The 72,089-nt window shown below is 39.1% G+C and overlaps 5 protein-coding genes across 5 annotated transcripts; 3 read left to right on the top strand and 2 right to left on the bottom strand.

The window, feature by feature from the left end:
- Positions 1-396: 396 nt before the first annotated feature.
- KRTAP13-1 (keratin associated protein 13-1) lies at positions 397-942 on the top strand. Its single transcript, XM_069572426.1, has one exon. It carries the CDS (start codon positions 439-441, stop codon positions 940-942), a length of 504 nt encoding a protein of 167 aa, XP_069428527.1. The 5' UTR covers positions 397-438.
- A 39,632-nt stretch (positions 943-40,574) lies between these two features.
- On the bottom strand, positions 40,575-41,084 carry LOC138430296 (keratin-associated protein 13-1-like). Its single transcript, XM_069572412.1, has one exon. It carries the CDS (start codon positions 41,082-41,084, stop codon positions 40,575-40,577), a length of 510 nt encoding a protein of 169 aa, XP_069428513.1.
- A 4,236-nt stretch (positions 41,085-45,320) lies between these two features.
- Positions 45,321-45,824, top strand: LOC138430284 (keratin-associated protein 13-1-like). The gene has a single exon (XM_069572404.1). It carries the CDS (start codon positions 45,321-45,323, stop codon positions 45,822-45,824), a length of 504 nt encoding a protein of 167 aa, XP_069428505.1.
- Positions 45,825-52,545: 6,721 nt separating this feature from the next.
- LOC138430282 (keratin-associated protein 13-1-like) lies at positions 52,546-53,049 on the bottom strand. Its single transcript, XM_069572391.1, has one exon. It carries the CDS (start codon positions 53,038-53,040, stop codon positions 52,546-52,548), a length of 495 nt encoding a protein of 164 aa, XP_069428492.1. The 5' UTR covers positions 53,041-53,049.
- Positions 53,050-56,327: 3,278 nt separating this feature from the next.
- On the top strand, positions 56,328-56,738 carry KRTAP15-1 (keratin associated protein 15-1). The gene has a single exon (XM_069572379.1). It carries the CDS (start codon positions 56,328-56,330, stop codon positions 56,736-56,738), a length of 411 nt encoding a protein of 136 aa, XP_069428480.1.
- The last annotated feature ends 15,351 nt before the right edge of the window (positions 56,739-72,089 follow it).

Here is a 72,089-nt window from a genome sequence, read left to right as displayed (position 1 = left end):
TATACCACTGACAAAGAAAGGCTATTAATATTTACTTCATCTTAATCCCTGCCCTTAGAGCTAAGCATCCCCAGCTGATATACAGTCAAATGCACGAAGAATCTCAAACCATTGAGAAAAGTAGGGGATTTCCTGGTAGTGATGACATTAAAGGCAGGTAGTCATAGAATTTCTGACTTAGGAACACGTCATCAGCTTAGTCCTTTAACAACATGGTGAATTCACCCATGAGTATGAGATGAAAGGAATTTTTCATCAGCAGTTACAGAAAATATTATTGAATTCCACATTTGGAGATGAAAGATTACAAGCATGAGAAAGGTGACTGTGAATGCCACACCCATGACTGAGAATATAAAAACACCCCAGTCTGGGAGGTGACATTAAACCTCAGAATCTTCTCCTAGTCACTCACCTGAACTCACATCACCTGCGAAGATGTCCTACAACTGCTGCTCTGGAAACTTCTCCTCCCGCTCCCTCCAGGACCACCTGCGCTACTCAGGCTCCTCCTGTGGCTCCTCCTTCCCCAGCAACCTGGTCTACAGCACTGACCTCTGCTCTCCCAGCTCCTGCCAGCTGGGCTCCTCTCTCTACAGCCAGGAGACCTGCTGTGAGCCCATCAGGACCCAGACTGTGGTGTCCCGTCCCTGCCAGACGTCCTGCTACCGCCCAAGGACCTCCACGTTCTCCAGTCCCTGCCAGACAACTTTCCCTGGGTCTCTGGGCTATAGGTCCAGCAGCTGCAGCTCCCTGAGCTCTGGATCCAGAAGCTGCTACCCAGTGGGCTGTGGAGGCCGTGGCTTCAGACGCCTGGGTTATGGAATCTGTGGCTTCCCTGTCCTGAGCAGTGGATCTGGATTCTGCCAGCCAACCTTCTTTGCCTCCAGGAGTTGCCACTCTTCCTATTACAGGCCAACCTGTGGATCTGTCTTCTATTGATCAGCTTGAGAAGAGTTCAGATGTTTTCTGCAATGTGTCCAATCTCTTAACAGAGCTTTTATCATCTTCATGATCTTCAGGAAGATTAAGGGCACATCACATTTTTTCCAGTCATAAAATACTTACCAAAAACGGTCTGCCATGCATACTTAATGATTAACTTTATTGATTGATTTACTGAATGCATTAATGGAGTTAGTAAAATGAATTCAATATATTACTAGATCAATTAATGAAATTTATGTTAAGAAACAAATGAATTAATGTTAATGAATTAATGGAATCCTTGTTCATGTATTCACAAAATATATAAAAGCCTAAATAAATATAATAAACTCTTTCAATCTGGCTTCTAAATATGCTGCTAATTTTATTGTTAGTTTTAACTGGTTAAATTTTGTGTTTTTTTCTTTTTGCTTTTTTATGGAGGGATATTTAGGTTCAAGTTTACTATACCTTTGAAAGCCAACTTTGGAAACCCAATATTGATAGATTTGAACGAATTTCTTGTGAGCTTTGGAGCTTACCCTGTGACTCAGTGGTAAAAGAATCTGCCTACAATGCAGGAGATGCGGGTTCTATCCCTGGGTTGGGAGGATCTCCTGGAGGAAGGCATGGCAACCCACTCCGGTATTCTTGCCGGGAGAAGCCCATGGACAGAGAAGCCTGAAGGACTGGATCCCATGGGGTCCCTAAGAGTCAGACACAACTGAAGTGACTGAGCATGCACATCGTGGGCTTTAAATATTTTCCTTCAAAAGTTCTGCTTTCTGGAATCCTTATATTGCATACATAGACTTCATATGCTTAAAATCTCAGGAGTGGCATAAAACACATTTTCTTCAAAAGATGCAGGGCATTTGTTGATCGAAGGAGGAAACAAGGAAGTTAGAAAATACAACCAAGTGGGGGAAGTTTTTAGATTATATGGGAAGTTTTGTACACTAGCTTAAAGAGCTTTCTTTGATTCAATCCATGTTGGGTGACAAAAAAAAAACCTTATTACTTCATCTCACTGAAACTGTGATGTGTAATTGATTTCTTCACAGGTGCAAGGAGGAAGTCAATTACCTCTGGTAAGAATTAATTAGGTTCATGAGATGTAGAGTCTCACCTTCTTGTATCCAAAATCCAACTAAACATGGCTGGAAAAACACAAGCCTTTCATTTTAGAAATTACTGCTTCACTCATATCTTATCACATATTTACACACTTCTTGACTTTACCTTGCCATTCTGGTATGTTATAGGTTAAATGCTTCAGAAAACAACATGAAGTTAAAATAGATAACATGTTGATACGACCTACAGCTAATAACAAAAAAACAGTATCTTTATACAGAGATAAAGAGAAATGTTCAATAAATTTTCCCTTTCATTGTTTTTCAGATCACCATAAGGATCATGAGAAACACATTTTATGAACTAGTAATTTTATACATAAGGAGATGAAGACTCAAAGCGATCAAGGATTCATTGTAGGTCCCAGTCTTACAATGAAATCAAGATACAAGATTTTATGACAAATGACTAACTTAAGAAGTGAAGACACAAGCAATTTGGGACGGAATCAGGAGAACTTTGAGAAGATGAAATAAAATGAACAAAGAAGAGAGGTACAAATGGACTTGTATTTAGGGAATTATTGAAAATCAAGTTACAGTTTGTATGGGTTAGTAATGGAAAATCAGGCTACAGACATTTAATAGGTCTGTTTCACTTCATTGTTTTGGACATCTTGATTTTGGGTGACATTAGTCTTAAGATTCATCTCATCTTATTTATACTGTTGAAAAAGCTTTCTGCTTGGTCATTTTCATTCTATTTTTTATACCTGTTTAAACATTCTCAAATACTTTAAAAAATAAAGCTTTTGCCAAATATTATGTAAAGTAGTATATCACTATATTTCCTCATTTTATATAAATATGTTCCTATTAATATATAACACAATATAAAAATATAAAATATATAATAAACAGTTAAACTCTTAAATCCCATACTACAAATAGAGTAGCAGAGTTTCTGGTAGAATTTTTTGGGTTATGGAGCAATCAGGCTCCCCAAGTAAATATCCCTCTGGCCTATACGCACAGCTTCCTTTAGGCCAGGAGCAGGATTCTCTAAGCTGAGTTTCAGATGCAAGCAAACAGTTGGGTCAAACAGTTTGGCAAACCATATGGTGTTGATGACATCTGTGGCTAGTGGAGGTGATGGAATTCCAGTTGAGCTATTTCAAATCCTGAAAGATGATGCTGTCAGAGTGCTGCATTCAATATGCCAGCAAATTTGGAAAACTCAGCAGTGGCCACAGGACTGGAAAAGGTCAGTTTTCATTCCAATCCCAAAGAAAGGCAATGCCAAAGAATGCTCAAACTACTGCACAATTGCACTCATCTCACATGCTAGTAAAGTAATGCTCAGGATTCTCCAAGCCAGGCTTCAGCAACATGTGAACCATGAACTTCCAGATGTTCAAACTAGTTTTAGAAAAGGCAGAGGAACCAGAGATCAAATTGTCAACGTCCACTTGATCATCAAGAAAGCAAGAGAGTTCCAGAAAAACATCTATTTCTACTTTATTAACTATGCCAAAGCCTTTGACTGTGTGGATCACAATAAACTGTGGAAAATTCTGAAAGAGATGGGAATACCAGACCACCTGACCTGCCTCTTGAGAAACCTATATGCAGGTCAGGAAGCAACAGTTAGAACTGGACATGGAACAGACTGGTTCCAAATAGGAAAAGTAGTACGTCAAGGCTATATATTGTCGACCTGCTTATTTAACTTCTATGCAGTGTACATCATGAGAAACACTGGGCTGGAAGTACAAGCTGGAATCAAGATTGCTGGGAGAAATATCAATAACCTCAGATATGCAGATGACACCACCCTTATGGCAGAAAGTGAAGAGGAACTAAAAAGCCTCTTGATGAAAGCTCAACATTCAAAAAACTAAGATCATGGCATCTGGTCCCATCACTTCATGGCAAATAGATGGAGAAACAGTGGAAACACTGTCAGACTTTACTTTTTTGGGCTCCAAATCACTGCAGATGGTGATTGCAGCCATGAAATTAAAAGACGCTTACTCCTTGGAAGAAAAGTTATGACCAACCTAGGTAGCATATTGAAAAGCAGAGACGTTACTTTGCTGACTAAGGTCCATCTAGTCAAGGCTATGGTTTTTCCTGTGGTCATGTATGGATGTGAGAGTTGGACTGTGAAGAAAGGTGAGTGCCGAAGAATTGGTGCTTTTGAACTGTGATGTTGGAGAAGACTCTTGAGAGTCCCTTGGACTGCAAGGAGTTCCAACCAGTCCATTCTGAAGGAGATCAGCCCTGGGATTTCTTTGGAGGGAATGATGCTGAAGCTGAAATGCCAGTACTTTGGCCACCTCATGCGAAGAGTTGACTCATTGGAAAAGACTCTGATACTGGGAGGGATCAGAAGCAGGAGGAGAAGGGGACGACAGAGGATAAGATGGCTGGATGGCATCACTGACTCGATGGATGTGAGTCTGAGTGAACTCCGAGAGTTGGTGATGGACAGAGAGGCCTGGTGTGCTGCAATTCATGGAATCGCAAAGAGTCGGACATGACTGAGCGACTGAACTGAACAGAACTGACATCTGTGGCACTTGAAAGAAATAAAGAAATCTGCAACATGCCGTTCATGGCAACCTCAATGGAAAATCACAACATAGGCAAATAAAGTTGTAGATTTTAAAATCTGTAGTGCAAAATTAACATATCTTTGGAAAATCTAATTCTTTAACACTTGAGCTTGGTAGAGGTACAAAACTTGACCATGGACCAAGTGATCAGGAGTCGTAGCTGTCCATCATGAGCTGCGTTCCGATGAAATTTCAAAATCATCAAGTCGGTGGACTCAGTAGCAATTCATGGTAAGATAGAAATAGCTTGGAACTTCCCTGGCGGTCCAGTGGTTAAAACTTCACTTTCCAATGCAGGGGGTGCAGATTGAATCCTTGGTTGTGGCACTAAGATCTCACATGCCTTGTGGTCAAAAAACTAAAACATAGTAGAGAAGCAATACTGTAACAAGTTCAATAAAGTCTTTACAACTGGTCCACATCAAAAATTCTTTTAAACAAAAAATAGCTTATTCAGAAATGAGCACTAGCAAAACAAGAAAGCAGGCCCAGACCACCTGGTATAACCAGCATTGTACAACCACTCCTTTCTCAGGTCACATGTGTGGTCACGTTGGGTGCCTCAAAGGACCACCTGAAGGAAGAAGGGAACAATCCCAGTGACGCTTGTAGATGGGTTGACCCATTGCATGGATACCTTAAAGACCATGATGAGAAAAAAAAAAATTTCTTCTATGGGTAGAATTGCAGGTCTAGATCTGGTTATCCACTCATGTAAAAGAGAAAAGTGGCCCCAGTTGGTAATACAACTAGATTCCTAGACAGTGGTAATTGACCTGGCCAGCTAGTATTAGAGCTGGAAGGAAAAATATTAGAACAATGAGACAGTAAAATCTGGGATACAGACTTGTGGATGGATATACACCAGTGGGTCCAAAGTGTGAAGATCTTTATTATTTATTTTCAGTGCCCACCAGAATGCATCCATCATGGAAGAGGAACTGAAAAATCAAGTTGAAAAAATGACTGTGAGTTGATGACAGCTTGCCTTTGCCAGAAGTTTTAACAATGCTGGCAAGGTAAACATGTGAATAAGTGACCACAAGGGATTGTAGATGGGTCCAATTGCATAAACTCCCACTTACACATCTGATACAATCAATGCCACAGCAGAGGTCCAATCTGTCAGCAATAGAGGGCAAGGCTAAACTCCCAGTGTGGCATGATTCTTCAAGGAAACCAACTGGTCATTGCTACTGCTACTGCTAAGTCGCTTCAGTCATGTCCAATTCTATGTGACCCCATAGATGGCAGCCCTCCAGGCTCCCACATCCCTGGGATTCTCCAGGCAAGAATACTGGAGTGGGTTGCCATTTCCTTCTCCAATGCATGAAAGTGAAAAGTGAAAGGGAAGTCGCTCAGTCGTGTCCGACTCTTAGCGACCCCGTGGACTGCAGCCCACCAGGCTCCTCCATCCATGGGATTTTCCAGGCAAGAGTACTGGAGTGGGGTGCCATTGCCTTCTCAGAACTGGTCATTAGGTTGCAATTAAACATGGCCCCCTTCTGTCATGAAAGGACCAGTGGTTCATCTTCAAACATGTGCCTCCCTATTCAGAGTAAGTCTGTTTTTTCATGCTTATCTCAGCAGCATCATTATTCAGGAGCTGATGAAAAAACTGATCCACCAGCATGGAATTCCTCACAATGCAGGGTCCAATCAGGAAATCCACTTCATAGTACAGGCAGCAAGAACTGTGGTCCATTAATATATATCAAAACCCACCGGACCCTGAAGCTTTCTGCCTTATGGTGCATTAAATAGTCCCACTGCCAGCAAAAACTGAAGTTTGCTTGGAGCAGGCAAGCAATGTCCTCAAACACTGGGTTCCAAATATCCAGTTATTATCATCCTCAATGACCCATTAAAGTGCTTTGTGCTTCCTATTTCTGCAACTGGAATTTCCAAAGATAGAAGCACTGTTCCCAAAGACAAACTTACTAAAGGACACATCAATCAAGTATTTCATTAAACTACAAATATGTTTGCTGGCTGAGCACTTTGGGTTGCTTGTTTCAGGCAAAAAAAAAAAAAAAAAAAAAGAAAGAAAGAAAAAAAAAAGAATTAATATCTAATCTAAGGGTAGATAATCCTGATTAATAGAAAGTGGTAGGGTTACTGTGGGGATGATGCCCTGGAGTAGGAAATGGCAACCCACTCCAGTATTCTTGCTTGGAGACTCTCCATGGACAGAGAAGCCTGGAGGGCTATAGTCCATAGGGTCACAAAGAATCGGACACAGTTGAAGCGACAGAGCATGCAGGGTTACTACTGCACAGTGAGGGTAGGAGGGAATATGTGTGGAGCTCAGTGGACCTACTTGGATGGCCCTTGAAATCTGCTGTCCAATTGTGGATGTAATTTGTCCTATACAGTAACTCTAGCAAAAAAAGGATATGGCTATCAGAGTTCATGCCAAGTGTATGCAACTCTTTGCAACCCTGTGGGCAGTAAGTAGCCCTCCAGGCTCCTTTGTCCATGGAATTCTCCGGGCAAGAATACTGTAGTGGGTTAGCATTGCTTTCTCATACCTCCTGGGAATAAAGGCAGGGATGATACCACCCAGAAATCCACTGAGACCAATAGAGGTGGTAACTGAGGGAAAGGCAAAGTTACAATGGGTTGTGAAAGAGGGAGATAGTGAATACCTATGGCAGCTCTAGGATCAAATACGGAGACAGAGTCTGTTTCATCAGGCTGAGTCACTCTTGTACATTTCCTTCTGAAGGGAAGCCGACCAGAGCCACAGAGAAGCTCTCTCCTGATAGGTTGACTCTCAAGGTGCAAATGGCGGACCGTGACAGGGACAGATATGCATTGAAACTCACATCACATCTCTTCCAAAAAGGAACAGCTATCCAGGTGTGACAAGTGAGATTACTGGACAGCCTCTCTCTGCTGGCTTTGTTCACATCTGTCTCAGATTTCAAGCCACAGTCAGGTTTTTCTCATAGCAGCCCTTTGTCAATGACTGAACAAGGTGGTCAAATGGCTTTTTTTTCTTTCACAAGTCCTACTCTTTTGCAAACTCTTGCTCTCCCATTCCTGTCTTATTGCCTGCTTCCTAGAGAATCCAACTAGCACATATTCTCTCTACTCTTTCTTGAAGTTTGATGTTTCCTTTTAAAATTATTTCCTTCAGTCTAAAGAATTTCTGTGCTTATATCAATGCAAATTTACCTGAGATAATTAACTCACTGGAAATTAGGACTCAGTTATCGTGCTACTCAAAGGAAAACATAAAATGGAGAACAGGCATGACAAAAGAAAAAGGAATTTTTGAAAGAAATTATAGAAAAGGAATTGACTTTGAAAAGTGCACAGAAAACAAGTCTGAGGGGAGAAAAGCCTGAGTTGTTCTAGGATGCAGATCTCAGATTCTTTTTAAGTGTTTATGATGTCAATAAGAGTATATGAAAATACAGTAAGTCTCCTACAGATGAATAAGTTCAGTTCCAAGAATGTGTTCATAAGTCCAAGAAAGCTAGCCTAGGTACCCAAGGAACACAGTTGGCTATAAAATACTGTACTATAATAAGTTTATAATATTTTGCACACAAACAATACATAAAATACAAACTCACAAAAATAAAATATTTTAACCTTATGGTACCTTGAAAAGTACAGTGGTACAGTACAGTAGCTGGCATACAGGGGCTGGCATCGAGTGAATAGGCAACAGTTACTTACTAGAGGAGAGAGAGGAGGTGAGAGATGGGAGACCTGAAGGATCGTCAGCAATAGGAGATGGAGGGAGAGATGTAATTTCGCTCATGCCTGACACTGATGAAATACGTGTTTGCATCTTTTAAAGTTTGCAGCTTGAAAGTTCATGTTTAAGGGTCTTACCGTACATAAACTATATTTGCTTTCTACATTTTTCTACTGTATTTATTTTTCTTAATGGCATTTAGATCCATAGTCTCAAGGTAAGTAGAAAAGACACCTGATTTCCCTCTCTTCATCCCTTTTCCCAGTTTCTCACACTACCGTCATATCCCCACTCCCTCTCCACATGCCCCATATCAATTTCGCTTGTGACTCCATCCCAGTTCAGTCTTCTGAAGTCACTTTGTCTTTAAATGTTTGCCTGCTTCCTTTCTGTTTCTAGCCACTTCTCATTATGTGCCATTTTTCTTGCCTCTGTTGGATGTGAGCAGCATTGTATAATAATGTGTGACAGATGGGAAATAAATTTGAAACATGTGAATCAGTAGTGACAAGGAGAATCAATCATTAGAAGCATTCTTATAAGAAGCAAAGCCACTGATCACTTGGCACCCTAGACAAGGGACAAAAAAAAAAAAATTGCAGAGCAAAGCAAGAATAGATGTACATGGCATCACAGGCAGGGAACAACAAAAAAGCGGGGATGGGGAGTACTTTCCTGGCCTTAATAGAATGAAGATAACTGACAAATTGTGCTAGACTTTCTGAATAGGAACAGTCATTAGCTTCGTGTTATAATAAATCATGGCAGTAGTGATCATTCTCCAGTAGTGATCATTCTCCAGTAGTGATCATTCTCTGGTAGTCATCATCCTCTGGTAGTCATCATCCTCCAGTGGTCATGTATGGATGTGAGAGGTGGATTATAAAGAAAGCTGAGCGCAGAAGAATTGATGCTTTTGAACTGTGATGTTGGAGGAGACTCTTGAGAGTCCCTTGGACTGCAAGGAGATCCAACCAGTCCATCCTAAAGGAGATCAGTCCTGAATATTCATTGGAAGGCCTGATGTTGAAGCTGAAACTCCAATACTTTGGCCACCTGATGCGAAGAACTGACTCATTTGAAAAGACCTTGAAGCTAGGAAAGACTGAAGGCAGGAAGAGAAGGGGACGACAGAGGATGAGATGGTTGGATGCTATCACTGACTGAATGGACACGAGTTTGAGTGAACTCTGGGAGTTGGTGATGGACAGGGAGGCCTTGTGTGCTGCAGTCCATGGGGTTGCAAAGAGCCAGACATGATTGAGAGATTGAACTGAACTAAATTGAAATCATGGCATCCATAAATACAACAGATAGGAAGCTAGTAATTTACATGTAATTACACACTTATTAATGAATTACACACATGCAGAAAGTGAAAGTGAAAGTGAAGTCACTCGGTCGTGTCTGACTCTTTGCGACCCCGTGGACTGTAGCCCACCAGGTTCCTCCACACATGGGATTCTCCAGGCAAGAATACTGGAGTGGGTTGCCATTTCCTTCTCCAGGGGGATCTTTCCGACCTAGGGATCAAACCCAGGTCTCTTGCATTGCAGGCAGACGCTTTAACCTCTGAGCCACCACACACATGCAGAAGAGGGGTGTAAATGGGAGAGGACTGCACTAGTCCTGTGCCATTCCAACTGACAAGAAGCATATAACTGCCTAATGCACAAGATGATCTTAGACCTCAGAATATTTTCAGTGTAATTCTGCTGAAATCACATCTCCCAGCACTATGTCTTATAACTGCTCCTCTGCAAACTTCTCCTCAAACTCCCTTGGGGTCTATCAATGCTACCTAGGCTCCTCCTGATAGCTTACCACGAACAATGTCAGATTCTTGATATCCAAAGAAGATTTAGCTTTGGGTTGATCACTAAAGAGCTATTGTGTAACAGATTTTATTAAAATATGAAAAGGGACAGTGAAAATTTCTGACATAGACAGCAGAAGGGGGATGGAGAGTGCCCCCCTCGCTAATGTTAGCAAGGGAGTTATATACTTTTTAAATTAATTATTGCAATAAATCAAAAGAATGTCTCAAGGTTGTAAAACCTTTACCAAACCCACTCCCACAATTTACATTTCAAGGTAACAGGATTAGAATTTAGCAACAGAAAGATCCTACCAGACCCACTCCCATAATTTACATTCTAAGGTATCAGGATTAGTCAGAAGGTTTTCAGAAAGAAGAAACTGTCCTCAAGCAGGATGCATTCTTGTTACATAATCCCTAGTAAGTGAAAGAGGAGAGTGAAACAGTTGGCTTAAAGCTCAACATTCAGAAAACTAGGATCATGGTATCTGGTCCCATCACTTCATGGCAAATAGATGGGGAAACAATGGAAACAGTGGCAGATTTTCAAAATCACCAAAGATGGTGTCTGCAGCCATGAAATTAAAAGATGCTTGCTCCTTGGAAGAAAAGTTATGACCAACCTAGACAGCATAGTAAAAGCAGAGACATTACTTTGCCAACAAAGGTCCATCTAGTCAAGGTTTTTCCAGTAGGCAGTACTGGTGTGAGAATTGCACTATAAAGAAAGCTGAGCACCGAAGAACTGATGCTTTTGAACTGTGGTGTTAGAGAAGATTCTTGAGAGTCCCTTGGACTTCAAGAAGATCCAACCAGTCCATCCTAAAGGATATCAGTCCTGAATATTCATTGGAAGGGCTGATGTTGAAGCTGAAACTCCAATACTTTGGCGACCTGATGCAAAGAGCTGACTCATTGGAAAAGACCCTGATGCTGGGAAAGATTGAGGGCAAGAGGAGAAGGGGACAGCAGATGAGATGGTTGAATGGCATCACCGACTCAATGGACGTTTGAGCAAACCCCAGGAGTTGGTGACGGACAGGGAGGCCTGGTGTGCTGCAGTCCATGGGGTTACAAAAAATCAGATACAACTGAGTGACTAAACTGAATTGAACTGAACTGAATCCCTAGCACAGAGTTTAAACTGAGTTGTTTGTTGTGTAATCATCATTTCTGGGCTTAAAGAAAAAGCCATTTTATGTGACTAAGACAAAGGAATGTAGAGGGAAAAAACAGTTTGTCCTTTCCTCCTCCTTGACAATTCCAGACCCCTATCTCTTCTTTGAAAGCCCCAGACCCCTCTCTCCTCCTCAGGGACCCCGGAATTCTTATCAACCTACCTAGGAACTGACTCTCTCATTCCTGTGTCTCCTCCATCCCCAGCCACCTGGTCTACAGCACTGACCTCTGCTCTTCCAGCTCCTGCCAGCTGAGCTCCTCTCTCTACAGCCAGGAGACCTGCTGTGAGCCCATCAGGACCCTGGGTCTCTAGGGTTTGGATCTCTGGGGTTTAGTTCCCTGAACTCTGGGTCCAGAGCTGCTACTTACTGGACTGTGGATCCCATGGCTTCAGAGCCCTGATTTATGGAATCTGGGACTTCCTACCTTGGGCTTTGTACCCAGTTTCTGCCATCCAACCTACTTGTCTTCTAGGAGCCTCTAGCTATTTTGCAACCAACCTATCTATCCATCTGCCCTCTACTGATCAATTTGTTGAGTTCCAGTACTTTCTAAGTCAATTCATCAAAATGCCTGCTCAGAGTTCCATCATACTCATTATTTCCATTGGCACATATCTTCTTACTCCTTGGTCATCAGTTCCTCACTCAATCTCTTTCCACAGACTGATTCCCGAATCCTATGAATTTAAAGACATAACCCCCCAGATAAGTATAACATCAGCATTACTAATGGAATTTATGTTAATTTACTTTCTGCCCCAAATGGATACAAAGTTAAAGGATTGTAATCCAATAAACTAATCCATCCTGGCACTGAAGTATTTTTGTTACTGTTTATACATTTTGACCAGAGGCTGTGCTGATTCGATTTATCAGCTAAGCCAAAGCTCAGCATGCTTGTGGAGGACATATTGGAAGCCTAAAATGTTGCAGGGTGTTCCCTGGTGGCTTAGTGGTAAGGATTTTGCCTGGCAATGCAAGAGTCAGAGGAAACTTGAGTTTGATCCCTGGGTCAAGAAGATTCCCTGCAGAAGGAAATGGCAACCCACTCCAATATTCTTGCCTGGGAAATCCCATGCACAAAGGAGCCTGGCAGGCTACAGTCCATGGGGTTGCCAAAGGTTGAAAGTGACTTAGTGACTAAACAACAACAACAAAAAATGTTGTAGATTTGAAATAATTTCTTTGAACAATGGATATTTTTCTCATTCAGACTATAGTTACTAAATATTCATGTTTTGAAGTTTTGGAGCTTTATTGAATAAAACTGTCAGAATCAGGATAAATTTTGATTCTATCAAAGATATGAATCTTATCTATATGGACAGAGGGAATGTAATTGTGAAGCTGACAGATTCAAGGGGAATTTCATGAATAGATTTACATTGTTAGATTTATATGGCTAGTGTAATAAATGAAAGAAAAACTTGAGAAAAGACCAATTTAGAAATCCACATGAACACTGAATAAATTCTGAGTTTACCAAGTATTTGTTAAAATTGACCAGATTCATATTTCTAATGGTGAGTTTCTAATGTAATCCACTTTTTCATATGTATGAGAAGATATAGACAATGATTTTAATGGGAAGGATACAGGTTCAGAATCACAGATACAGCTTGTGATTCCACATCAGTGCTTTCTTAAAGCCCAAATGAAATTTAGATGAAAACAAAAACTTTCAGCCAATTTGACTATTTCAATCTGATCTCAATATAAAGTTGGAGACACTACTTGTTTATTTATTATTTTGGTAACATGCTCAATGTTTACAGGCTGAGTATTTAATGAAACCGTAAGAGACCAAGATGAATATATGTTTGAGTAATGAAAGTGGATTACACAGATGTGGCTTTAATCCCTGGGTCGGGGAGATCCTGTGGAGAAGGAAATGGCGACCCACTCCAGTATTCTTGCCTGGAAAATCTCATTGACAGAGGAGCCTGGCAGGCTACAGTCCATGGGGTCACAAAGAGTCAGACATTACTGAGCAGGACCACACAAACACAAAAAGACATTATCCCTAAATAGTGCTTTAATCAATGTTCAAAGAATAACCTACTCAATATATGTTTAGGTCCTTGAATAGATTTGTGACAAAGATATGTATTTAAAATTCAAGCTCTTTTTAAAAAGAAACAATGGATACCTAAAGCAGATCAGGGAATTCCCAAGTCATTACAAAAAAAATTGTCTCTCCAGATATTATCAAATAATCCCTAGTGGACTAAAGGGAAATTATCTTCTGATTGAGAAACATTTATTTAAACTAATGCACAGAGAAAAGAGGAGATAAAAAGTAGAGAACAGAGTTTAAGAAGGTATGGATCATAGTGAAAAGATTTAACATATTTGTGTTTGAAGTCCTAAAAATAGAAAAGAGAGAGAATGGAGGAGGAAATATATTCAGGGATAAAATGCTATGAATTTTCTAAAATAAATTCAAATAAGTGTTGCCAACTGAAATTTGGAGAAATACAGAGAATACACCTACACACACCTAAATCAGTGACAAGAGAAACATTTCTAAGTTACGTGGGGAAGAAAGCTGATTACCTTCAAAAAGTAACAGTAGGACTGAAATATAAATTATTTTAAGAGAAATTTGACTGAAATATTAAAAGCTATGACAAAATGAAGATTTCATGTTTGAATACTAGGGACAGGAAACATGTGCTTCAAAACTGAAGAGAATTGCAGATAACAAAAGGCTGAGAAAATGTCTCACCAGCAGACTGACTAAATCCATAGGCTGAGTTGACTATTAGTGAAGAAGGAAAATACATTTGCTGGACAATGGAAGAAAATATGACATTAAGATATGGGTTGAATTGTTTTCCCATTCTTAAGATTCTTTCTTAGTTATGGTAGCCTGACCAGTGACTAGTTACCATTTTGTGGGATGCAAAATGACTCCTAGTCTCCACTGGGTAAATATATATAATAGAAATATTCTCTAGAACCGGACATGGAACAACAGACTAGTTTAAAATTGGGAAAGGAGTCTATCAAGCCTGTATATTGTCACCCTGCTTATTTAACTTATATGCAGAGTGAAGTGAGTGAAGTCCCTCACTTGTGTCAGACTCTTTGTGACCCCCATGGCCTAGACAGTCCATGGAATTCTCCAGGCAAGAATACGGGAGTGGGTAGCCTTTCCCTTCCCCAGAGGATCTTCCTAACCCAGGGATTGAACCCAGGTCTCCTGCAGTGCAGGCAGATTCTTTACCAGCTGAGCCACAAGGGAAGCCCTATATTCAGAGTACATCATGCAAAATGCCAGGTTGGATGAAGCACAGGCTGGAATCAAGATTGTCAGAAGAAATATCAAGAGCCTCAGATATGCATATGATACCATTCTAATGGCAGAAAGCAAAGAGGAAAGAGCCTCTTGATGAGGGTGAAAGAAGAGAGTGAAAAAGCTGGCTTAAAACTCAGCATTCAAAAAATGAAGATGATGGCATCAGGTCCTATCACTTTATGGCAAATAGATGGGGAAAAATTAGAAACTGAGTCATATTTCATATTCTTGGACTCCAAAATCACTGTGGACAAAGACTGCACCTATGAAATTAAAAGACACTTTCTCCTTGGAAGAAACTTGTCTTTTGTGTCTCACACAAAAGTGTGACATCACTTTGCCAACAAAGGTCCATATAGTCAAAGCTATGCTTTTTCCAGCAGTCATGTATAGATGTGACAGTTGGACAATTAAAAAGGCTAAGTGCAGAAGAATTGATGCTTTTGAACTGTGGTGTTGGAGAAGACTCTTGAGAATCCCTTGGACTGCAAGGAGATCAAACCAGTCCATCCAAAAGGAAAACAGTTCTGAATATTCATTGGAAGGACTGGTGTTGAAGCTGAAGCCCCAATACTTTGGCAACCTGATGTGAAGAGCTGACTCATTGGAAAAGACCCTGATGCTGGGGAAGATTGAGGGCAGGAGGAGAAGGGGACGACAGAGGATGAGATGGTTGGATGGCATCACCGACTCAATGGACATGATTTTGTGTAAACTCCAGCAGATGGTGATGGACAGGGAGGCCTGGCACGCTGCCGTTCATGGGGTTGCAAAGAGTTGGACATAACTGAGAGACTGAACTGAACTGAACAGGTGATGATGAGGGACAGGATATCCTGGTCTCTGGAAACAGAATCATATTTCATATTCTTGGGCTCCAAAATCACTGTGGACAATGACTGCACCTATGAAATTAAAAGACACTTTCTCCTTGGAAGAAAATCTGTGACAAACCTAGGCAACATATTAAAAAACAGAGACATCACTTTGAGACAAAAGTCCGTGTAGTCAAAGCTATCGTTTGGTGGCTCAGATGGTAAAGTGTCTGTCTACAGTTCAGGAGACCCGGGTTCGATCCCTGGGTCAGGAAGGTCCCCTGGAGAAGGAAATGGCAATCCACTCCAGTACTATTGCCTGGAAAATCCCATGGACAGAGGAGCCTGGTAGGCTACAGTCCATGGGGTCCCAAAGAGTCGGACACAACTGAGCGACTTCACTCACTCGTGGTTTTTCCAGTAGTCATGTATGGATGTGAGAGTTGAACCATGTAGAAAGCTGAGCTTTGAAGAATTGATACTTTTGAATTGTGATGCTAAATAAGACTCTTGAGAGTCCCCAGGACTTCAGGGAGTTCAAACCAGCCAATTCAAAGGAAATCAACCCTGAATATTCATTGGAAAGACTATGAATGCTTAAGTTGAAGCTCCAATAATTTGGCCACCTGATGTGAAGAACTGACTCATTGGAAAAGGCCCTGACACTGGGAAAGATTGAGGGCAGGTGGAGAAGAGGACGACAGAGGATGAGATGGTTGGATGGCAACACTGACTCGATAGACGTGAGTTTGAGAAAACTCCAAGAAATAGTGAAGGACAGAGAAGCCTGGAGTGCTGCTTTCCATGGACTTGCAAGGAGTTGGACATGACTTAGTGACTGAACCACAATAACAATTTTCTAGATAATAGGTGTACAAGACACCATCTGGTGGCATCAATCTTAATACTCCAAGTCATGACTTATGATACCTGCCTGCTTATTAAGATAGCTAATCAAAGTTGAAGACTCTGGATGGCTAGTATGTTAGGTGAAAGTCACTCAGATCTGTTTGACTCTTTGTGACCCCATGGACTACACAGCCCATGGAATTCTCCAGGCCAGAATACAGGAGTGGGTAGCCGTTCCTTTCTCCAGGGGGTCTTCCCAACTCAGGGATCGAATCTGGTCTCCAGCATTGCAGGCAGATTATTTATCAGCTGAGACACCAGGGAGTTTTTGTCTTTTAAATAATTGAATGGAAAAAATTGGATCTATACAATATAATGATTCCATAAACCACAGATTTGAAAAAACATATAGAAATCAGATATGAAAACAATTTTTAGAGGCCACTATTTCCATAGTTTGGAGCCAATATTTTAATTTAAAATTCTCCAATATTTTAAAATATGGATAAATAAATTTCCTTTAGGGGAAAAAAAATCTATCTTCAGAAACATAATTTGTGTCAATATAACACATGATCTCCATTTAGTAACCATCTGAGAGTTAGTAGTTTCATTAAAATATTTGCTACTTATATCTTATTATTAAGGAATGACTAGAGAGGAGAAAATGCAGGGAACTACTGGACTAATGGATTAGTTCAGTAAAAGATACTCTTAGGGAAGAAATAGTTCCTAAAGAAAATGCACTTACTCCAGGGTTTTGCTTGAGAATGACCTTGCTCTTCATTCATCAACTCTGAATTTGTTCCACCAAGGCTACTTTGGGGGAAAAAGAGAAAGTTTGGCAATAAAATAAAATGGAAAATATAGACACACAAGATATTACTAAGCGGAAAATTTTCCCTGCTTGGTTGGCAAGAAAGAATGAGATTGCAGTTCTAATTTGGGATATCTGAAAATAAAAGATGTGCAAAAGAGTTATTTACATTTGGAACAGTTATTTCCTCACTTTGCTCTCTCTTGTAGGAGTCTTGTATAATGTTTCTTTTTCAATTTGAATGCTACTCTTGTTATTAATTTTGAAGAACCAACTCTGGACCTGGTTATATTCTATACAAATAATTTTTTACTCTTATACTGATTTCTACCTTTAATTTGTTTCCTCTTTTTGTTTTCTTTTGTCTTGATTTGTTATTCTTTATTCTAACTTCTTGATTTTCAGCCTTTCTTCTTTTCAAACATACCCATTTAGTATATAAAATACCCTCAAAGAACTAAATTAGCCAAAACCTGTTAAGTTTTAGTGTTTTATCTTCAAAAGCATTCTGATCAAGGAATTTTCTATTGTTCATATTGATATATTTTCTTTGAATCATGAATTACACAATGTCTTGAATTGTCATTTGACCCCAAAATCCAAATGCTAACTTCTAATTCTGAACACAGTGGTTATCAGAGATGGAAATCTTTTGAATAGGATTAGTGCCCTTGAAAGAAGAAACCCCAGAGAACTCTCAGTCCTTCTATTATTGAGGTTACAGTGAAAAGATGGCCATCAAGGAAAGGGTCTCATCAGACATTCAGACATCTCATGGTGCCTTGAACTTGAACTTCTTAACCTCCAGAACATAAGAAATCAATGTTTTGATAAAGCATCCATTCCATGATAATCTGTAATAGCAGCTGCAAAGAACCAAAACAGATTATTTACAAGTGTATTTCACTGCCTTATAATTATTTCCTCGATGACAAGAGCATTACTAAGAGTTATTATAATCATGTGAGTTGGTGGAGGTTTGCTTTATGATTGGAGTATTTTCAGTTAAACTCCCTGTGCACTTCAAATGATTGTGCTTGTTGAACTTGAGTGCAATGCAGCCACCGTTTGATCAGTTCTCTTACCTGTGTTGGTCAAGTGTTCTACACCCTAACTAGCTTTTGCCTTCCTTTTTCATATCCTTAAGCATTGAGTATGATGCCCATGGAGGATTCACACCTTTTTAAAAATTATGATTATTCCTCTTTATCGTTAGTGAAGTTTCTATGACTGAGATTAATAAATTAATAGCTCCCTTTTGTTTTTTTTAGATAATTCATATCATTTCTTTCAAAATTTCTGTATGCTTTTATTTTTATTGATTATTCTTGAAAGTAGAATATTGTGGTACTCTTTTAAAATTGAATCTGAATCTTTGTATTAGACTCTTTTTCCTTTTATGTGTCATATACATATATAGATAAAGATGTCTAAATATATGCATATGTGTATATGCATATATGGTCCCAGGGGGTAAAGTGTGAAGAATGCACCTGCCAATGCAGGAGATGTGGGAGACACGGGTTCTATCCCTGGGTTGGGAAGATCCCCCGGAGTAGGGAATGGCTGGGCTTCCTTGGTGGCTCAATAGATAAAGAATCCGCCTGCAATGCGGGAGACCTGGGTTCAATTCCTGGATTGGGAAGATCCCCTAGAGGAAGGCATGGCAACCCACCCCAGTATTCTTGCCTGGAGAATCCTCAAGGACAGAGAGGTCTGGTGGGCTACAGTCCATGGGGTTGCAAAGAATTGGACATGACTGAATGACTAAGCTCAGGCAATGGCAACCTATTCCAGTATTCATGCCTAGAAAAATTCCATGGACCCAGAGCCTAGAGGGCTGCAGTCCATGTGGTCACAAAGAATCTAACAGGACTGAGTGGCTGAGCAAGCACATATGTATATATACACATATAAAAATGTATATTTAAAAATTTGGAATTTTTAAATATTTAATCTTTTAGATTAATTTTTTTCCTTTTTTGATTAGCAAAACTTTTAATATTATCATTTCCCATTTTTAATGTAATATCTGTGGTGTTTTACTGATTTTAGTTTTCTTTTAGAAATTTCGATGTACATTCCTGATTTACTTCTTGTTAATATAAATTATTATTTTGCAATTTCCACAATAATGCTAAAACCTTGCAAAACCTTAAATCCAATTGTTCTCTTTTTTGGTATTGTTGTCCTCAGGTATTTTAATACTGTATATATTTTAAAATCAATAATCTTTTCAATTAATGATTTATAAAGTTTTTACTTAAATGTAGTCTGTGTTTATCTATATATTCACATTTCTTCTTACATTCCATGTTGCTCTCTAGGAATATTTTCTTTGTATCTACCTGAAGAAAGTCGTTTACTGTCTGTGTGTGTATGTGTTAGTTGCTTCAATCATTCTGACTCTTTGCGATCCCATGAACTGCAGCCCACAAGGCTCCCCTGTCCATGGAATTTCCCAGGCAAGAATGATGAAATGGGTTGTGCATTCCTTCTGCAGGGGATCTTCCCAATCCTGAGATTGAACCTGGTTGTCCCACATTGCACGCAGTTTCTTTACCATCTGAGCCACCAAAGAAGCTCAGCAACTAAAAGTGTTAGTCGCATCCAACTCTTTATGACGCCTTGGACTGTAGCCAGCTAAGTTCCTCTGTCCATCGAATTCTCCAGGCAAGAATATTGGAGTGCGTCGCCATTCCCTTCTCCAGGGGCTCTTCCCAACCCAGGGATCCAAGCCAGGTCTCCTGCACTGCGGGCAGATTCTTTACCATCTGAGTCACCAGGGAAACTTTGCACCTGAAGAAAGTGCTTTAGTGTTTAGTTTTTCTTTTTCTTTTTTTGGCCATATGGTATATGGCGTCTTAGTTCTCTGACCAGGTATCAACCTGTGACCCTACGGTGGAAGCGTGGTGTCTCGACCACTGGACTGCCAGGGAATTCCCCTTTAGTGCTTTTAGAGAGATAACATGAAAGATACATTCAGGTATCCTGCACTAAAGAAATAACAGTAAGAAAGTGGTCTAAGGAAGAAAGAGGATGTTTAACAAGGAGGAAATGTAGTCACCTACATGATGGGGCTGCAGTGTCTAACTGGGGCTTTTCTAGAAGAGCAACATATCTGGTTGTACTGTAAATGCAGATAGCAAAAAGGCAAAAAATATCTCAAAATTCATAAAGTTAATCCATTTGAAACTCTTTTGATTTGCATAATATTTATTCAGCAAATCGTAGGTTTAAAATCAGGTAGAGGAGAAACCGGAATGTGTCATTCTGTCCTCTGTCATTTACTTCTACTCACCTCAACAGAGGGCTTCAGATGGTAAAGAATTCACAGGAGACCTGAATTCCGTCCCTGGGTTGGAAGATCCCACGGAGAAGGGAGTGGCAACCCACCCCAGTATTCTTGCCTGGAGCAGCCCATGGACAGAGGAGCCTGGTGGGCTACAGTCCATGGGGTCGCAAAGAGTCAGACATGACAGAGTGACTAACACACATACACACACACACCCTCAGTAGAGTCATCACCTGAGTTTCCTCTGAGAGGCTCAGATTGGTCTCCATTTGTGAGTGTTCTATTGATTGGTCTTGTGTCTTCCAAACGCTCGCCTAGGCTTCCCTCTGTTCCTGTTACTCCTTCAGTCAATTTGTAACAGGGTTGGGCCTTTTGCATTGGCTGCGCGGTCTCTACATTAATTTTAATACTTGGAAATTAATCTTGGAGGAAATAAATGAATGTCACAAGCAGGTTCAATGTTTAGAAGGCTGTTTTGAAGGCCAAGGCTATGCCTCTGACCAAATAAAAATGAAAGATGGTATCATTTCAATCTTCACCCTTAGAAGGACTGCATATTCCAGCAAAACCAGAATCAGATACACATGCAGCATATACCAGGAAGAAATGAAGGAACATTCCTGACCACAGTGGGGTGGTCATGAATACAAAAGGGACATACCTTTGTGACATGAGTAGTTTACTGGGTTTGTGTTATAATGAGAATTATTACAGCACACATAAGTACTAGAGAAGGAAATAGCACCCCACTCCAGTATTCTTGCCTGGAGAATCCCATGGACAGAGGAGCCTGGCGGGCTACAGTCTATGGGGTCGCAAAGAGTCAGACTCGACTGAGCGACTTCACTTTCACTTTTTTCACACATTAAGTACAATGTGTAGGAAACTAGCCAGCTGCACTTACAGAAATGATGATTGAGAGATCATGCAAATGAGGGAGTAGAAATGTGGAAATGATGACCTTGTAGTTGTTAATACCTATTGCTAAGAGTGTGTAAATGCCACAGTCCAGGAGGTAGAAATTGTCCTTGCATCTCCTGTCAATGCGTCCTATGACTACTGCTCTGGAAACTTCTCCTGCTCCTGGGGGACCACCTGCACTACTCAGGCTCCTACTTCCCCAGCAACCTGGTCTACAGCACTGACTTCTGCTCTCCCAGCTCCTGCCAGCTGGACTCCTCTCTCTACAGCCAGGAGATCTGCTGTGAGCCCATCAGGACCCAGACATCTCATGTGTGTCCAATCCCTGCCAGATATCCTGCTACCATCCAAGGACCTCCACATTCTTCAGTCCCTGCTGGACAACTCACCCAGGGTCTCTGGGCTTTAGGTCCAGCAAGGACTGCTCCCTGAACCCTGGATCCAAAGGCTGCTACTTACTGGGTTGTGGATCCAGAGGCTTCAGACCCCTGGGTTGTGGAGTCTGGGGTTCCCCTACCTTGGGCTATGGATCAAGATCCTACCACTTAACCTATCTTGATTTTTGGCCAATCTGTGGATCTAGCTTCTAGACATTAACTTATAGAATATACAGATATTTTTGAAAAATGTCAATTCTTAAATCTCATAAGAAACAACCCTTTTTGTGGTCCCAAAGTCTTTTTCACCCATCTGTAGACCACCCAGCCTCACTTAGAAATTGGTTCTTGCATAATGTAAAAGTAAGTAATAGACTTAAACTTTAATCATATAGCTGCACTGGTGATGGAAATCACCCAGTTATTAAATATATTTCATAATTCAACATTATTTAATTACCTTAAGTAAATAAACAAAGGAACCTGGTGGGCTACAGTCCACAGGGTCACAAAGAGTCAAACATGCCTGAGCAACTAATATACATATAAATAAACACACTTATTCTGGCAGCCATATACAGTATTGTTATCATTATTATTATTTATTGATCAGGAGTTTCTTTTACTGTTTATTGGATTTATAAATGTAAAAGATTAATTTGTTTTATAATGCAAACTTTGGGATAATAAAGATTGAAGAATTTGAGATAAAAAATTTGTTATTTAGATTTCTTTTAACCTTTTTATATGAATTGGTATGAATAAGCATCTCAAAAGTTATGTGCTGTGTGCTAAGTCACATTAATCATGTCCGATTCTTTGTGACCCTATCGACTATAGCCTGCCAGGCTCCTCTGGCCATGGGATTCTCCAGGCAAGAACACTGGAGGGGGCTGCCATTCCTTCGTCCAGGGGATCTTCCCGACTCAGGGATGGAACCCATGTCTCTTCCGTCTCCTGCACTGGCAAGTGGGTTTTTTTACCACGAGCGCCACCAGGGAAGTCCCTCAAAATCTATAAAAACCTCATTATTTAAATCACATGAGGTCTTAGATCTCTCTTCACAGGAAAAGAAAAGAACAAAAGTTAGCAGATATATATGGAATGCAGAGAGAAAGAATAAAATTTAGATATACTGCTAGATTTGTACATAAAACAAAAATACACATCTAACTTGTGGCAGTATATTTTCAGAAAATGCTAAATATAAATCTAAAGTAACTTCCATTAAGTTCATCCAAAGTTGGTTGGTAAAAGTGATCAGATTCGTGAATCTTGGTGAGTACTTTTCCATGAAATTCATTTCTTTACAGCATGCAAGAAGGAAGCCAATTATTCTTCTTGGGAAGAATTTTGATTCAGGATGTGTGGGCTTTTATCTCTATGCTTTCCAATGGCTCAAACTATATATGGCTGAGAATCATCACAACCCTTATGTCAGCAAAAATGGATATTCTTTACTTTTTTATAGTCATGTGCTAATCTTTTTAACAAGACATAGATTCCAGAAAATGATACACAGTCAGACAGTTTGAAAAAGAGGCAAATCTAATAATAAAGGAGCATTATCTTTGTGTTGAGGTAAATAAATGTTCAAAGAGATTTTCAAGTCATTATTTCTTCAGAATTTTAAACAGTACTCAGAGGAAGGTCAATTTTGTGTGATACATTTTTTTTTTTCCCCCTAAGCATGAGGCAATGAAAGTTCAAAGGGAGTCAAGATCTGGCCAAACATCCCAGTCTCACAGAGAAACTGTTGTTCACAATTTTCCTAAATGAGGGAGGCTGTTATGAAAAGCTAAAACAGAAGTAGTATAGAATTGAATTAGAGAAAATTTGGAAAAATGAAATTTTTCTCTCTCTGACCACAGAGATAGAAATTGTCTGGTATATTCCAGGAACATTTGGGGAATTGATTTGCAATGGGGTTATTAATTAATTTGGTAAATAGGTTTGGACAACATTTCTAATGGTTTCATGTCCATCATTTTGAAGTTTGCATTTTGAAAGACATTAATCCTATTTTCCTTTCCATCTAGTCAACTTACTGGAACAGATTTTTGGTGATAGTCTTCACTAGATTTCTCATCTATTCTAAATGACTTTGCATGCATTGTAAAATAAATATTTTTACTAACCACCTTTGTATTTAATATGTAGAAGGGTAACATGATGAACGGCTTCCCTGGTGGCTCAGCAGGTAAAGAATCTGCCCACAATGCAGGAGATCTTGGTTTAATCCCTAGGTCAGGAAGATCCACGGAAGACATGAATGGCAACCAACTCCAGTAATCTTGCCTTGAGAATCCCAGTATAGCCCAAAAGATTGCTCTGTCCACAGGATTCTTTACACACAAGGGAAGCCCTTTACCAAATAAAACTTTTATCATCATCAGATTGGATACTTCAAATCAGACAAGATCGGACACGTTCAGGGTGGTTTGTCCATAGACAGAGTTGCACTCTTACAACAGCTTGGTTTATCCAAAGTAAATTCCTCTGCAGATAGATCCATTAAGAGACTCAAATTACCTATAGTAATTGATTAAACATGATCAGTGCTACAAAAGGGCTAGAAAAGAACAAACCAAGAGGCAACACAGAGTACAAAAAAGTCCACAGTTCAGTTCAGTCACTCAGTCGTGTCCAACTCTTTGTAACCCCATGGACTGCAGCACTCCAGGCCTCCATCACCAACTCCTGGAGTTTACCCAAACCCATGTCCATTGAGTCGGTGATGCCATCCAACCATCTCATCCTGTCGTCCCCTTCTCCTCCTGCCCTCAATCTTTCCCAGCATCAGGGTCTTTTCAAATGAGTCAATTCTTCACATCAGGTGGCCAAAGTATTGGAGTTTCAGCTTCAGCACCAGTCCTTCCAATGAACACTCAGGACTGATCTCCTTTAGAATGGACTGGTTGGATTTCCTTGCAGTCCAAGGGACTCTCAAGAGTGTTCTCCAACACCACAGTTCAAAAGCATCAATTCTTTGGTGCTCAGCTTTCTTCACAGTCCAACTCTCACATCCATACATGACTACTGGAAAAAGCATAGCCTTGACTAGATGGACCTTTGTTGACAAAGTAATGTCTCTGTTTTTATATGCTGCCTAGGTTGGTCATACCTTTCCTTCCAAGGAGTGTCTTTTAATTTCATGGCTGCAATCATCATCTGCAGTGATTTTGGGGCCCCCCAAAATAAAGTCTGACACTGTTTCCACTCTTTCCCCATCTATTTGCCATGCAGTGACAAATATGTCTACAAGAGGTACAGATAATGGACATATTAGAAATATACACCAAATAATTGTGGCTATTTTTCTTGAGAAATTAATGATAAATTTAAGAATTTTGACAGAGTATGAGAATGTATAAAAATGAACATTTGAAAACTGTAAAATACAGTAAAATAATGGGCAAAACTCAAATGAATTCAAAGATAAACTAAAACATTCTGAAACTATTGGCCAATATATCTCCCATCTGAAACAAAATATAATAATGGCTCAGATCAGGGAGTGGCAGTGTATCTAGTCTAAGTTTAGGCAAACTAGAGGTTCAATCAACCACATTTAAATTGAAGACATTGCCTAACTAATTTAATTTTTTGAGGAAGCTTATTGGTAAGCCCTTTACCTTTCTAACATGAAGAAAAAAGGGTTTGCAATCTCTGGAAAACATTACATCAAAATATTTTTGTACATATATTTATGTGTATATATGCACTCATTTCACATGCTAGCAAGGTGACGCTCAAAATCCTTCAAGCTAGGCTTCAACAGTACATGAACTGAGAACTACCTGATTTTCAAGCTGGATTTAGAAAAGACAGAGGAACCAGAGATCAAATTGCCAACATCTCTTGGACCGTAGGAAAAGCAAGAGAATTCCAGAAATATATCTACTTCTGCTTCATTGACTACACTAAAGCCTTTGACTGTGTGAAATCACAACAAACTGAGAGAGTCATTTCCTAGGCAGGTTAATAAGAAGTCTAGGGGTCCCCAAGGAGAGATGAGGTGAAATCGCTCAGTCATGTCCCACTCTTTGCGACCCCGTGAACTGTAACTTACTAGGCTTCTCTGTCCATGGGATTCTCCAGTCAAGAATACTGGAGTGGATTGCCATTTCCTTCTCCAGAGGATCTTACTGACCCAGGGGTTGAACCCAGGTCTCCCACAATGAAGGTAGACACTTTAACCTCTGAGCCACCAGGGAAACCCCAAGGAGAGAGGGGTCTGGAATTCTCAAGGAGGAAGAAAGGACAAACTTTTTTTTCTTCTCTACATTCCTTAGGATTATATAACAACAATGTATTCTGCCTGAGGACAGTCTCTGGATTAAACCTCCTGGCTAATTTTGTTATCTTAAAATGTAAATTATGGCAGTAGATCTGGTGAGGTCTTTACAACCTCCAGACATTCTTTGGATTCATTGGAGAGTATATAACTTCATTGCTAATACTAACAAGTGAGTACTCTTTCTACTCCTTTCTGATGCTTATGTCAGAAGCTTTCTCTATCCCCTTTATACTTTAATAAAACTTTATTACACAAAGGTTCTGAGCGATCAAGCCTCATCTCTGGCCCTGGATTGAGTTCTTCTCCTCCGGGGGCCAGAATCCCGGGGTTGTGATACAACAACCACCTTTCAAAACTGTGGAAAATTCTTAAAGAGGTGGGAACACCAGACCACCTGATCTGCCTCCTGAGAAACCTGTATGAAGGTCAAGAAGCAACAGTCAGAACCAGACGTGGAACAATGAACTGGTTCCAAATTGGGAAAGGAGTACATACTGTCACCATGTTTATTTAACTAGCATGTAGAGTACATCAAGAGAAATTAAGACTGCCTGGAGAAATATCAGTAACCTCATGTATGCAGATGACACCATTCTAATGGGAGCAGGCAAAGAGGAACTAAAGAGCCTCTTGATGAAGGTAAGAGTAAAAAGGCTAGTTGAAAACTCAACATTCAAAAAACTAAGACCATGGTATCCGATCCCACTATTTCATGGCAAATCAGTTCAGTTCAGTTCAGTTCAGTTCAGTCGATCAGTCGTGTCCGACTCTTTGCGACCCCATGAATTGTAGCACGCCAGGCCTTCCTGTTCACCACCATCTCCTGGAGTTCACTCAGACTCACGTCCATCGAGTCCATGATGCCATCCAGCCATCTCATCCTCGGTCGTCCCCTTCTCCTCCTGCCCCCAGTCCCTCAGAGTCTTTTCCAATGAGTCAACTCTTCTCATGAGGTGGCCAAAGAACTGGAGTTTCAGCTTCAGCATCATTCCTTCCGAAGGAATCCCAGGGTTGATCTCCTTCAGAACGGACTGGTTGGATCTCCTTGCAGTCCAAGGGACTCTCAAGAGTCTTCTCCAACACCACAGTTCAAAAGCATCAATTCTTCAGTGCTCAGCCTTCTTCACAGTCCAACTCTCACATCCATACATTACCACAGGAAAAAACATAGCGTTGACTAGACGGACCTTAGTCGGCAAAGTAATGTCTCTGCTTTTGAATATGGTATCTAGGTTGCTCATAACTTTTCTTCCAAGGAGTATGCATCTTTTAATTTCATGGCTGCAGTCACCATCTGCAGTGATTTTGGAGCCCCCCCAAAATAAAGTCTGACACTGTTTCCACTGTTTCCCCATCTGTTTCCCATCAAGTGATGGGACCGGATGCCATGATCTTCGTTTTCGGAATGTTGAGCTTTAAGCCAACTTTTTCACTCTCCATTTTCACTTTCATCAAGAGGCTTTTTAGCTCCTCTTCACTTTCTGCCATAAGGGTGGTGTCATCTGCATATCTGAGGTTATCGATATTTCTCCCAGCAATCTTGATTCCAGCTTGTGTTTCTTCCAGTTCAGCGTTTCTCTGCATAGAAGTTAAATAAGCAGGGTGACAATATACAGCCTTGATATACTCCTTTTCCTATTTGGAACCAGTCTGTTGTTCCATGTCCAGTTCTAACTGTTGCTTCCTGACCTGCATACAGATTTCTCAAGAGGCAGGTTAGGTGGTCTGGTATTCCCATCTCTTTCAGAATTTTCCACAGTTTATTGTGACCCACACAGTCAAAGGCTTTGGCATAGTCAATAAAGCAGAAAGAGATGTTTTTCTGGAACTCTCTTGCTTTTTCCATGATCCAGCAGATGTTGGCAATTTGATCTCTGGTTCCTCTGCCTTTTCTAAAACCAGCTTGAACATTAGGGAGTTCATGGTTCAGGTATTGCTGAAGCCTGGCTTGGAGAATTTTGAGCATTAGTTTACTAGCATGTGAGATGAGTGCAATTGTGTGGTACTTTGAGCATTCTTTGGCATTGCCTTTTTTGGGGATTGGAATGAAAACTTACCTTTTCCAGTCCTGTGGCCACTGCTGAGTTTTCCAAATTGCTGGCATATTGAGTGCAGAACTTTCACAGCATCATCTTTCAGGATTTGAAACAGCTCCACTGGAATTCCATCACCTCCACTAGCTTTGTTCATAGTGATGCTTTCCAAGGCCCACCTGACTTCACTTTCCAAGATGTCTGGCTCTAGATTAGTGATCACACCATCATGATTATCTGGGTCATGAAGATCTTTTTTGTACAGTTCTTGTGTGTATTCTTGCCACCTCTTCTTAATATCTTCTGCTTCCGTTAGGTCCATACCATTTCTGTCCTTTATCGAGCCCATCTTTGCATGAAATGTTCCCTTGGTATCTCAGATGGGGAAAAAATGGAAACAGTGACAGACTTTATTTTCTTGGGCTCCAAAATTACTGTGGATGGTGACTGCAGCCATGAAATTAAAAGACATATGCTCATTGGAAGAAATGCTATGATAAACCTAGACAGCATATTAAAAAACAGAGACATCACTTTGCTGATAAAGGTCCATATAGTCAAAGTTGCGGTTTTTTTCAGTAGTCATGTACAGATGTGAGTATTGGGTCAAAGAACTGGTGTTGGAGAAGACTCTTGAGAGTCCCTTTGAGAGCAACGAGATCAAATCAATGAATCCTAAAGGACATCAACCCTGAATATTCATTGAAAGGACTGATGCTAAAACTGAAACTCAGTACTCTGGCCCACCTGATGTGAAGAGCTGACTCCTTATAAATGACCCTGATGTTGGGAAATATTGAGGGCAGAAGGAGAAGGGGACGATAGAGGATGAGATGGTTGGATGGAATCATCGACTCAGTGGATATGAGTTTGAACAAACTCTGGGAGATAGTGAAGGACACTGAAGCCTGGAGTGCTATAGTCCATTGGGTCACAAGCAGTCAGACATGACTGAGCAGCTGAACAACAATGTATCAATCATGTAACTTTCTAACCATAGTGTATGAAAGCAATCATATATATATATATATATATATATATATATATATATATATGTGTGTGTGTGTGTATATATATATATATAAAGATACATATTTACAAAATACACTGCTTTTTTATATACAATGTCTGTAATGAAATAAAATATTACCAAAAATATCTAAATGTTATTCCTCCCCCCCAACAAATAATAACAATCAATAGGAACAAATTCACCTTAAACACACATATTATAATTAGTTGGCATAGACTGAAATGACAGTGATGGACAGGTGAGTTTTTTAAGAAAAATATGAATATAATTGATAGCTATATGAGAAATTTTAAGAGATATGGACATAAAAAGCCTAACAGATATTCTCAAACAGCAAGTTAAGGATTTAAATTTCTTAAGTCAACCTAGGATTTTACTTCAGTTCAAGATATCCCTCAAAAATAAAGGAGAAATGAAAACATTTTAAGAAAACTTTTATTCTCAAAAATAAAATAATTAATTAGACTATGGCTAATTTGATTAACAGTTTCTAGAAGTGGATGTAGTTGAAAAGTGCTATAAACTATGGACAACACTTCTTATATCAAATAATTGTGTCATATCTAAGGAATGCAGAATCACACAGACTAAATATTGCAAATCAATATTTCTATAGTAAAGAACACATATATTTTGAAGTCATCCAGTTCTATGATACTGACAAATAATTCAGCTTTTTCCCTTAAGAAAATAATCTTCTCCTGGAAGCCTACTGTGTACAGCAATAATCAGTACAAGATCGGAGCTGAGTTGACCAGGATCCAAATGTCTGGGAAGTCTCATTTATCATTCACTGTAATACAAATGTATAATTAGAGATGAAAATAAACTGGGAGAGAATGAAGCTAAAAGCCTCTTTGATTGTTGCACAGGATATGAACTAAGATTCTGCACCTTTTAAAAACAAATTTATTAATTTTTCACCTTGTTCAAGAGTAGTTCTGCTCCTTATTCATTATTTGATTACTCAAGTTTGACAAGAGGGCTATTTTGAAGAAATGTTTGTAAAACAGATACAATGAAGAAGGCTAAGATATTTACCTCAATTGCTGGAGAAAATGAAAAAAAAAATTGTGCTTTAGAATATAGGAAAAGGAGTAGCTTCTTAAATAATTATGTAAATTCTGTGAAGCTATTGGTCATTTCTTTTTTCACATGATGTTTCTTTTAAAAAATGAAGTAATTGATTTTGTTGATTTTCTCAAAATCTAAATTTTGACCTTAGTTTTCTCTGTTTTATGTTTGACTTCTATTTCATTGATTTCTGTTCTTATTGTTGTAATTTCTATCTTAAATTTACTTTTGGCATAAATTGCTATTTTGCCTAACTTCCTCAGTATAAAGTACTAAAGTTTCAAGTTTTCTTGAATTGTGAAAGTGTTAATTGCTCAGTCATGTCTGACTCTTTGCAACCTTATGGACTGTAGCTTGCCAGGCTCCTCTGTCCATGGAATTCTCTAGGCAAGAATACTGGAGTGAGTAGCTATCCCCTTCTCCAGGGCATCTTCTCCACCCAGGAATCAAACCCAGGTCTCTTGCATTGCAGGCAGATTCTTTACATCTGAGCCAGGCCCCAGGTACAAGGATATGAACTATCACGTATGCATTAAAATCTAAAATTTTCCTTCTACACACCTATATCTTTACATTTTTACTGGGTTGTACCATCATTATCATGCATTTTAAAATATTTTCAATTTCCATTGTGGTTTTTTCTTTGATGTTTAAATTGTTATGAATAATATCAATTAGTTTACAGTCACATGAGGTTCTTTTTATTTATAATTTTGTACTTTTATCATTTATCAACTGCTTTTTAACCTTTTAAAAATTTATTGCCAGCAGTAAGTTGAACAAAAGCCCAAATTTAAAGTCTAATGCCAGCATTTGCGATAGAATTTTCTCCTCCAAATGAAATTCACATGAATTAAATGTAATAAACCCCTTAATCCAAAAATAATATGGTGGTTTGTTATCTGTTGCTTTTCTAATTTTGTTCTCTTGTCTATTTGAGCAATTAAAATGAGAGATCAATATTCCCTTGTGAATGAGCTTTGAAATTCTAAGTGTGTCCAAGTCCTTAACTAATATCTTCAGAATTTTAAGTGTGTTAATGTGGTAATTTCCTGGAAGTCCATAGTTTGAAATCATAACTTTCTCTGGCTATAAATCTCAGAAGCAGAGGAGAGCTGAATTCACTCATGAGCAATTTTCTGTGTCTATTTCTGCAGAAGTACAGAATTAAGAAAGTAAGGAAATAATTTAGTTCACATGATTTGGTTCACATTTTAAAAAAAGTAAATAAAGGACTAGTTTAAACTTGTAAGCTTGAAAATAGAATGTCTATGAGCTTTCAATAACTAAAATTGATTTACCCCATTTTGGGTGACAAAAGTTTCTGAATTTAACATTTCAACAACCAGTTTCTTGTGTAATTTCTCTAATGTATATGTAAGGAGGTTATCACTCAAGCTAGGTACATACATGTGTGCTAAGTCGCTTCAGTCATTTCTGACTATCTGCAGCCCTATGGACTCTAGCTGGCCAGGCTCCTCTGTCCATGTGACTCCCCAGGAAAGGATACTGGAGTGGGTTGCCATGTGCTCCTCCAGGGGATCTTCCTGAGTCAGAGGCTGAACTCATGTCTTTTATGTCTACCATATTGACAGGTATGTTCTTTACCACTGCTGCTGCTAAGTTACTTCAGTCGTGTTCGACTCTGTGTGACCCCACAGATGACAGCCCACCAGGCTCCGCCATCCCTGGGATTCTCCAGGCAAGAACACTGGAGTGGGTTGCCATCACCTTCTCCAATACATGAAAATGAAAAGTGAAAGTGAGGTCGCTCAGTCATGTCCGACTCTTCGCGACCCCATGGACTGTAGCCTACCAGGCTTTTCTGTCTATGGGATTTTCCAGGCAAGAGTACTGGAGTGGGATGCCATCGCCTTCTCCTAGCCCCACCAAAACAGATATATGGGCAGCTCTGGAAGGGTTTATGTTCAGAAGGCATGGGTTTCATCTTGATGCCTTCCCAAGTCTCAAACTCAAAGCAGCTGAAAATGAGCTTCTAGAGCTGCCCATATGTCTGTTTTGGTTGCACCTCACCATGAAATTTGATTTTTTTTTATAGTTACTTTCTATGCTTTATAAATACATAAAAATACAACTTGTAAATGAGCCAAACTTAAAAATAAGTGCTTATCTTTGTCCAGAGCCAAGGAATCTAAAGAAACTTCCCATGCCTTATTTCATTATACCTTCAAATGGATCTGTGAGGAATTCACTCATTACATTTAAGGTCCTTTTAGCATAAGAGAAAAGAGAAGCTCAAAGAGAATCAGACTGGCAAAAGATGACATTTCTTTAAGGATATGAAAATGCTCTACTCTCTTCCTAAGATGCATTAAATATAAGACACAAATCACTGTATAGATCCCCAAGTCGATCTTACTTATTGCATAGATGTAAAACTTGAGAACTAGAATTATTTGTTTCTAGCCTGAAAAATCCCATGGATGGAGGAGTCTGGTGGACTGTAGTCCATGGGGTTGCGAAGAGTCTTACACGACTGAGCGACTTCCCTTTTACTTTTCATTTTCATGCGCTGGAGAAGGAAATGGCAGCCCACTCCAGTGTTCTTGCCTGGAGAATCCCAGGGATGGGGGAGCCTGGTGGGCTGCCATCTATGGGGTCACACAGAGTCAGACACAACTGAAGTGACTTAGCAGTAGCAGCAAATCTCAAAAAAAAAGTTAATATTAAGGCTAACAACAGAACACCTAACTTCTAAGCTTCATTTTAATGCGTTTTCAGTTCTGCCACGTGATCTCATTCTCTCTCCTATTCATCCGTCTCTCTCTCTTCTTCTCTTCCCCATTATCATCTCCATCATTACTGCTATCAGAATGCTTGGGAGATTTTCAGGGTTCTTAAACTGTTACTGGGAAATCTAAAGGGAAAAAAATAATGAAAGAAAACAAAAAATTTAATTTGGCATCTGTTGACAGAAACTTAAATAGTAATGTCACGTTGCTCCCCTGTGAACACAGTCTTATTTTGTCTATAGCATCCATAATTTTTGAAAATGTAATAATTCAAGTTATCCCCACATGCAGTTCCCCTATTTGGCTTACGGCAGTCTCTGATGATTAGAAATCAGCTGCATATTTCAGATGTGAAAGTGTTTCTCTGACCACTGGAAATTTTCTAGTTAAAAAGCAAGCCTCTTTTTAAAAAACAATCAGGGATATATTCAACAATAATTACACAGCAATAAAGTGATGTAATAGGGCTTGCCTGGTGGCTCAGACGGTAAAGAATATGCCTGCAATGTGAGAGACCCAGTTCAACCCCTGGATGGGGAAGATCCCCTGGAGGAGGGCATGGCAACCCACTCCACTATTCTTGCTTGAAGAATTTCAAGGACAGAGGAGCCTGATGGGCTACAGTCCATGGAGTTGCAAAGAGTTAGACATGACTGAGCCACTTACAGTGATATACTAACACATAACTAGAAATTACAGTGTTGAAAAGAGTACATTTGTAATATCACAACTGGTGCTGAATTAAGTATGCTACTGCTTTATATCCTTAAATATGTAAGAATCAAAGTGTAAAAATTATATCATTATTTCTCCAGAAATTGGTGCAGTCCCATACAAAGGCTGCTCTGGAAACAGCCAGTTCATATCCCTAAAACCAAGGAGGACCCTCGGGGGTTCTGGGCACAAAAGTCTTTCTGTGTCCCTTTCTTTGAGTTCAGGGAGCAAGTTCAAACATTTGCTAGTCAGGAAAGGGAGGGGAAATGCGGAAACAGGGGAGGAGAAGCCAAGAAACAATAGTGCAGCCTTGGGGCAAAGTCCTGCTCTGTGAATCCCCTCCTGGAGGGATACACAGAACAATATCATTGAACTCTTCTGCAGAGTTAAAAACCTCATCAAATGGAAGATGTCACCTACTTGATGAAGCACTCTTCATTCCAGAGACAGTTTGTCTCATCATCACCTGATGCCAGATGATCTCTGGACTGAAGGAATGAGGGATATGCAGGCACCCTGAGCCTTTTCAGCCACCTTGCTCCTTGACTACAAAACGCCTTGCAACCCTCCCCCGCCTGCAGTCAGACACACAGTTTTGAGGGCATTAGCTGGCTGTGGCCCTCTTTGCAAAGCAATAAAGCTATTATTTTTCTACTTCACCCAAAGCTCTGTCTATGAGATTGAAAGCAGTGTTGGGCTACAAAGGCCAGATTCAAGTCTTTTGTAACATTCTGAATTTATCGGGATCAAGGTAAACGTCTCTATCCCAGCAACAGTGATTCTGGGTCTTCATTTCCCTGCAAAAGCAGCCTCTCTCTACCAAATTACCATTATCTCTCTTGTAGATCCTGCCCCTACTAAGCCGATTTCCTCCTGCTGTATCCCTTGTCCAAATGTTATGCTCAGTGGCTCTGTGAAATTTGAATTCAGGAGTTCTATTCCCAAGCTCCTGCTGCCTAAGCTACTTTATTTCCAGGAATTGCCAGTCATCTTTTTACCAGCCAGCATGTGGTTCCTACTTCTAGGGATTAATTTATTCAGTTTCCCAGGAAACTCATCATGAGTCATTTCCATGCAATTGATTTCACCAATTTCTATTTATTTACTCTCGTCACTTTAGTGATTATAGGTAACAGCTTTGTTCTCTCCCAACCTTAATTCCCATATTTTTTTTATTAGCCATGCCTCAGTAGTACCTTGTCAAACATCTTGTCAGCACCAGTGAGTTCACAAAATAATATTCTTTCAACTCTATTCTTATAGAATACTTGATGAACAAATTGCGTGATAGACAAATATTTTATTACATTCTTTTTCAGGGAGAATGCATTCATTCATATTATTTTCTATGTTAAGAAAAGTTTTAAAATTATTTTTAAAATGGATTTCCATTTCTCTGACCTTACCAACTATCAAGGTTAATCAAATAATGATTTAATTGCAATGGTAAATAAAGCTGTAAATGAGCATCTTACATAAGTACATTTAACAACAAGATCTTAATAACAATCTGAGATGTCAGAGATGCGAACAAAGCTTCCCAGAGAAAGTATTTTATAAGCTCAGTCTGGAGAATGAGTAAAAATAGTTTTATTCAGATGGAAACTGGAGCCACAGTACCCAATTAGATAACTGCACCAATTTGAACAGAAATAACAAAACCTTAATTAATGAAGTCAGCATACCTACACATACCCATCAGATATTGCTACCTCTGTCTCTCATTTCTGCATAAATTTCTCCTTTTACTGTAAACCAACTGACCTTCGGTTCTCCCCTGAACACAATTGTGTATTTTTACCATCTACTTGGTTGTTTCACTTCAGCTTCATCTATTTTCCTTAATCGATTCTCATGGCTCTTTGTTTTTGATATTTAAGACAATTCCAACTTTTAGATTCTTTTAAATGCCCTTTCCTTTTTAATTATTCCATCACCAAATAAAAATTTTCTTTTCATCTTTTGAAATTGGAGCTAAAATGAATTACGGAGAAATTTAAAGAGTGAGGTGATAAAGATAATATGGTCCAGTGAGTATGGCAGTTTAAAACTAGAAGACATTTAGTTAGCAAAATGCTATATGCAAAGGTCCCATTTCCTAATCTACTAAGTCACTTTAGTCGTATCCGACTCTGTATGACCCCATAGACGGCAGCCCACCAGGCTCCCCCTGCCCTAGCATTCTCCAGGCAAGAACACTGGAGTGGGTTGCCGTTTCCTTATCCAATGCATGAAAGTGAAGTCGCTCAGTCATGTCCGACTCTTAATGACCCCATGGACCACAAGCCCACCTGGCTCTTCCGTCCATGGGATCTTCCAGGCAAGAGTACTGGAGTGTGGTGCCATTGCCTTCTCCAATTTCCTAAAGAGTTTGAAAACGGAGATTTCAGGCTTATGAGGATAAGAGAGCAGGCATTTTGTTGCAAATGCCTCCTAAGTGAGCTGCTGCTAAGTCACTTCAGTCGTGTCCGACTCTGTGTGACCCCATAGATGGAAGCCCACCAGCTCCCCCTTCCCCGGGATTCTCCAGGCAAGAACACTGGAGTGGGTTGCCATTTCCTTCTCCAATGTATGAAAGTGAAAAGTGAAAGGGAAGTCGCTCAGTTGTGTCCGACTCTTAGCGACCCCATGGACTGCAGCCTACCAGGCTCCTCCATCCATGGGATTTTCCAGGCAAGAGTACAGGAGTGGGGTGTCAAGGTAAGTACTATCAGTAAGCTTTCATTCACTCCTCTGCTCAGATACAAGTTGGTACTATAAACCCCAGACTTTTAAAAGCAAAAGGATACATATTTATTAACTGCTGTTAACAAAGAAGGTAGGACAGTACTCAGGCATCTAAACACACACAAATTCAGCTACAGTAACATATTCCCACATTTCTAGTCATCATTGTACTATATGTCTTAGCCAGAGCAGTAAGGCAAGAAAAACAGATAAAGGGCATAAAATATCGAGAGAATAAGAAAGTTGTCTTTATTCACAGGCAGAATGATTGTCTACACAAAACATCCTAAGCAATGTATGCAATTACTATAGAAAACTATTTTATTTCTATATATAAAACCAACATTGCTTGAACAATTAAGTCTAAAATATGTTTTAAAAACAAAATTTGTAATCTAGAAATACATTTCATGATTCCAGATTCCCATATTAATACTTATAAAATATTTCAGAAAGAAATTAAATAAAACTCGAGTAGAGATACATATCATGGGTTGAAAGCTTTTATTACATCTTAATGTACATTGATAGATTCAATACATTCTGAACAAAAATGCCAGGAGGCATTTTATAGAATCTGAAAGACCAACCGTGAAATCTACATGGGAGAGTAAGAATAGCAAAAACAACTTTCAAAAAGAGAATAAAATTTGAAAGACCTTTATTATATCATTTCAGGACTTAATATAAAGATATATCAATGTATTTTGATACAGAGGAAATTATAGGTGATTATTCAGTGGAACAGAATATAGATCTGAAATAGACTCACATGTATATTATCAATTTCTTTTTATAAAATGTCAAATAATTCAAATGTGGAAAATATATTTTCAACAAATGGCATTAAAATTGTTGGATGTATTAAAGTGATTTTTTAAAAAGGGGTGAAAATGTGTTGTGCAACAATATTATACTTCTGCTGAAAACCATTAAACAGTCTGTGTTGCTTTCAGAAGTAAGTGATCCAGAATTAGACACCTAAGACCTAGAGAAAATAGCTCCTAAATCTTTCTGGCCTAATTTCAAATCATTCTTCCCTTTTCCCTCAATGACCAGACAAAATGGCTTTCCACCTTATAGTGCACATACCAAGGCTTTGATACTAAAACACGTGTTCTCCATGCCCCACGTATCTAGCCCCTACTTTTTTTTTTTTTTAATCTTTTTTCTCCTTACTTATTCTTTAGACTTGTTTCAAATGCTCTTTCTCTGGGAATTCTTTCTTTACTTGTAAGGTATATGTTGCTCAACATATGTTACTGTAGCGTCAAGGACTTATTCACAGCTCATTATTTATATAACATTTGCTTTCTCCATTAGACTTTCATTCTAGTTAGAACAAATAGCATACATTTCTCACTCTGTTTTTCATTTCTCATTATGGAGTAATACACAAAATAATTTTGTTAAAGAAATATATTCAACAGTATATTTCCATAGCACAGATTTTGGCTCACAGTAAAGGTTTAATGAAGATATTGTGAAAAATAGTAATACTGGCCAAATGTTTGGCTATGTGTTCTGAGGTGTTACTAATTTAAAAAAGGGGCATAAAGGGTTTGGGGAGGATACAGTTCACTGTAATCACTAATGAGGTAAAAATTATTAATAAATGGAAATTGTTGAAATCAGATGCCTAAAAATTACTCATGAGAAAATTTCCTGGAAAAATGGATATATTTATTCTCAGAAATCAGAACTGGAAACAACTTGGTAGACAGACAATCAGCAGTTTCTGGAACTTTAGTTGTGTGGGCAGCAGCTTGGGACACAAAACCCTGGGTTCACATTTCCATGGTGTTAGGCATCTGCGGAAGCATGCAGCAGGTGGAATCAGGAAGCTAGAAGCCAGATAAGTGCCAGTTGGTCTGCTCTTAGTTGTATAGAATAGGATTAAGTTAGTGAAATCTGAATGAACACTATACTATTCACTATCCTAAAATTAATTGATAAAATATAGAAAGAGTAAAATCTGTATTCCAGGAAATTTATAATGCCAGAGATTTGGAACAGAGGAAGATGCAGTTTCCCAAGTGGTAATGGCAAAAATATCATCTCAGGAATTATGTGTTTCCTGTTGTAAAATATACAGTTTTCTTATTTTGACTATCAACCTGAAATGGGATACTATATTTAACTTCAGGTGTAATTGTAATGTTATAAATTCATTGCCTCCACCACCAAATTTTAGTGATTATTTGTGATCTCATCATATCACTATTTACACTCAATCAGTCTTTGAGTTATTTTTGTAAATTTGCTTACTAGTTTTGGTAAGGAGAATAATGGCCCCTTGCTGCTGCTGTTGCTGCTGCTAAGTCGCGTCAGTCGTGTCCGACTCTGTGCGACCCCATAGACGTCAACCCACCAGGCTCCCCCGTCCCTGGGATTCTCCAGGCAAGAACACAGGAGTGGGTTGCCATTTCCTTCTCCAATGCATGAAAGTGAAAAGTGAAAGTGAAGTCTCTTAGTCGTGTCTGACTCTTAGTGACCCCATGGACTGCAGCCTACCACGCTCCTCCGTGCATGGGATTTTCCAGGAAAGAGTATTGGAGTGGGGTGCCATTGCCTTCTCCATGTTATATAGCAAGAGTAATGAGAGTAGTAATGAATTAAAGTTGCTAATCAGTTGATACGAAACAGAGAGATCATCAGGTGAGCCCAATGTGTTTATAAACATTCTTGAAAATGGAAGAGAAAGGCGGAAGAATAGACCAGAGTCATATCAATACAAGGAGGATTTTACCCACCACTGCTGATTTTGGAGGAAGAGGGGCATAGGCTAAAGAATTTGGGTGGCCTCTAGAAAACAAGCAAACAAAAAGAAGACAAGTAAATAGGCTTTCCCCCAGATCCTCTGGAAAGAAATGAGGCCCTGCTAGCACAATGATTTTAGTTGAGGGAGATATCTCATTCAACTAAATTTAATTTCCTAATTTGCATCTAATTTCCTAATTTCAGGGATGTTTGAAAATCTTACAAAGAATAGGAAAATATTTATTTTTCCTATATAGAATGCTACTTGTTTTACATAAAGATTAAATTTCCAGTTGTCATTGTACTGTCTCTGTTACTACTTTACTTTCTATAACACTTGTATGTAAGATAGAAAAATAACACTTAAAAAAAGAATATCCAAATTTATTTCAATATACAATTGAAACATTCATTTTTGATGATATTAGAGCTTTCTTGAGAACAGTTAGATTCTGTTTCTCTGTTGCTTAAGAAATCCAGGTGCAACCTCACACCTGCTGAGCCTAGTTCCTTCTCATCTAAGTTTGTTGCCTATCTTTTTATACAAATGGTGATAATTTGAGCAGATTGAAAACAGTAATTGGGGTACAGGGATTTAGTCAATTAAAAAAAGAGAGAGAGAGAGAAAATTTCCTGCAAGGTGATTATCTAAAGCTCAGAGGTGTTCTTTTCTCTAAAAATGTACAGCCACACACTAGTCTTCCATTTGATACCCTTCATGCCCAGGTCTTATCACAGAAGCCTAAATTATATTCCTGCATTCTTAAAACCACTCTTGTACATAAGGTGTTTCAAGATGTATGGTCTGTGTAGATAAAGATATTCAAATCTCTTGAGATTTTCTTTTACAGTAAGGCTGTATGTAGAAGCTGTGGGCATCCAGAGAAAATTCTTAGTTAAAGAAAGAAAAACGTCTGGAGTAGGAGATGGCAAGCTACTCTGCTGGACATGATTGAGTGACTGAACAGTAACAAAAACCAGTATTCTTGTCTGTAAAATTCTATGGACAAAGGAGACTGTGGGCTACAGTCCGTGGGGTCAAAAAGAGTTGCGCATGACTGAGCACAACCAAAATTAGTGCATAGCCCCCTAAATCTGAGCTTTCCAAAGCCCATTAATAGAAACAATAACAATACAAATCTTAGTTGACACATTGTTAATAAATAACAACATTCACAGCATATTTGGATGGCAGAACAAAGAGTTTATTAAAATCAAATTATTTGACCTTCCATCTATCTTTGGGAGAAGCGCAAAACCGTAAATTCTATCTACGATTCAATTTGAATTTCTTATTAACTTTGTAGGTTGACAGTGTGAATTTATCTCCCCAATCTCAGGGTTAGAAAGATAAAGAATTGCCAGTGATCAGGAAATACTAGAATACTTTTCAATGGAGCAGATTAAGATAGCAGATAATTAGGGTACACAATCTAAATTTCTCAAATGAATTTGGCTCTTCTACAAGTTAATCAGTAGAAGCCAGATCTACAGGTTGGTAAGTAGCAAGATTGATGGAAACTTCTGCAGGGAAAATTAATTGGGTGCCAGAATCGGGATCCACAGCCCAGGGAAGGGAAGCCACAGACTCCATAGCCCAGGGGTCTGAAGACACGGGATCCACAGCCCACTGAGTAGCACCTTCTGGATCCAGAGCTCAGGGAGCTGCAGCTGCTGGACTTACAGCCCAGAGATCCATGGTGAGTCGTCTTGCAGGGACTGGAGAAGGTGGAGGTCCTCCGACGGCAGCAGGACGTCTGGCAGGGACGGGACACCACACGGAACGTCTGGGTCCTGATGGGCACACAGCAGGTCTCTCGACTGTAGAGAGAAGAGCCCAGCTGGCAGGAGCTTCGAGGGCAGAGATCAGTGCTGTAGACCAGGTTTCTGGGGAAGGAGGAGCCACAGAAGGAGCCTGAGTAGCGCAGGTGGCCCCCAAGGGAGCAGGAGGAGAAGTTTCTGGAACAACAGTTGTAGGACATGTTCACAGGAGATGTGAGTTCAGCTGAGCTACAGTGAGAAGATTCTGAGTTTGAATGTAATGTTCTGGACAGATGTGCTTATATATACTCTCAGCAATAGGTGTGGTAACCTACAGGGTCATTTTTTCCATATGTCTGTTCCCTTGTTTACATGTGTGTAACTTAGCAATCTTCTCTATAATTGTAGTTGGAATGGTTCTCCCCATATTGTATTTATGGTTGCTATAATTTTGGTGTTATAGCCAAGGCCAATGAACTACACCTATGTTAGAAATGCTATGACTTGTTTCACACGAATGCTTATTCCATGATAGTCAAGAAAGCCTTTCTGCTTCCTCTTGCCATAATCTTTGGGTGTTTTGCTTCTGTCAATGAAGAGAAAATGCTTTTCTCAAATGGCAGTTACATAAGATAAAGTTATTTTTCTTGTTTGTCAATGGATCAGAGGTGTAACTTTGGCTTGGACAAAGAACCTACTAAACACTGACTTTACTTGTTGCCATGTCTTCTCAGAGGATTAGATGGTTGGATGGCATCACCGACTCAATGGACATGAGTTTGGGTGAATTCCGGGAGTTGGTGATGGACAGGGTGGCGTGCCATGCTGTGGTCCATGGGGTCACAAAGAGTCGGATGTGACTGAGTAACTGAACTGAACTGGTATCTTCTCATCCTCCATTATTGTCAATCTACTACATTCTGTTATGAATGTGTCTCAGATACAATGGAAAGGAAAAATTATCAGCCAAGACACTTTTTTGAGTGCCATTGATGGCTAGAACCAGAAAGAAACCTGCACAGCTATTTGGAGACATGGTGACAGTGAGGGACGGAACTAAGACAGAGTCACAAGGAAAGCCAGCTTGGAAAGCATCAAAGAGCTAAGAAATATTGAGATGAGGGAAGGAAGCAATTGAGTTTCAGATTCAGTGGACCTGACATGAGCCCTGTAGTCTTAACAGATTGTCACCTGTACATGTAGATGCCCTAAGAATTTCCTTCTCAGATCTCCATCTACAGAAGGCTTGACTGATCAAGGATGCCCCTGCCCCAACTCCATGCTATGGCCCAAAATCTAACACTGCATTGGTAGGAGAGCCTCTCTTTCCATGGGGCTGCTCCCAGGCAATGACCGAGCACAGGAGAGATATTAGAAGGCCTCCTTCTTAAGACACATGAGATCCTTTGCTGGCCAACAATTGAGGATCTCCAATGGTCTTGAGAAACTGTCCGCAATCTGAGGCTGCCTGGGGCATGTCTGTCTATCTTCTTCACTCTGATGAGACTCTCATGGAAGTCTGACAAGTCTCCTAGCCTTCTTCCCCTCTTCCCCAACACTCTTCTCTCGCAGCCATCTCCCCATAAGTCTTTGTACCTTTAATTCCATCTCGGGATCATTTCTGCTAAAGCCCATCTTTCAGTCACCTCAACGTTAGGCCAGTTCTACTCATTTCCTGAGTACCATTTCACACATCAGATGATGCATCAACTTTGATAAACCCTAAACTATTGTTTAGATATGTTAGATAGTATCATCAACTTAATGGACATGAATCTGAGCAAACTCCAGGAGGCAGTGGAGGACAGAGGAGCATGGCATGCTGTAGTCCATGGGGTCACAAAGAGTCAGACACGACTTAGTGACTGAAGAACAACAAAACTATTATTTCTTCAAATACTGTTTCCATCCCCTTTTTATCTCCTTTTTTCCTGAGATCCAATTATAAGCAAAATAGAGTATACATTATATATACATGCCTCTCACAGTCTTTTCTGTATATTCAGTCTTTTTGTCTTTTTCATGCTTTAGTTTGGGATTTCCTTCTATTCCATCTTCTAATTCACTGTCTATTCAGTTCAGTCACTCAGTCACGTCTGACTCTTTGCAACCCCATGGACTGCAGCACGCCAGGCCTCCCTGTCCATCACCAACTCCTGGAGGTTGCTCAAACTCATGTCCATCAAGTTGGTGATACCATCCAACCATCTCATCCTCTGTTGCATCCTTTTCCTCCTGCCTTCAGTCTTTCCCAATGAATCCATCAGGGTCTTTTCCAATGAATCAGTTCTTCTCATCAGGTGGCCCAAGTACTGGAGCTTCAGCTTCAGCATCAGTCCTTCCAATGAATATTCAGGACTGATTTCCTTTAGGATGGACTGGCTGGATCTCCGTGTACTCCAAGGGACTCTCAACAGTCTTCTCCAAAACCACAGTTCAAAAGCATCATCTATTAGGCAATGTTTAATCTACTGATAAAAGATATCACTAGTTTTTCCAAATCAGTTATTACTTTATAAATTTCTAAACTTTCAGTTAGATTCTGTTGTCTAGTTTTCATTTTCTGTCCCCAATCCTCAAATTATCTTCAATTCTGAAACACAGCTCTTCCTTTATAGTAATATTTCCCTGTTTCCTACTACTAAATTCATAGCATAAGTAGTTTAATGTCTGATTTTCCCAAGACTATTATATGGATTATGGATTTCAGATTGTATTTTCTGCTGTTATATTTTGTTCCAGTTTTATTTTGTTATATGCAGTATTTTAATGTTATTATTTTTGGTAAGTTTATAATAGTTTTATTAAAAAATAAAATAAGAAAATATTGCTATCAACAATAACATTACATTTCCTTGAGTCTGGAGTATAGTTTAACTAGTTTTATTTTAACACTGAATATTTTGTGAATAAACTTTGAAAGTAGCTGTAGCTATTTACACACTCAGAATATGATAAAATTTAGTAAACTTTGTTTTTAACCTTTAACTCTATAGTTAAAGAGAAGCTATATATATATATATATATATATATATATGAAAAACAAAAGGGAGAGAAAATCTAAGTTAAATACATTAAAAAGAGGAAGGAATAATGGTAGGGTGAGAACAGAAAGAGGAGAGAAAGAGAGAGATTTACACACCCTACAGAATAAAAGAGAAGTGGAAAAAAATCTTCACATATAGGCAGGAAACTACGGCTCTGCAAATGCCAGGAAGTTAAAGCCTGTGCAGAGAAAAACTAGAGATATTCTAAGACAATAGAAATCCTGCATCGCTGTTCAATTGCTAAATCGTGTCCGACTCTTTGCGACCCCATGGACTGCAGCACGCCAGGCTCTTTTGTCCTTCACTATCTCCTGGAGTTTGCTCAAACTCATGTCCATTGAGTCAGTGATGCCATCCAACCATCTCATCCTCTGTGGTCCCCTTCTCCTCCCACCTTCAATCTTTCCCAGCATCAGGGTCTTTTCCAATGAGTCAGCCTTCACATCAGGTTGCAAAGGATTAGTGGGGCAGCTTCAGCAGATAATGAAAGGAACAATATATCAAGATTCATAAAATATACTCATTTTGATATTTTTAATTTTAAAGACATTAGGGAATAAGTAATAATTTGAGTGCAATAGAAAAAAAAATTTCCTAAGCCTTCTCTGTGTTTCACTTTCAATTGCTTCCTTCTCTCACCATACATCAGCGTTTCCATCTTAACTAAATAGACATGGGCCAGATTGATCTCTCCTGGATACTATTTCAGCTGAGCCTCTTTTTTGGTCATCTTATCTTTACATACAGAGAAGCTGTCTTCATGTTCCTCGCCATTTCTCTCTCAGTCTCTTATTTTATCTATTTTTGGTCTCTATTGGATTAGGGACATACTGTATAACTGTGATCCTTGGTGTATTTTCTATTGCTGCCATAACGATTACCGGTGAGTGATTTTGGAGAATGGGAGTAAATGGTGACAAAGTGGATCATTTCAGAAAAGCTTCGAAACTGTGTCTCTGATCCATGGTACCAGAGGAAAATCCATCTTATTCCACACTCAGGAGGGAAACAGTTACCAGGAAAAACAGATGTAGATACATAGGAAGTAGGTTAGGGTAAATCAGAAAAAAAGCTTTCCTGGTCATGACGCTTCCCTGGCCATGATGGGATGCGCATTAGTAGGAAACAGTCATAGCATTTCCGACATAGCAGTAGTTCATTGGCTTTGGCTATAACAACAGAATTACAGCATCTATAAAAACAAATGCGAGAAACCATTTACCTGCAACTGCAATTACCGAGAAGACTACTGAATTACACATATGCAAAAGAGGAAATCTCATTAGGAACCATGATCCCTTGGTGTGCCACACCCCTTGCTGGAAGTGTATAAATGCCACAGTGCAGGAGAGACATTCAAACTCAGAATCTTCTCACTGTAACTCAACTGAACTCCCATCTCCTGTCAACATGTCCTACAGCCGCTGCTCTGGAAACTTCTCTTCTTGCTCCCTTGGGAGCTACCGGCGCTACCCAGCTTCCTCCTTCCCCAGCAACCTGGTCTGCAGCACTGACCTCTGCTCTCCCAGCTCCTGCCAGCTGGGCTCCTCTCTCTACAGCCAGGAGACCTGCTGTGAGCCCATCAGGACCCAGACTGTGGTGTCCCGTCCCTGCCAGACGTCCTGCTACCGCCCGAGGACCTCCACGTTCTCCAGTCCCTGCCAGGCGACTTTCCCTGGGTCTCTGGCCTATAGGTCCAGCAGCTGCAGCTCCCTGAGCTCTGGATCCAGAAGCTACTACTCAGTGGGCTGTGGAGGCCGTGGCTTCAGACGGCTGGGTTATGGAATCTGTGGCTTCCCTTCCCTGAGCCATGGATCTGGATTATGTCATCCAACCTACTTTTTGTCCAGTAGCTGCCAATCATCCTGTTACAGACCATCCTGTGGATCTGGCTTCTATCGTTCAATTTGTTGAAGGTCTAAATCCTTTTGCATATTGAGATCAAAGTCTCTCTCAGTATACCCATCGTTTTCCTTCTCACATTTACCACTAATCTTCTATTCTTAAATCATCAGTTTCTTGCATCATCAACTTTTGAGGGACTCTAAACTTAATGAATAACCCAATATGAAGTCCTATTGCCTGTACTATTGGATTGAAAATATACTATTGGATTTTCATGGAAAAGCATTTGAAAATGAAAATTTTAATCTAATAAATTTACATCATCTGACATTGAAATATATTGTTTGTCTTATTTGCCTATAGTTTAATCAAGATTTGGGAATTTTAAATAAAGATCAATGTGCATCTGAAACTGGATGTGAAAACACACATTTTGAAAGATTTTAGCAAATTTCCATTGTCATTGCATGTTTCCTAGTGGGAGTAATTATTTCCTGGAGGTCCATATTTTATTTGCCTCAATATCAGTGATATTTGCCTGAGGATGGAGGCATGGATTTCTGCTAATAATGGAAAACAGAGAAATCGGTGTATAACTAGAAATGCAGGCAACAAAAATACAGTATAATTTACAAGATGAGATAATATGTACATAACATACTGAAAGTTTAGTATCTCAATGTAGATTTTCAGTTAAGAGAAAAAACAAGCCTTTAAACAACTCCAAGGGTAGATGTTTTGTTCTCTGTTGGTTGGCATCAAGTGCCGTAATCCTTCCCTGAGCCTGGTCCCAGTGATGATCCTTTCTGAGCCGTACCTATGAACATTCATAAAGAGATTCACAATGATTTTAATTGGGGAGTAACTGCGTTAAGCAGTGAGTGCTAATTCTTTCCAGTTGTATCTCACTCTTTGCAACCCATGGATTGTATCCTGCCAGACTCCTCTGTCCATGGAATTTTCCAGGCAAGAATACTGAAGTGGGTTGCCATTCCTTTCTCCAGGGGATCTTCCTCACTCAGGGATCGAACCAGTGTCTCTTACGTCCTCTGCACTGGCAGGCAAATTCTTTACCACTAGTGCCACCTGGAAAGCCCACTGGGTTAAGGAGATGTGGGATAACCTCCCAAGGCTTCCTCAAGGCTCAACCTGAATTACTAACAGCAACATACATGGAGCAGTGTTGAATAAATATTTGTATCCTCTAGGCTTAGGCTGTATCCTTTTCCCCTAGTATCTTTTTCCTCCTGTATCCTTTTCCTAGCTCTAAAGCAGAGCTGAAGTCAAAACCTTGAGTACAGGCTGTGTATTTGTCACAAGATATCAGGCGACTAGGACTTCCCAGGTGGTGCTAGTGGCAAAGAACCCGCCTGCCAGTGCAGGAGACATAAGAAATATGGGTTTGATACTTAGGTCAGGAAGATCCCCTGGAGAAGGGCATGGCAACCCACTCAGTGTTCTTGCCTCAAGAATCCCACAGACAGAGGAACCTGGTGGGCTACAGTCCAATAGATTGTACAGTCGGACACGACTGAAGCAACTTAGCACGCACACATGCACAGCATGCATCACGCAAATAGTATGGGAGACCATGGAAGGTGACAGAATCAAAGAGAAAAAATCTTACAAAGGAATCTGTGTTTTTTTTTGTTGCTGACTTTATGATGGGCAAAGAGGGCTTAGTCTTTCAAGGTCTTTTTAGGAACATATGGTATGATATCGGAATTGTCCTCCTGTGGATCTGATCAACAGTGAGAATCATTTATCCATCAACTTGCGCTTCCCGTTGTTGGAATGTTGCCTGGCTGTGTATTAATTTTCTGGAACCTCATTAAACATGTGAGAGGATTCAGTATGTTCCTTTTGTTTTTCTGGTTGTGATCTCTGAGAACCCAGGTAGAGAGTGAAAGAAATGTTGTTTATGCAGGAGGGGAGATACTGTCAATACAAAGAGGGTTGAAACTTGCATGCAATTGTTCAGGCACTGTAGCTGTGTCTGGGATCACAGTTGGAAGAATTAATATATAACAGAGGGTACAAGGGGTACTTGATACACAACTTGCGTTTAATTGCTCAAATATCCTCATGAGAAAGACAAACATTCTGTGCTATAGATCTTCCCAGACGAGAGAAAGAAAAGTCAAAAAGAATTAGAAATTTGCCCAAATTTGTTCATCAAAGATCTAGTAGAATTCCATCTCTTGAATCAACCTATTCTTGTTATTTTCTGAACTTTTTTTTTTTACCTACTTTTTTAACCAAGAGCCTTGAATATACCTCCTACTATGGAGATTGCTTTACCTGAATAGACTTCAGCTCATTTGGATCTAGTTTCATTAGCCTCATGAGTAGTATTCATATTAAAGAGAAAAACAAAAAATAAATGTAGAGTTTAGGAAAAGAATGCTAAAGAAAAATGAGCTAATTTCTCTTAAAAAGATTTGCATTAACCATAATACTTAATAATAGATTGACAGAAATACATTATTATCCCTCAGGAAGATATTGCTAGAAATTCTGAGTGCAGTGACAAACCCTGTATTATTCACTTTAATTATCATTATTAATGTCACATTAGAAAGTTCCCTTCCTCAATAACTACCACTATGAACAAGAATAGTAAAACACAAAACAAACACACACACACATGAAAACTCTCTTTCACAGTCACACACGCATAATTTTAATATCAGCAACCCCAAAATTGAAGATGAGCTTACTGTTAATATTTTTTTAAAAATAAGAGATAAAGGTGATTTCTATATAACTCGACAGATTTCTCCTCTTCCCTCTGAATTCCCCCAACATAAACACTGTCACTCCTAGAAGCTTTTCTCTGAAAATTAAAAAAGAAAAGAGTAAAATTGCCAAACCATGACATCTCACTAATCTGTAAACAGCATTCCCATTTTGGTGAGTCAGACTTAAGGAGCAATCAGGCGTCGATCAGGATAGAACCATGGGGAAGTCCTTGAGAAGGGAAAAGTCGTGTAACTGGATGTAAAAGTAACATAGAATATGGAATGAAGACCTGAAATCAAGCATGAAAGAATGTACCTCCCTCCCCCACTGTGTGTGCTTTGTTATATAAAGTAACATGCTAATGACATAAAAATCAACAACAAAAAAGGCACCAGGAAAATAAAAAATACAGCAGAAATGGAAGAGGTGATTGATGAGGTAAGGAAAAGCATGCCAAAAGAACCTACTCTGGGTATACACAAAAAATGCTTTAAAACTACAGCTTCTGCTTGGAATAGCAGAATATTATAGCATGTTTGGATCCAATTATGGGTTATACATTTACAGCAATTACAACAGTATTTTTTTCTTCATGGGAATCCTACTTGATTATTTTTATCATGATGTGGTCCTTCAGCAAAATTTTTGTTTCTATTGTTACTGAGACAACCAGTCATTTTATCTTTGATTTGAACTTTTTAAATAATTTTGCATTAGAACTGCAAGAGTATTGTGAACTTTCATTAGCTTTACATGGACTCTTTGGACTGGATGAAGAAATCAAATCAAGAAGAAATCAAATCACTATTGGAATTAAATTCATTTTTTATTTGAAGTATTTAGCAATATTGACATAATGCTGGCTTCATTAATCCTTAGTGAAGCTTTTCTTTTGTTAATGGAAGAGCACATCATCTACTGCTTCATTTGTGCTTTTGTTGTTTGGTGTGTGCGTGTGTGTGTGTGTGTGCATGTGTATGTTTTACTTGTACAAGAAAACTTAGGATTTAACATGGCGAAAATGATTTAGAGTAGCTATTTGACCTAAATGAAACGTATGCATCAGAGTGATATATGAACAGAGTTTTTACAACTGTTAGTGATAAATAATCATCTTTGGAAGTAATCTTTTTAAAACTTCTGTCTTTTGAAATAGATTCTGATGCTTCTCCAGCAAAATCATCTCTTTGACTTTTTATCTGGTAAGTGATACTTCTGACCCCCATGGTGGAGACTAAATGTCAAAAAATTGTTGCACAAGTCATATTTCACCATCAGCTTGCTTTAAGAATAGAAACTAAGAACTCACACTTTTAAATTAACATATGAACTTTTAGCTTTAGTTCATTGCTCCTAATAAGATATTCTTTTGCAAAGTCTAAAAACATAAAAATTCTCCCAAACAATAAAATAAATAGTTGTAGATTTAAGCAGTACAATATGCAGCCAAGCAAGCCACTGCAGCAAGAGCATTTAGACTGATCTTTATATGCTGTGTGCTTCTGCACACAGTCATGTCTGACTCCTTACAACTCATGGACGGTAACCTGCCAGGCTCAGCTGTCCATGGGATTTTTTTCAGGTAAGAACACGAGTGGGTGGCCGTTCCCTTCTTCAGGGGATCTTCCCATCTCAGTGGTCTAACCTGAGTCTCTTGGCCTCCCACACTGGCAGATGGATGCTTTACCACTGCAGCACCTGTGAAGCAAGTATATGCTGTGTACCACCCTCAGTTTTATGCCCATATTTTATGTACTGCTGCTGCTGCTGCTAAGTGGCTTCAGTTGTGTCTGACTCTGTGCGACCCCATAGATGGCAGCCCACCAGGCTCCACTGTCCCTGGGATTCTCCAGGCAAGAACACTGGAGTGGGTTGCCATTTCCTTCTCCAATGCATGAAAGTGAAAAGTGAAAGGGAAGTCGCTCAGTCGCGTCTGACTCTTAGCGACCCCATGGAGCGCAGCCCACCAGTCTCCTCCGTCCATGGGATTTTCCAGGCAAGAGTACTGGAGTGGGGTGCCATTGCCTTCTCCCTGATCAGTAATCCTAAATTTCCCACTATCTCCACCTACTGGTAGCTTGGTGTCTATTACGGCATCTTGCAGGATGTGGAAACAGCCACAGCAGTACTGGCTAGGTTAGAACGACAAATGAACCTCTGCCAAGATTTGAACACGTGAACTGTCCTACCACTGTATTTAAGTGCAATGTGTTTTCCATGATCCCTCAGCAATAAAAGGAGTAGTTCTATTTTTTTCAGGCAGAGCAAAGAATAGGATATGGCTTGTCTTCAGATTTAACACTGGTTAAAGTAAAAACTGTTCACCCTGTATGCATCTTATAAGCACTCCACTAGATGAAACCATAGCAAAAGCAAAGTGGAAGTTTCCTAAACCAATCATCACTAATGTTGACTCAGTTATTCATTACATATAAAAAGTGAGAAATCTAAGGCAATTACCAAGTGGGACTGGATGCTGAAACAAACAGAATAAACCAAGACATATGGTTACCCTGTGGGTGAGAATCTAGGTCATCTGTACATTTTAATAATATTGTCCTTGACTTAAAGGATAAAAGTTGGGAGCATAACTGCTGATTCAGGTGTAATCAGCTTCCTAAACATTTAGTTAACTCTTGTAACATGAGAATATTTGCATTGTTTTTGAATTTCATTTTCCTTTTTTTTCTCTAATTAAATGTTATCAACAGAACAACTTAAAAAGTGGTTGCAAACCAACTGTATTAATGATTGTATAAAAAGTGCTGGGCTTACTTCTGATACGTATTGGGGTGTATTAGATGTTTTCAATTATCAATCAATTAGACATTTCATTTGCTTTCTTATGAAAGCAGTAAATCTGGGGCAACTGAAATTCTTACCAAATCTAGCTCACTAACTTCTTACTGAATTTATTATTTTAGAATCTATCTATGAGTAGTCTTCCTTCCAAAATTATGTGATGTAGTCAATTTAAGATACCTATTTATAATTATATAAAATATTCAAGTTTCGAACCCCCTACAAAACCAAAGGTCACAGTTACTTGTCTGTAGTCTTTTTTTTTTTTTTCATTGCTCATTGTTTTATTATTTTATTTTTTTTAACTTTTTTTAATTTAATTTTATTTTTTTTAATTTTTAGTTTTTTCTTTTTTAAATTTTAAAATCTTTAATTCTTACATGCATTCCCAAACATGAACCCCCCTCCCACCTCCCTCCCCAGAACATCTTTCTGGGTCATCCCCATGCACCAGCCCCAAGCATGCTGCATCCTGCGTCAGACATAGACTGGCGATTCAATTCACATGTCTGTAGTCTTAAAATGTAGTCTTAAAAATGTAATTTCAGATTTTACCATATTAACAGAATGTATTTACTCCTTCTGTATTAACAGAAGGGTAAACATGAAAGATGAAATAATTTCTTCCAAACCTAAATGACACTGAACAATTTTACCTTTTAAATTGAGAAAATTTAAATTATGAGTACAAGATGCAGAAAAATACAGCCAGATATTTAGAATTAGATTTGAAGACACTTCCTAAGTTGCTTCAATTGTGTCCAGCTCTTTGTGACCCTATGAACTTTAGCCTGCCAGGCTTGTCTGTCCATGGGATTCTCCAGGCAATAATACTGGAGTGGGTTGCCATGCCCTCTTCCATTGAAGAAACAAAGCAAACAAAATGATAAAACCAATATGTGGATGTCATATACCATACTTTATTTAAACTCACACCATTTTTTCTACTAGTAAAATTTGAAATAGATGCATTTGGGGAAATAACCAGGAGAAATAAACAGGAAATAAATGTGCTTCAGTATCGCATGTCTATATAGCTACAAGGGAGTAGTTATGGCACCTTTCTTCAATGAATACATTTTCAGTTACCGGTATTCAAATTATTCCTTATCCAGTGTAGGTAACAGCAGAAGTCAAATTTATAAGCTAAAGGTAAAACAAGAGGTCAACAGATAGTGTAGATCTCAATATAGTTAAGTATTGCATTAAATTCTAGATGTAGTATGTATTGTATTCAAGTATGACATTAGTAGAAGCCAGATCCACAGGTCGGTTGGAAAGAAAGAGACTGGCCACTCCTAGAAGAGAAGAAGGTGGGACGGTAAAAGCTGGATCTACAACTTAGGGATGAGAAAATGTTGGGGCTGTGACCCACGGATTGGAAACCACCGGATCCAAAGCCCAGAGATGGGAAAACATGACCAGCAGATTGCAAGTTACTGGAACCGAAGCCCAGAGATCCAGAGCAAGTCGTCTGGCAGGGACTGAAGAACGTGGAGGTCCTCGGGCGGTAGCAGGACGTCTGGCAGGGACTGGACACCACAGTCTGGGTCCTGATGGGCTCACAGCAGGTCTCCTGGCTGTAGAGAGAGGAGCCCAGCTGGCAGGAGCTGGGAGAGTAGAGGTCAGTCCTGTAGACCAGGTTGCTGGGGAAGGAGGAGCCACAGGAGGAGCCTGAGTAGCGCAGGTGGTCCCGGAGGGAGCGGGAGGAGAAGTTTCCAGAGCAGCAGTTGTAGGACATCTTCGCAGGTGATGTGAGTTACGATGGGAAGGTTCTGAGTCTGAATGTCACTTCTTGGACAGGGGCGTTTATATATCCTTATCATCGGCTGTGTCATCCTCGTGGCTCATAAAAACAAGCTACCATCATCTTTTTAATTGAATCCAAAAGATCAGCATAGTTACACACATGCAGTGTTTGTGGTTTTACAGCTGAAGAGTATAATCATGTTTGTGCCTTGAGATTCAAGTAATAGTATGGAATCTTCAAAGCTCTTAGTCATCCTTTTCTACCAAAGTCACCAAGCAGATCACTCAGAAAACTTTAGAGGCAGTGACTGGGCTGATGGAAGCTGGCTTAATTAAAAATAATTGAATCCCCTTTCACAATCTGTCTCAAAATTGTTGTCATCTGGAGAGCAAAGTTGCTAACTGATCTACTCAAAGTCGTTTTTTAAACAAGGACATACACGGATTGTACCAGGAAGTGGCAGCTTAACCTAATGGGTAATGCCATAAGGAAGTGGCAATGGTAACACACAAGATGTATGATGATTTTTTTAATTGAACCCCAATGTTAATGGCTTTCATGAAATATTAAATGAGAGATCCCCTTATTTCTGATGCTCCTGCTTAAAACTGTATGCAAACTAGCAAGAGTCTACCTTAGCCAGTCACTCTTTCATGCACGTGTGTGTTTACTGTGCATGTGTGACTGCTAAGACGCTTTAGTCATGTCCGAATTTTTGTGACTCTGTGACTGTAGTCCACCAGGCTCCTCTGTCCATGGGATTCTCCAGGCAAAAATATTGCAGTGGATGGTCATGCCCTCCTCCAGGGGATCTTCCTGACACAGGAGTTAAACCCTGGGTCAGGCATCTCATATACTGGCAGGCAGGTTCTTTTCCACTAGCACCACCTGGGAAGCCTGTGTGTTTACGGTGGAATGAGTTAAGTATTATAAATACCTTTATACTGTTTTGGAAATATTCATCTAAGGTACTTTTAAAGACATCAAAAATAAGAACAAAACATGTGACAAAAATGCCCAGTGTATTTCTCTCTCTACTCAGAGGCAATGTTTTCCACCAAAAGGACTCCCTGGAATCTAAAAAAGGCCTTTGTTTTAAAGAAAGTTTATAAGGTATTTACCTTGATGTATTTGACCAACATAGCCATCTTAAGGAGATTCTTCCTCTGCCCCCAAAAGCAACATACAGGACTTTGACTTAAAATGTTCTTAGGTGTTTCTGACAAGTCTTACACAGTTTCTAAAATAGTGGTCATTTTTTGTTGTTATTCTATGACTTGTATTCCTCCTCTGTGTGGTAAGGTAATGAAGATTGACACCTTGAAGAAGAAAGATTGAGAAGCTTTATCTTCCTGTGGCTTCTGTGCTGTTCGATTTGTCCATATCACAGAAAAAAAATTTCTACTTTTGAACAAAAGTACTTGTGTGCAAAAAATTCATTTCATTGAGAAAAGAATGTTCAGTATTGCTTAATATCTTATCTCATAGCATATTCTTCTACAGAAATAGCTTATATGAGTGGATGATATTGAAGCAAGCAAATTCAATCTAGCTGAGTGAAATATTTATATGGATGTTTTGACGTTATAAACAAAACAGGAGGGTTTGGAATCTACTAGAAAGCAATTTTCTATTCATAATTAAGAAGCCTGATAAATAAGAACTGTTTATTTTAGAAACAGAACACAAATTATGTTGCCTACCAAATATACGGAATATGACTGAAGACCAATTTGTGTACTGAAAACATTCAAAGTCATAAAGTTTACAATTTAGAAGGAAGTTCAGCAATTATCTCCAGTACTCTGCCACGTTGGAATCCCATTTACAATATCTTACCAGATGGATATCTAATAGGTGCCCCCAAGATGGAAATCTCAGTTACCTGCAAAGGTACCTTGTTTTAGATTTTTAGTTGAATCTTTCCTAAAAACTTCCACTTAGTAATTTCAAATCTTCATAGAATGAGTCTCAGCTCATTTCTACTGGATGATATATCAGTTTTTGAAGATGGATGTCTTAAGAGATTTGCCCATCACCACAGGTTATTTTAAGCTATTCTCTGTACACATGTACTGCTGTATTTACAGTTAAGCAATGATGAACTTTATGGGAGAATCTAGCAAAAATACTTATACTAGTTCTCTATCCAGAATATATAAACAAAAATTATATAATTTTATATATATATATGATTTAATATATTTACCACCTCTGAGGTAAAATTCAAAAGGATTCATTCTCTTTTTTACATTATCATATATTTCAAAACTCTCTACCCTCATTTCAATCTACAAAGGTCATTTGTAATTATGAATTTTTCTAATGATCTTTCTTTGAAGTTTACAGGTAGTAGGCATTTTCCTTACTTCTTGATTTTATTTACCTTCTTTAGTAAAAATCCCACCCTATGAGAGAAAACTAAGAGACTAAAGGTTCATCTTTTTTAATGTATAGAGCTTATTATTTTGTTCTCAATGACATCAACACCACTAAAAATGACTTAAACTTTATGCAGAGATTTTTTTGAAAATTAAATTTATTGATGTGATCTCTCATGAAGCAAGTCAACTCCAGAATAAGGATTTCTTAAGCATTTTCATAATGGAAACTTCAAAGCACTGCTGAAAATATGGATCCCTTATTCTTAAATCAAAAACTCACTCATACAAGAGCAGTTTGGGTACTTATAGTATAAGAAAACTAGAATATAAATGTGTTAGATGCTCATTTAACATTTGTACCAATTAAGGAAGATAAGTGGGTTATTTCTTCTATAAGGTACACAAGATGTGGGATGTAAAACAGATATTGATTTTTTTCCCCTCTATTCCTAAACTTGGAACAAAATGAATGTTCCCTCCTGACTACAAAGTACTTTTTAAAGCTTTAAATACAACGAAGTTCTCACTGTGTTACCCATTCAATACACTATGTTGAAGGATAAGATGAATAAAACTCCAATCTTACAGGTACAATTATGGTGCAATCAGAGGCACCTACCCAAGCTAGATGAATGAGAAATAACATTTTTGCTTCATGAACAACTGCTTTGAAAATCTGACGAAATTCTTTCCTTTAAAAGTCTGTAATCATAAAAAAGGTCTTTGAAGGTTAATGCATTTCATTTTTACTGGAGCATAATTAAGCGTTCTTATTAAAATGAACATATGCTACTACACCCATTGCTAGAGTATTTAAGTATCCAGTGTAGAAGGTAACATTCACAGTCACAAACTTCCCTTTGCAACTCAGCTGAACTCAGAACTCCCAACAGCATGTCTTTCAACTGTAGCACGGGAAACTTCTCCCGTTCCCTTGGAGGTTACTTGGGAGTCCCAGTTTCCACCTGTGATTCTTTCTACCCCAGCAATGTTGTCTACTCCCCCAGCACTTTCCAGCTGGGCTCCACTCTCTACGGTAACTGTCAGGAGAACTTCTTTAGGCCCGTCAGCTTCCAGACACCCTGTGCTGTAACCAGATCTTTCCAGACATCCTGCTCCCATCCACAGAATTTCATCTTCCGCAGTCCCTGCCAGACAATTTACACTGGATCTCTAGGGTCTGGAAATATTGGCTTTGGGTCTTTTGGTTGTGGAAATACTGGCTTCCAGTCTCTGGGCTGTGGATCCAACTTCTGCTCCCCAACTTACGTTTCCTCCAGGAGTTGCCGGTCATCTTATTACTAACCAGCCTTTAGCTCACGCTTTTGTGAATCAACTTTCTGAAGGACTCCAGTCACCTCATGGTTATATCTATGCTTTATGAAGTTTTAACCCTCGGCATTTCCAACATCTTTGATAACTGACCATCTTCAGCACCAGGGCTTACTATCACAGTCATTCTGGAAGTATACAATTCACTGTGGACAAAGTAATCTTGACTTTGTAACCAGACATATGAGATATGTCTTGAATTTTCGTCATTCCTGATCCAATGCTCAGAATCTCCATTGCTGTCTTACTCAGAATCCTGTTTTACTACTTTTCTCCTAAGACTCTTTCACTTGCGCATTTCAAATAGAAATGGCATTTAAAATAAAAGTATTTCTTTAGGATGAATTACAGCATTTCATTTTTTTATTCATATGGTACATTTAGTGAATGCATCCAGTACCTTCAACTGTGTTCACTAGCTAAGCATTTTGTTTCATTAATATTATGCTGCGTAGAAAAAGGAAGTTTAGAGAATCTAAATATATGGCACATTTTATGTCTTAAGAGATTTATATCCTTTCCTAGGTGCATTTTTTCATCTAATTACTTTAGACAATTTCATTTTTAGGTAGGCATTTATTGAAAAATATTTATTGAATTCTGGTTATATTCCGGGCATTCATGCTGAATGAAGACATAAATTCCTTCCCTTCACAGAGTTCACACACACACAAGTTTAACTTACTGTCATTTAGCAAGTGCAATAATGTCAATAAAAATATGTTTCACTGGGAACACAAAGAACAGGATGTTCAGAAAAGGGTGAGAATATCACAGAAAACTAATTAGTGACAATAAGGTTACTAGTTCATGTAAAAAACAAACCGTGCTCATATAATGTGTTAGTTGCAGTCCTTTGAGAGATAGCTGTGGTCTAGGACTTGACATGACAGATATTTGTTGAACAAAATACCTGCCAGTGAAAATGGGGAGGTAGCTGGAGGGTTCTGGGAGAGCCATCAGACAGCATCGCCAGTCTGAACTCACTGAAGGGAAGATGGAAGGAAGGAAGCTGGGTTAGAATAACCTTCTTCAGGCCAGTTCTAAGTTTTGATGAGTCACCTGCAAGTCACAGAGACAGCCTTGCCTGCATATCCTTGCCAAGTTCAGTCACTGGCCAAGAACAGGTCACAGCATGGCTTTGGCATAAATGTGGGGCTACACTCAGAGACTAGCAGCTGGGACTGTAAGTCAGTTATGCTCCCTGCAGTGGGAGCTACATTTCCATAGCTTCCATGTTCAGAAATTCATCCTGATTTCAAGTAAGTCAAAATAATGACCAATAGCAAAATAATAAATGAAAACAGACTTTTCCATGAATTACACTCAGTATACTTTATTTTATGTCCATTGATCCAAAAAAAGAAAAGACTGATTACTGTATTAGATCCTGTATAGGATGCAATGAGTGAAAGTCAAACCCTGAAATAGAATGTGAGGAAAGAATTGAGAATTATTGGAGGGCTACGCTTCATTTAGAAAAAGCAGAGGAACCAGAGATCAAATTGCCAACATCCACTGGATCATAGAAAAAGCAAGAGAATTTCAGAAAATCATCCACTTCTGCTTCATCCCCAACTCAATGGACATGAGTTTGACCAAGCTCCGGGAGTTGGTGATGGACAGGGAAGACTGGCATTCCACAGTCCATGGGGTCGCAAAGAGATAGACATGACTGAGCGACTGAACTGAAAGCCTTTTACTGTGTGGATCACAACAAACTGTGGGAAATTCTTAAAAAGATGGGAATACCAGATCACCTTACCCGCCTCCATAGAAACCTGTATGCAGGCAGAGAAACAACAGATAGAACCAGACATGGAGCAACAGACTGGTTCCAAATTAGGAAAAGAGTACATCAGGGCTGTATATTGTCACCTTGCTTGTTTAAATTCTATGCAGAGAACATCATGTGAAATACTGGGCTGGATGAAGTACAAGCTGGAGTCAAGATTGCCGGGAGAAATATCAATAACCCTCAGATATGCAGATGACACCACCCTTATGGCAGAAAGTGAAGAGGAACTAAAGAGCCTCTTGATGAAAGTGGAAGAGGAGAGTAAAAAAGTTGACTTAAAGCTCAACATTCAGAAAACTAAGATCATGGCATCTGGTCCCATCACTTCATGGCAAATAGATGGGGAAATAATGGAACAGTGACAGACTGTTTTCTTGGGCTCCGAAATCACTGTAGATGGTGACTACAGCCATGAAATTAAAAGATGCTTTCTCCTTGAAAGAAAAGCTATGGCAAACCTAGGCAGCATATTAAAAAGCAGAGATATTACTTTGCCAACAAAGGTTCATATAGTCAAAGCTATATGGGTTTTTTCAGTAGTCATATATGAATGTCAGAGTTGGACTATAAAGAAGGCTGAGCACTGAAGAATTGATGCTTTTGAACTACGCTGTTGGAGAAGACTCTTGAGAGTCCTTTGGACTGCAAGATCAAACCAGTCAACCCTAAAGGAAATCAGTACTGAGTGTTCATTGGAAGGACTGATGCTAAGGCTGCAGCTCTATCACTTTGGCTCCCCAATGAGAAGAGCTGATTCAGAAAAGAATGATGCTGGGAAAGATTGAAGGCAGGAGGGCAAGGGCACGAAATGGTTGGATGGCATCACCAACCCCATGGACATGAGTTTGAGCAAACTCTGGGAGATGGGGAAGGACAGGGAAGCCTGTGGTGCTGCAGTCCATGGGGTCGCAAGGAGTCAGAGACAACTGAGGACCGAAGAACAAGTGTTTCATTTGAAGTGCAACTAAATGTACTAACCAGACAGGACTTATTAGGGCGTATTTAGGACATTCCCTCATTTTTCTCCTGTTATAGAACTTTACACTTGACCCAAGGGGTCTAACTTCCCTGAATTTCTGAACAATATCATGGACAGATATATGACCACATTAAAAAAATATTTTGATTTCATACAGATAGATTTTATCCATAAATTAGAAGTCAGATAGTTCCTCCTTTTCCTCTCTATTCAAGCCTCTCATGTGATTCCATGGGTCACCAATGACTTGAAATGGCCTGACCACTTTATTTATCTTATTGAACTCTGGGTATTGGTGATGGACAGGGAGGCCTGGCATGCTGTGATTCATGGGTTCGCAAAGAGTTGGACATGACTGAGCGACTGAACTGAACTGAATGTGGAGACACAAACAGCTGAATGTCTCGATGCAATGGTGTTCCCCTTTGCTGAAGGAAGTTCTGACACTTCACTTTGCTTAGTTAACAGATTGTCTGGTAGTATTCTGAGATGTCCAAGAGGGACGTAAAAAGTCTTTTCACTCAGCTAGCACTAAGTGCTACCTGTGGTTTGTCTTTGCTGTTGAGGATCCTCACTCATCACCCATGTCTGAATACTAGCTCTTTTCTGGAGGAGACAATGGTATGTTTTCCAGAAATCCCTTTCTTACCTCTCTGCCAGCCTCTGTGGGACCCTCTGCACTAACCCATTTCCCTAATAGCACAGACTTCCATAACGTCTCCTTAAATCATCCCCCTCAATTCCACCAGCTCTGCACCCCACCAAGCTTTCCTCTGCTAGCATCCATTTGCTCTGCAGATGACACTCTTAGCCTGGAACGGACACATACACTTACCACACTATTCATGGAAACAGAGACAGGCAGAATGCTTCAGGTGAGCAGAAAATATTTTTCTCTAAAGGTCTTAATTGATTGAATGAGCTCTGCTCACATTATTGACAGCAAACTCCTTTATTTAAAGTCAACTGATTATGAACAACAAATTCATCTTTAGAAGGCCTTTACAAGAACAGCTGCTGCTGCTGCTAAGTTGCTTCAGTCGTGTCCGACTCTGTGCAACCCCATAGACGGCAGCCCACCAGGCTCCCCCATCCCTGGGATTCTCCAGGCAAGAACACTGGAGTGGATTGCCATTTCCTTCTCCAATGCATGAAAGTGAAAAGTCAAAGTGAAGTCACTCAGCCGCGTCCGACTCTTTGCGATCCCATGGTCTGCAACCTACCAGGCTCTTCTGCCTATGGGATTTTCCAGGCAAGAGTAGTGGAGTGGGGTGCCATTGCCTTCTCTGACAAGAACAGCTAGACTATAGTATTTGACCAAACAAATGGGCTCCATAGCCTAGCCAAGCTGACGCATAACAGAGCCATCAAAGTCTCCATTTTCTAGAAAAGCTGGGCTGACAGTTTCTATTTCATAAAAATAGAGTTGAAATTACTGCACAAAACTTAAGGCAATAGTAAATTAGAATTTTGCTTATAAGTAATCTTCTTCTCAGTTTATAAAATTATTCTCATTTTTTTGAATGAACATTTTCTCAGATTCTTATGTCCATTTTTTAAGAGAGATTTCTAGCACAACTCCATGATCATTCAGTGGAAGAACTAAGTCTCTTAATAAAATGTCTATGTGTATTCACAAAAATAGTTTTTCTCTGTTTATGAGCTGTTTAGCCTCTTCAGTGTATTTCTGCTAAGAACACAGCTCTGACCCAGCTATGCACAAGAGACCTGCTCAGGCAAAGGGCAATATTCAGAGAATTTATTTCTCGGAGCATTTTTAGTCTATTTGCCCAACTTATATATGTCATCATATTTCTCATGTTTTCTCAATCCATTTGCCTTTTTTGTGCCCCCATTTTTGGTCATGTCCTTCGTTGATCATTTTCTACTCTTCTGCTTTGTTTCTTGCACTTGACAAAAGTATACACCCTCCTCACTTTCCAAAATTTTGGCACTAGTAACACCTAGGGCAGATACAATTTTGTTAGGATAGGGCTGTCTTGTCCACTGTGTGATGTTTAACAGCATCCCTGGGCTCGTCCCACTAAATGTCAGTGTCGTTCCTCCCCACCCTCATTGTGACAATCAAGTATGTCTTCAGATGTTACCAAACGTCCTCTGGAAGTGAGCTTATTCTGCATTTAGAACCATGGATTTAGATGATGTCCCGAGAGTGCGTTGTTTGGGATAGTTCTTGACAGTGAACACTAGACCTACCCACATTTCAGATAGGGCTTGGACAGTAAAAATGCAATAGTATATCATTTTATGCATTAATGAGGTGTTGTAAATGATGATTATCCAGTAAATATATTTATAGTTCATAAATAATGTTGACTACTTACTTAGCAAATATTATTCCACAATCGCACATAAATACAGTAGCTGTAATTATGTTTACAACCATCACCAGTGTAATAACCTGTTCAATTGCAATTAGAGAAAAGAAAATGGTATTTTTGTGATAAGCTCCTCAGCTTTAGAATGGCTAGGCTGTCTGTTAGGATCACACCTGTTCTCATCATCCTAGACCAAGAAGTAACAGTAAGATGTAGGTTATCTTCTCACTCTATTTCAAATAGTCAAGACCAGTTGAGACCAATTGCTGGTTTATAGAATTCTGCAATATCTCTTGGACATTCTGAGCATTTTCTTCAATTTGTCTGACTCATTCAGAACATTCCACAAAAGAGACATCAACTCTTTCTGTATGTGCCAGCAGTGATGAAGTGGATCTCAAACTACATTTATTCATTTTGAGTTTTTGAAGATGACATGACAGTTTCAAAAGTATCTCAAAATCTCAATTCATCATATGGGTACTTTGCTATGAACTTCTTCAGCTGTATCTACCAAATATTTCATGCTACAAGCATATACTAAAAGAGATTCATATTTCAAATACAAGAAAACAAGTTCATTTAAACAAATATTTATTTGTTCCTGCTATATACCAGCGTTTATGCTAGGTCCTGGAGAATGCAAGTTTAAGTAATTGTGTAATGGAACTGATACACTGTTATAAACAATATTATAAACCAACTATAATTTTAGTTAGACTGATATAATCTCACAAGGGAAGACATGAAAATTGAAAGACCTTTCCCAGAAAAAGTAAACATCACATTAGAATCTAGAAGACAGTACATTTGAACAGGCAGAGGAAGGTCACAAGAGAGGAAATGGGACAAGTGAAATATGTAGTTTGTAGGGAGATACTCCCTTGCCCTTTGTGTGTGGGAAAAAGCTTGAGCTTGAACTACAAAGGTTATTTGGCCATGGATATTATGGTCACAAATTCAGATTATATTATATAGGAAACTAGAGGTCAATAGAAATTTCTGAGTAATCATTTTAGAATTTCATCCTATCAGCTAAATTTAGTGTGAATTTTGAGGGGCAGATTTTTAAATGAGAGCTTTCATTTTATTGTTTTAGTCAATACTTGTTTTATGATATATTTGAAGTTCACTTTTTTTCCCTCATATTTTATCATTCTGGCCAGAAAGGTATTAGAAATATTTTGTAGTTTGTGGGCCATCTGCCAACTTTCTGGAAAGGAAGCCCCAAGACAAGACTTGTACCTTCTATGTGATTTGTTACTTTCAGAATATCAAATATTAGCAGTTGATTCACTCTTCTTTCAGGGGAGAACAGCACTTTAGATAACTTTAGATGGAAAGATAATTTAGGATAAAATCAGAGTTGTTATTCTAAAAGTGATAAGTAATAATTTGGAAAGCATGTTGAGGCAAATTTAAATCAATTAATAATACCTCATATATGTCTCTGCTTATGTCATAATCAAAAAGAATACTAACAAGTATGTGTTCGAGTTTGAATTCTTTCAAGTTAATCTCTTAAGAAAGTTTAATGTTCCTTAATGCTCATATCTTGTTTTACAGTTTATATGGCACTTTAATACACATGCATTACATTATGAACATCACATAATGCATTACAAAATATTTAGGTACTTGCTTCTTTTACAAAAATCTTGCATTACAGTGTACTCCTGATGGAGAATTATGTGTGTGCACATGTGTGCTCAGTCTCTTAGCCATGTCTGGCTCTTTTTGATATCATGGTCTGAGCCCATCAGCCTTCCTTGTCCACGGAATTTTCAAGGCAAGAATACTGGATCAGGTTGCCATTTCCTACTCCAGGGGATCTTCCCCACATGAGGATCAAACCCTACAATCTGCTTAGATGGTAGAACCCACTTCTATAATCCCACTATCTAGTATTAAATTCTTTGTCAAGAGTGAGACAGAAAGAAAGCTTTGGCTGGATATACAGGAGCTGAGCCAATGGCATTGTAGAAAGAATCATGGCAGCCATCATGGATTTAGGAGTTGTCTTGAAAGGCACAAGGCAAAAATAGATAAAGTGGCTTGGATAGGAAGACTGAAAGAAAGAACTACAGGGATCCCCAAGGACTTAACTGAAGTTTCTAGAATGACAGATGATAGCAGTTCTGATGTATTCATTTTTAGGGAGTGGTCTGAGAAAGTGTTTCACCCAGTATTCTAACCTTTGTGCCTTGCTGCTGCTGCTGCTGCTGCTAAGTCGCTTCAGTCGTGTCCAACTCTGTGTGACCCCATAGACGGTAGCCCACCAGGCTCCCCCATCCCTGAGACTCTCCAGGCAAGAACACTGGAGTGGGTTGCCATTTCCTTCTCCAATACATGAAAGTGAAAAGTGAAAGTGAAGTCCCTCAGTCGTGTCCGACTTCACCGCCCCATGGACTGCAGCCTACCAGGCTCCACCACCCATGGGATTTTCCAGGCAAGACTACTGGAGTGGGTTGCCATTTGTGCGTTGGTAATGGACATAATGTCTACACATGATTTTGAATAAATCCATCACCTTACTGAAACTGCAGGTAGAACTATGTCACATGCATTAATATTTAGTTGAATCTCCTGGGAGTTAGTGGTGAGGGAGACTTATATGCAATAAATCTTGTAAAATACTTCATTTTCAGAAATCATTTCTCTTTTTAAAGTAATCATTTCACATAATTTTAGCCATTAATTCTGAAAACACTGAATTAGAGTATTTGCCAAGACCAAGCATCTCAGGAAACCTGAGCTAGGACAACTAAAATGTAGGCCTTTAAAATTAGTCTAATGATACAATTTTACCAGATGAAAAAATATAATTTAATCTAATTGCCACCCACCTTGTTGGAAACCTTTCAAAAATATCACATATCTTCAAAGGAAATGTGGGAAACCAAAAGAATTAAAAACTGACACCTCTAGTCATTAAGATAATTAGAATTTAATCAAGGAAACATATATGCAAGCAAAAGCCTAGAACAAGTGAGTCAGAGAGGATTTCTCATCAGTCATCCAAACAGTTAGCATCTTTTGACCCAATATATGTCAGACATGTGCTGTGTGTAGAGTTTTGAACAAGACCGGAATGATTCCTTATCTCAGAGAGCTTACCTTCCACTGACATTACCAGGTCTTCAGTTCAGTTCAGTTCAGTCTCTCAGACATGTCTGGCTCTTTGTGACCCCATGAACCACCTCACACCAGGCCTCCCTATCCATCACCAACTCCTGGAGTCCACCCAAACCCATGTCCATTGAGTCAGTGATACCATCCAACCATCTCATCCTCTGTTGTCCCCTTCTCCTCCTGCCCTCAATTTTTCCCAGCATCAGGGTCTTTTCAAATGAGTCAGCTCCTCGCATCAGGTGGCCAAAGTATTGGAGTTTCAGCTTCAGCATCAGTCCTTCCAATTAATAATCCAGGCTGATTTCCTTTATGCTGGATTGGTTGAATCTCCTTGCAGTCCAAGGAATCTCAAGAGTTTTCTCCAACACCACAGTTCAAAAGCATGAATTCTTTTTGCTCAAATTTCTTTATAGTCAAACTCTCACACCCATACATGACTACTGTAAAAGCCATAGCCTTGACTAGATGGACCTTTGTTGACAAAGTAATGTCTCTGCTTTTTAATATGCTGTCTGCTGCTGCTGCTGCTGCTGCTAAATCACTTCAGTCGTGTCCAACCCTGTGCGACCCCATAGACAGCAGCCCACCAGGCTACCCCGTCCCTGGGATTCTCCAGTCAAGAACACTGGGGTGGGTTGCCATTTCCTTCTCCAATGCAGGAAAGGGAAAAGTGAAAGTGAAGTCATTCAGTCGTGTCTGACTCTTTGCAACCCCACGGACTGCAGCCTACCAGGCTCCTCCGTCCATGAGATTCTCCAGGCAAGAGTGCTGGAGTGGGGTGCATTGCCTTCTCCGTAATATGCTGTCTAGGTTAGTCATAACTTTCCTTCTAAGGAGTAAGCATCTTATTTTCATGGCTGCAATCACCATCTGATTGCAGTGATTGCACCTGATTGTATCAATCATCTGAAGAGATTTTGGAGCCCAGAAAAATAAAGTCAGCCACTCTTTCGACTGTTTCCCATTGCCATGAAGTGATGGGACCAGATGCCATGATCTTCGTTTTCTGAATGTTGAGCTTTAAGCCAAGTTTTTCACTCTCCGCTTCCACTTTCATCAAGAGGCTCTTTAGTTCTTCACTTTCTGTCATAAGGGTGGTGTCATCTGCATATCTAAGGTTATTGATATTTCTCCCAGCAATCTTGAGTCTAGCTTGTGCTTCCTCCAGTCCAGCGATTCTCATGATATACTCTGCATATAAGTTAAATAAGCAGGGTGATAATATACAGCCTTGATGTACTTCTTTTCCTATTTGGAACCAGTCTGTTGTTCCATGTCCAGGTCTAACTGTTGCTTCCTGACCTGTATATAGGTTTCTCAAGAGGCAGGTCAGGTGGTCTGATATTCCCATCTCTCTCAGAATTTTCCACAGTTTGTTGTGATCCTCGCAGTCAAAGGCTTTGGCATAGTCAATAAAGCAGAAATAGATGTTTTTCTGGAACTCTCTTACTTTTTTGATGATCCATCAGATGTTGACAATTTGATCTCTGGTTCCTCTGCCTTTTCTAAAACCAGCTTGAACATCAGGAATTTCACGGTTCATGTATTGCTGAAGCCTGGCTTGGCAAATTTTAAGTATTACTTTACTAGCTTGTGAGATGAGTGCAATTGTGCGGTAATTCTGAGCATTCTTTGGCATTGCCTTTTTTTGGGACTGGAATGAAAACTGACCTTTTCCAGTCCTGTGGCCACTGCTGAGTTTTCCAACTTTGCTGGCATGATGAGTGCAGCACTTTCACAGCATCTTTTTTCAGGTCTAGTCAATAGATTAGTAATCCAAGGTGTTCATGCCAATGGTGATTTTAACATCTAGACTGACTCAGCACAATTACACTCAAACTCATCAACCTGTAACAAATGAAACGTGTAAAAACATATCAAGAGAACAAAGAATAAGTGAACAAGAGCTGGTGAAATCTGATTGCCGCAACCCCATCCCTACTTTTCAACTCCATGACTCATATCTACAAATAAACTTTATACTACCTGTCTCTTCTTTTTTTTCCTCTTTTTTCTCTTTGCCTGCTCACTCTTTATTGGCCACCACTGGTTTTTCTCTGCTGAAATGCTAGGTTACTGATCATACTGGTCATCAATGCCCAGCTAGTGATCGAATTCAGTGGTTTCTTCTCATTCTTATACTTACTTGCCTTTCTAAACTGTCTCATGGGACCACTTTTCTACATTTCTTGAAACTCTCTTCTTTGAATCATTTATTTGATTCTGCATCACTTGGATCTCTCAGTATCCACCTTATCATAAATTCTCCATTGTATGTCCTTCTTTTCAGTCCTCAAAATGTACTCATTTTGCAAAATGGAGTACCATGCTTTTTTTAATACTCTATGACTCCTCCCAGGATAGCTGCATCTTCTTTCATGTCTTTCATTAGCAATTTTACATGTAATTTAAAAATTTGCATTCAAACTCTTAACTAGTTTTCAAAGAAAAGTATTGCATGTCAACTAATTCCTTGATATCTCTTGCCATGTTTGTTAACCATCAATATCTCAAAGGCAGCTTGTGAAATTTGGACTCATTGTTATACCTCCTTATTTTTACTAAGATAAGCCCTTTACTTCTGTAATCAAAACTCAAAATCTTCATGTTGGTTTGGTTTTTAACATTCTCTTAATCTTCATTTACAACAAATTAGATTAGCCTGTTCTTTTAAAATGTTCTCAGTAGCTACCGATTGTTCCTATTTCTTTGCTTCTCTCTTACATAGACTTTGCAAGCTCTTGTCAGGCAATATTCCAAGGACTTTCCTCTGTCTGATTAATTCCTATGTAAATCTAGTCTTTGTGTTGGATACAACTAAATTTAATTGATAAAACAGAATTTCCTTCTTAAATCAGTTCAGATACAAGCATCCTTCTCCTTAAAGCTGTTCAGTGGTTGGCCAAGAACAAGAATAAAGATTTACTGAGAACTATTTGCTGGCATATATGATACAAACTTCACTTCAGAATTCAAAATAGTTGATCAAATTGGCCCTGCGTTCATCTATTCAATGAATGAATCATTCAGTTATCATTTTTTTCAGTAAGTAGTTATAGAGAATCTCTGAAGGCCAAGGATTCTTTCAAATTTTATTAAAATGACTTATATCAATTGCCCCAGTGTTCTTTCATTTTTTAATTGAACAGGTTTTCAAATTTTTAAAAGGAAGAGATCGAAAGATATATTGGTACTCTGATTATTTTTTTTTAAATCTTGTAAGCCTTAGCCTGACTCCTAAAGGATAATCTACTAAAATTGTCGAAACGTTTCCTTTTATCCTGGGATATGGTCCTGCAGTTCACCACTTTCTTTTAAACTGAGAATTAACATGATTAGAAGTTGTTAATGTATTTGCACTGCTTTTTTGTCATAAGGTAAAATTTAAAAAGTGATGAAAGATTTCTTGAACTCTAGTCTCTAGCAAAAGTGAAAAAAATATTGAAGTCTCTATGTTTTAAAAAATACGAAAGAAAGAACATATTTCTTTGTGAAAGACTGTTTCTACATACTGAATACACTAACCATACTGGCCAACTGTGTTCATGAAAAATAAAAATAGAACCTAAGACACTATTTGAAATATGATGTACTGAATCCTTATGTGAGACTCTCTGTGCTCATTTATATAAACTGTCTGTCTCTTGTTGCTATTTAAATATGAGGTCTCGCCTTTGCACAAGATAACTTACTTAATTCTCACAACTCTGTGTGGTTGGCACTAGAAATCAGGGAAAATAAATAACATGCCAAACAACACCCAGATAATAATTTTTGAAGCTGGGAACCTTAGCTCAGTCTGAATCCAAACTCATCTTTTCAGTACAGTTCTTTCACATAATAATCTATGATTTGGTTCCAACCTTCTTTTTCTAATTTGTTTCTTTCCACACTCCAAATTATTTACCAATTTCCTCTCGTCTAATACTTTTATACACATTTGCTTTTGTTTGAGATATTGCTCTATTGTTTCCACATTTTGGAATGCTTGACTGCTTCTATGTGTATTCTTATACATAAAAGAATGTGTAAGAAGTGTTCAGAAGTGTTCCTCTGCTCTATGAGATTGCTACTTATAACAATCACTTTTCTTGTATTCAAGAAGGAGGGATATTCTTGTATGTTTGTTTCCTACTATTTGGGTACATACTTTGTTAAAAATCTAATACAGCATCCAGCTCGGGGTTTTTTTTATTATTATTATTATATAGTAGAACTTCCATTCTTATTTATTGCTTTGGACTTAATGTAATTAGAGAAGGCTACCTAGACAAAACATGTTTTATATAACAGTTCCTACAGTATTGCTCCTCTTTCTCATTTTATGGCCATTAACAAATATGGGAACACTATGATAAAGTAATCATTTTACTTGTAATCATCTACTTTTTCAAGAGATAGTGGATGCTGTTCTGACAGGGTAAGATATTGACATCACAGTAGGAGTGCATGCTTAGCTTGTAGCAGATGTTCCAAAACATGTGATTTCTTGCATGACTAAATAAATTTTGGAACTTACACATAAGCATTACTAGTTTAGCATCAATGGTGGGGTCAAAAGTGTTTGTACCTTTTTTTTTTTTTTTTCAATTTTCTCAACTTTTCACTGATGGCATTGGGATACAGCATACTCACATTGATGACTTTCTGAAAGAGCCATTGGCTTTTCTTATGAAAGCCATGTTGCTAAGCAACACATGTGCATTGGTATATTTCTTTACAAAACTGTCTATCATGAGAAAGGTCCATGGCTTTTTCACTTGTAATTACCAGAGTCCCTTGAGAAATAAACCACAGCACAGCCACTAAGCTTTGCTTTGTAGTTTGCATTGGATTTAATAGGAGATGAGTATTCCACTTGACCCCTGAATGCAGAGGTGATTGCCAGCAGAGACATTTTCAGAGTGAAATAAAACATGATTTATGACATGCCTCAGAAACCACATCAGCTGCTGTTCTCCATTATGTTGCTTAACTCTGATCTCTATAAGGCATTTGCCTTACAAAGGCTGTGCCTTGCAAGGTACGGAGAAAATCATGTTTTCTATTATTGATACACAGCCTCTATTTTCTTCAGGTCCAAGTATTAAAAATCAACTGGCTGAGAAAGCTCAGTTTTTACACTCAATTTTACATTTGCCACATGTCCTGAAATTATAATAAGGATGTACATGTGTGTGAGTGTCTGTGTGCGTGTGTGTGTGTGTGTGTGTGTGTGTGTAGAGAGAGAGAAAGCTCCTTTTTTATGTTGACAAAGGCAAAATGTCTCCAGTAGTACTTTCTGTACACCAAGGATTATGTTATATAGTTTCAAAGATCTATACTCTTTATTAACTGAAAATAAAGGATTTTTGGTAATGAGCTTTTTTTTTTTTTTTTCTTTGAAAAGCATTAGACAGTAGTAAAGGATTCTTTCTAAGTGTCCTTAAGTATTACTGCTTTGGCATCGATTTTTATGAGAATTGTTCTAAGTAAGGTCTAAAAGATCCTCAACAAATTAGCAATGGACTGCAACCATCCAAAGCATGTAAATCATGGAAAACTAGGTCGTGCTCATCCTATTTGCAGAAGTTTCTACCTCAACAGAAACATCAAGCTTCACAGAACAAAGAGTTTAGACTTTTAAATACGGAAAGTTTGAAGAGTTTTATTCCAATTTTAAAATGTTTCCTGTTGGCTTCTAATGACTCAATATTAACTCCCAGCCAACTTCAGCTCTTAGAGCACCAAGATAAAGTTAGAAGAGAACAAAAGTAGTCTTGAAAGATAACCAAATGATCAGTGAGACAACAAGGAAGACAGAGTGAATGAGAGAGTTCTCAAAATTACTTTAGAAATTTCCTAAATGGTAAACAATGGTGACTCGCCCCCTGGTGGACAGACGTTCCCCTGCAGCTGTTCTGTCAAAAAAAAGGTGTGTATGAAGGGATGGAGCCAAAGTAAAAACAATACCCAGCTGTGGATGTGACTGGTGATAGAAGCAAGGTCCGATGCTGTAAAGAGCAATATTGCATAGGAACCTGGAATGTCAGGTCCATGAATCAAGGCAAATTGGAAGTGGTCAAACAAGAGATGGCAAGGGTGAAGGTCAACATTCTAGGAATCAGCAAACTAAAATGGACTGGAACGGGTGAATTTAACTCAGATGACCATTATCTCTATACTGCGGGCAAGAAACCCTCAGAAGAAATGGAGTAGCCATCACGGTCAACAAAAGAGTCTGATATGCAGTACTTGGATGCAATCTCAAAAACGACAGAATGATCTCTGTTCATTTCCAAGGCAAACCATTCAATATCACGGCAATCCAAGTCTATGCCCTAAACAGTAATGCTGAAGAAGCTGAAGCTGAATGGTTCTATGAAGACCTACAAGACCTCTTAGAACTAACATCCAAAAAAGATGTCCTTTTCATTATAGGGGATGGGAATGCAAAAGTAGGAAGTCGAGAAACACCTAGAGGAACAGGCAAATTTGGCCTTGGAATGTGGAATGAAGCAGGGCAAAGACTGATAGAGTTTTGCCAAGAAAATGCACTGGTCATAGCCAACACCCTCTTTCAACAACACAAGAGAAGACTCTACACATGGACATCACCAGATGGTCAACACCAAAATCAGACTGATTATATTCTATGCAGCCAAAGATGGAGAAGCTCTATACAGTCAACAAAACAAGACCAGGAGCTGACTGTGGCTCAGACCATGACTCCTTATTACCAAATTCAGATTTAAATTAAAACAGTAGGGAAAACCACTAGACCATTCAGGTATGACCTAAATAAAATCTCTTATGATTATACAGCGGAAATGAGAAATAGATTTAAGGGCCTAGATCTGATCAATAGAGTGCCTGATGAACTATAGAATGAGGTTCGTGACATTGTACAGGAGATCAAGACCATCCCCATGGAAAAGAAAGGCAAAAAAGGCAAATAGCTGTCTGGGGAGGCCTTACAAATAGCTGTGAAGAGAAGCGAAAAGCCAAGGAGAAGCGGAAAGATATAAGCATCTGAATGCAGAGTTCCAAAGAATAGCAAGAAGAGATAAGAAAGCCTTCTTCAGCAACCAATGCAA

Source organism: Ovis canadensis, chromosome 1 (assembly GCF_042477335.2).
Source record: "Ovis canadensis isolate MfBH-ARS-UI-01 breed Bighorn chromosome 1, ARS-UI_OviCan_v2, whole genome shotgun sequence".
In the NCBI taxonomy this organism is placed as follows: Eukaryota; Metazoa; Chordata; class Mammalia; order Artiodactyla; family Bovidae; genus Ovis; species Ovis canadensis.
This window is presented reverse-complemented; position numbering and strand designations above follow the sequence as displayed.

Bases quoted from the DNA above. Each gene is read 5' to 3' on its own strand.
- LOC138430282 (XM_069572391.1), bottom strand. From the start codon at position 53,040: ATGTCCTACAACTGCTGCTCTGGAAACTTCTCCTCCCGCTCCCTCCGG.
- LOC138430284 (XM_069572404.1), top strand. From the start codon at position 45,321: ATGTCCTACAGCCGCTGCTCTGGAAACTTCTCTTCTTGCTCCCTTGGG.
- LOC138430296 (XM_069572412.1), bottom strand. From the start codon at position 41,084: ATGTCCTACAACTGTTGTTCCAGAAACTTCTCCTCCTGCTCCCTTGGG.
- KRTAP13-1 (XM_069572426.1), top strand. From the start codon at position 439: ATGTCCTACAACTGCTGCTCTGGAAACTTCTCCTCCCGCTCCCTCCAG.
- KRTAP15-1 (XM_069572379.1), top strand. From the start codon at position 56,328: ATGTCTTTCAACTGTAGCACGGGAAACTTCTCCCGTTCCCTTGGAGGT.